The sequence below is a fragment of the Aethalodelphis obliquidens genome, unplaced genomic scaffold, assembly GCF_003676395.1.
Source record: "Aethalodelphis obliquidens isolate GAN/ISIS:26980383/991018 unplaced genomic scaffold, ASM367639v1 scaffold15, whole genome shotgun sequence".
Lineage (NCBI taxonomy): Eukaryota > Metazoa > Chordata > Mammalia > Artiodactyla > Delphinidae > Aethalodelphis > Aethalodelphis obliquidens.
In genome coordinates, this window is record NW_020837959.1 from 421,139 (window position 1) to 487,662 (window position 66,524).

Here is a 66,524-nt window from a genome sequence, read left to right on the forward strand (position 1 = left end):
CCTCCCCTCCCAGCCTCCCCTCCCAGCCTCCTCCCAGCCCCCTCCCAGCCTCCTCCCAGCCTCTGTGGCTCCACGACCAGGTGCAAGGATGGAGCAGACCTAGGGGCTGTCCCCCTCCGCACCTTCTCCACTTAGTGGAGCCGGGAAGAGGGTGTCACAAAGACCAGGGTGGGGGCAGTCACCTCGTCACCCCCTCCTTGCCAGGAGGGCCGGGCCTCCCAGAAAGAAGAATGAGCTCATTTAATCATTTCGTCTCGACGGCAGCCATGGGGGCTAAGCAACCGTCCCAGGGAAACAGCCAAAGGCACAAGGACGCGCCCTCAGCCAACAATTTCCCTCTTATTTTTCTTTCACACAGAACACATCCCCCAAGGGCATGAGTGCAGACATGTAAGGTAGAAAATACCCATAATCCCATCCCAGCTACACTCCTGTTTAGTATTTTTAAATAAAAAACCAACTCTCAGTATTTTTTAAATTTAAAGTTCCTCCTCAGAAGAAAATTCTAAGTCAAAAATGCTATTTTTGAAATCAAGTCATTCTAATATAATGATGGAAATAATTGTAAGTAGTTAATAACTAGTCATAACAACTAGTTGTCATTATAATAAGTAATTGTTTTCCAGGAGGATGGAACACGTGTAGGTCAGTCTGTCACAGAGCATTTGGCTTTAGAGAGCGGTGGGTATAGAATTGTTTCTTTTAGGAAGAAGCCAGATGCCTTGATTATCATTTAAAAATCAAGCAACGTCACTAATCTGGTCTTTTAAAAGAGACTTTGCAAAGCCACTGCACACAGGGCTGGGAGGTAAACCCCTGCGTTCTCCACTGGACCCCTGTGAAGCGGCAGCCCGACCCCGAGGCATCACCACCCCTCCGCCCGTCCGTCAGAGCCCCGCTCGCCGTGGAGCTACCTTCTCTTTTCTTGAAGGCTTCCCGGCCTCCCCGTCAGGAAAACACCCCCATTACTCCCCTTCCGGCCACTTCCCGGTAGGGAGACAAAGGCTCCGGCTTCCTGTGTCCCGCCGCCTGGCTTTGGCTGCATCGGGCTTGGTGGGAAATCCGCGAATTCGAGATTCCGTGAATTTACGGGGGAGAAGCCTGGGGAGGGCGCGGATGAGGCGGACAGCCGCGCCAAGAATGCCCTAAGGGCCTTGGTCACTTTCAAGCAGGAAGAAGCCACCTGGCCCCACGAAATGACCTTTTCTTAGAAATTTTTGGAGCCTGAAATGGGGTGGAAGAGGTGACAAAGGAGTGCGTTGTAAGGTTTATACGGATCGTCGTCTATTGTTCGTAGTAAAGGACAGCGGAGAACGAGACGGGGAGAGACAGGCGCAAAGTCTGGACACTCAGGAAAAAGCGGAGGGAGAGGGCCTGTGCCCGCGCCCAGGGGCCCCGGCGGAGCTCGGGCGCCGGAAGACCGGAGCCTGGCTCACCTGTGCGCTCACCTGTCGTGTCCAGCAGGGCCAGGGGCCCGGGCACCGGCGGCGGGAGCGGCTGCATCCCGGGGGCTGCTCCGGGGGGGGGAGGGGCTGCTTGTTCTCCCGCTGCGACAGCGACCGTGGGGCGCGGTGGCCGCGAGGACCAGATGCCCGAGCACCGCCCCTCCGGTCAGCGTCTGTCCGCTCGCCTCCTACCTGCGCCCCGCCCCTCGCCCCGCCCCGGCCCCCTCCCGGTTTTCCCGGAGCGCAAAGCACCAGGGAAGGGAAGGCGATGCGGCCGGGGACTGACAGCCAGTTCCCACCCACCACCACCACCCCCGCCCCGCCCCGGACTTGGCACAGGCAAACCTTTAAAGCTGGGACGGTAATAGTATTGAGAATCTGGGGGAAGGAACCCGCGTGCGCTGCTGGTGGGGTTACGCCCGCTGTGACCACTTTGACAGCAGTGTTTAGGAAAGTCAAAGATGGGTCCCTACAAGCCAGCAATTCCCTGCTTAAAGACAAGCCCAAGACCTGTGGTTCCAGGCCCAGGCTGCCCTTGCCCCGGTCCGGAAGACCCCACATGCCGCGGAAAGGCTGGGCCCGTGAGCCATGGCCGCTGAGCCTGCGCGTCCGGAGCCTGTGCTCCGCAACGGGAGAGGCCGCGGCAGTGAGAGGCCCACGTACCGCAAAGAAAAATAAATAAATAAATAAATAAGTTACTGCAGTCCTGAGCCAACCCAGACGGGTCCAATCAGAATGTCTGGCAGTGAAGTAATTGTTAGGAGCCCCAGTCATTCTGAAGGGGTTCCATTGAGGCAGAAAAACCCTGACGTGTGAGGTTTGCACACAAAATACGCTACACAGCTCTGTGTGTAACGGCAAAACAACGAACACCAGGACGAGGGATAGATTTACGTATCCAGTGGTTCACTACGTGGTGAGGCTTCCCGCACCAGCAGGAAAAACTCAAACACAGCGTGGAGCAAAACCGCGGTTCGTGGCGTCGAGGTGAGTATAACACCACCTGTGTACAGGTTTCAGGCGTGGAAAGCGGCACCATTCGCTCACAGCGGCCCCTCCGCGGGCTGCACTGGGCACCCACCCCACATGCTAGACACCGTGCCCCGCACTCGGGAAGGGCCGATGGACAGAGGTCCTGGTGCAGCGGGCACCCTTCGGAGACGAGACATTGGCCAATAAATACAATCACCGAGGAAAATGCAGGAGGTGGGGGGGGCCTGAGACGGCCACACCTGCTGCGGCAGGAGGGAAAGTGCAACTCGGAGAGGAGGGCTCGGGTCACTGGTCATCAGAGGAGACGTCCCGCCCACCCAGAGGGCGTGTGGTGGGGCCGCTCGGCCGTCTGGGAAGGAGCCCTGGGCAGAGCAGGGGCAGGCCTGGCATGCAGTGGGCAGCAGGAGGTCTTACCTGCGACGCCAGGGCCCCAGGGGAGCCCACGTCAGAAGGGTCACTGAGAGGGGTTGTAGCGCAGCAGGATGGGAGCCAGGAGGCCAGAAAGGCGGTTAGGATCCAGGGAGAAGTGACGGTGGTATCGAGCGGGCGGTGAGACGTGGTCACGCCAACCCCATACCGTGCAGACACACAGCGGTGCCCCCTAAACACCTTGACTGCAGCCCGGCGAGCCTGAGTTCGGACTTCTGGCCCCAGAACTGCACGAGAATAAGTTGTGTTGTTTTAAGCACATACACAGTGGTACGTGTGAGGCTTAAGGGCTCTAACCCAGAGCCTCCGTCCGGGGGCGGGGGTGGGGGACCTGGGCTGCGGGGAGGGGGAATAAGCAGATTCCGCTGAGGACAGGCCTCGGGGCTGCGGCATCTCCTTCCCCAGCCCACCTTCAACAGGAGAGGCTGAAGGAAACCAGAACACGTCGCCCCGAAGTATGTGCGTCTTTGACATAAAAATTATTTGGAGCTGAAGGCTCTGAAGGAGCAGGAAAAGTTCCCCCTTCTGCCTAAAAACAGGAAATAAATTCTCCTTTACCGAGACCGACTCTCACCGGCCGAGAGACGGCCCAGCGGCATCTGCGGGCCTCACCCCATGCCTTCCCTCCCGTACCCGATGCCCTTGGAAGCCACACCTGCTCCCCTGCCCTGTGTGTCTGAATCCGCCGTTTTCCCGGGAGTCGCTCCCCAAGCTATGTGCTAAGCTGCCTTCCTCTTGTTACTCTGCCTTCTGTGTGGGGGTCTGAGCCGAGAACTCAGGGTGGAGGGAACATCACTCCTCTCCCCCACGAGGCCCCCAGGCGTGCAGTTCCCAGTGCGGATGACCCTCCGGGGCCCAAACAGAAGCGATGACGGAAACCACAACCGGAGAGCAGCAGCAGTAGGAAACACCTCTGCGAGCTCACAGGAGACCCGCCCGTCGCGCATCGCCCAGGAGGGTGTAGACGACAATCGCGCAGCGAGCGGTTGCCGTGGAGGCGTCTGTTCGCCCACTTGTCGGAAGTGAAGGGTAGCTCATAACATCTGACAGCAAGCAAGTCTGATTCGGTTGGCTGCTTTGAAAACCAGACCTGACTCTGCCGACCGGAGCCCCGTGTGTGTTGGGAAGGAGCCCCACGGGGTCCAAGTGCTCTGTCCACACTCGGCCCGGCCGCTCAGCAGGGTCACCCGGCCGTGGCCGTGCGTGGCCGAGCTCGCGGCCGCACCCCGAGGGCAGCTGGGTGGGCTGGACCTGTGTGTCATTCCAAAGGTGCGCTGAAAATATCCTTAAAAAATGTGCGTGTGTTGCCAGAAATGATACCTTTTTCCAACTAATACGTTTACCGCAGGAGATTTTAGACGCCAACTGGAGCTGGGCAGATTTTTGGGAATCCTCTCAGGGCTCCGTGAGCAGGGGATCGTGAGACAAGCATGGCAGGCGTTAGTGTGCCCGCCCCCCAAGCTCCCCCTGCCCAGGTGAGGAAACAGGCCCAGGAGGCTACTCGACGCGACTAGAGCAGACCCGGGCCTCCTCCAAAGCCTGCGCGTGGACCTGGCACGGACGTTTTTAGAATTCACCCCCAGGCACCCCCGCCAGGAGACCGAGCAGCACAACCAGTGTAGGAGGCACCGGCTCTGAGGCTGATGACACCGACTGACACCTGATCCCCCCGCGGAGGCCTGAGGACGCCTGCATCCAGCCCAGCTCTGCAGGGAGCCACAGTCGGGGATCAGGGTATTTTTAAAACGTAATGTAATTTAGCTCTTGCAAAGGCAATTATGAGACGATGAGGAAATCTGTCTTCTATTGGTCTGAGGACAGGCAGAGGGTCTGGACCAATTATTACTGACGTTAAGAAGATAATTGATTAAAAGTTATGAACCCTAGTGCCAAGTTCCTTCCTGCTCAGTGTAATATGTTTGAAGTATCCTAATACCCTGCCTCCACTTCCCTCACCTGAACTCAAGTCCCCACTGCCCCCAGAAACAGCCGCATCCCCTCAGAGGGTCTCACCCAGAGGTTCTGAGTTGACCTGGATTCACCCTTCAGATGGGCGGGGCAGATGGAGATCGGGGCTGACACTGGTCAAACACCTATCAGATGCCTCTCCCTGTGATCACCGCTGCTCATGTCTGCCTTTGTTAATCGGTACAATGTTCTACCCATTTCACAGATGAGGAAACTGAGGCACTGAGAATTTAAATAATTTTTCTGAATTGAAGTAGCTGGTCAGTGGCTGAGATAAGATACGAACCAGGTCAGTTCGATATCAAGGCGTAATCCATCCTCCAAGTGGGAAAGCATGTATTTACTTCACTGCGGACATTTAATTTAATCTCTCGTCCGTGCAGTCAACATTTGTTGAATTTCCTCTATGTGCAAGATACGAGGAGAGCCGTGAAGATAAGTCATACAGACCTGCCCTTCAAGGGCTTTAAAAGTGCGAAGCAGGAGAAATAAAACATACTACTGTGTTATAAAGCAGATGGTGACAGTAGCATCGGTGAGAGCAGTCACCGTGCTAGAGAAGGAGCAGGGATCCCAGGGACGTGACCCGGCCCCTGCGGAGATCCAGGCCTCCCCGGTGACCTGCTCGGTGACCCTGCCTTGCATCAGGACCCCCTAGGGGCCATTAATAATCCTGGGGCCTGGACACTCGAACCAGGGCGTCTAGAGGGAAATGAACGTCTGAGGTGCCCAGGTGGTCCCTGAGCAACAGGAATGGGAAGCAGGCTTTCAGGCCGAGGGGATGCTGGGGGGGCGGTGCGCACGGTGTTGTGTCCGGCTGCCTGCGGGGGTAGCTAAGTCGGGGGGCAGGCTTTCAGGGGCCCAGGAGCAGGGCTGGCGGGAGGGCAAGCAATCACCGTGAGACTGAGGATTCTGCGCAGTGGGGTCTCCCTGCATCCTCCTCACGCCCGGGCAGGGAGGGACCCTTCCCAGCACGAGGTCCAGCGTGACCCCAGCTGCCCCTGGAGACCCGTCCAGCACGGAGGAGCTGACGGGAGGGGCTGGCTCGGCCCCACACTGCGAGAAGAGGGACTCATCTTCCCACAGGCCCCGTCAGCCTGATGTCCTCGCAGGTCCCGCACGGCACAGGTGCACACACACCTGGCTGGCCCCCTGCTCCCGTCGGGGCTCCACTCTGTCACAGTGGCAGGTGAGCGTGTGGGCACGTCTGGCCGTCGGTCCTTACGGCCTGCCCCCAGGGGCCCCCCCGCCAAGCTCAGATGGCCTTTGGTGGCTGGCGGCCAAGGCTGGCCGGGTGCCGGCCCACCTCCCCTCACCCTCCGGTTGCTGCCTCCCAGTTACCTGGCTTAGGCTTTGGAGAAAGCAGAGACGGGAAGTGCCCCAGGGATTTCCGCCCATCCACCCTGCCCGGTCTCCCTCCTCCGAGGATGAATCTCACAGGCTCCAGCTGGAACGGGGGAGAGGGAGAGGAGTCTAGAACTTAGTTTCTTAAATTACGATCAGGGTGACATAAAAGTACATGACCAGCTGCCCAAGAAGGGAGGCTCAGCCCTCGATCCCGTGCAGGCGCGGGTGGTGGGCAGGGTGACCCTGGCGCTTACTCGGTCCTGTTATGAAACTGAATTCATCACGGCCCTTCTTTTGTTCCCTGCTTAGAACCACGTCCCACTCACGGCAGGCGCCCAGGAACACCTTGCGGATGGAGACTGAACGAGCACGGCCCCCACCCCTCTCACCACCTGCTCCGACCCAGGCGGGGGCCCCTGCTGGACGCACCCCTCTCCACGGAGTCCTCCCGGCCCGGCCCCCTCGAGGAGACCCAGGTGGAGGCCCCTTCTCCCCAACCTGTGTGAGCAGATAGGGGTCAGCAGGCTCTGAAACTAGGACCAGCCCTAAAAAGAGAGGGATTAAAAGACCCCTAGGAACCATGCAGGAAGCTCCTCTGTCAACCACAGGCCAGGCGGGGTCCAGATCCAGGGCCCTGGGCTCCTGCGCAGGCAGGACCCCTGTGCGTCGTGGGAGCGCGTGAGAGTCTGGTCTCGGGCTTAGGGGCCCTGCAGTAACTGAATACCCTGCGATGAGCCGGGAATGAATAATGCAGACCGGAGGCCGGGGAGACTCAGGGCCCCGCCTGCCTGTGCCCGGCGAGGCGGCCAGCCAGACGGGAGATGCTCTCAGGGACACAAACGGTGTAAATTGCAAACACTCCTGGGGCTTCGCGGGGGGCCTGTAACCGTGATCTCCCTGCCCCTCTAGAGAGCCCAAGCAGGAGGCTCACCTTTCCAGGCTCTCAGGCCCCACAGGAAGCGGGAAGCCCCCCGCCGGCTGACTCCCTGGTGAGGAAGGGGGAGCCTTCCGGGCCTTGGACCGGCCACACAGCTTGCCTGCCATCTCCTGGGACTGGCAAGCCGTCGCCTTGAGTGAGGCCTTGCCCCTCACAGGCCTGGCCTAGCACCCGCGCCCTTACCCATTCTGGAGTGTCGGGGAAAGGCGGCGCCCTGAGCCTCCAGGACCCACAGGGCCGGGCGCGCCCAGGCTGGCCACCCCCGTCGTCGCACCCCGAGGCCCTGGCCCTTCATGAGCCTTCTCCCCTCGGCCCTTCGTCTGGACGTCAGGAGCGTGAACCTGGAAGAACAGTGTTCTACCGTCACTGAGGGACTGAGGTTTGGTTTCCCCAAAATCAAACCAAGCCTTCTTACCTTCATTTGACATTGTCTGGGTACAGCCTGGGAGCCTATCTCATGGTTATTTTAATCCCATGGCCTCTCACACTCTTCTCTTAGCCGGCAAAATGCCTGTAACGTGGACGCTGTATTCTCACTTGGGGCCCTCTTGTGTGTCTGAACACTCGCAGGAGGGGCTGGGCCCATCGTGAAGTAAGAGGAGGTGACCTCAGCCTTTGCTGAGCTCGGGTGGGTAATGATATTCGCAGTTATGTTTAGTTAGTTATTGTTGATCAGAATCAGCCCGTATCGCTTGAATCACCCCGGAAAACCCATGGGGCTGCCTCTCCCAGGCTGCAGCTCCACTCAGACAAGTGGAAGAAAGGGGTTTATATGTGTAGACAGCAGGGCCTGACGGGCTACCAGGAGCAGCAGACGGAAGCCACACGGGACCCGCCCGGACGGGGAGCAGAGCAGAGGTGCAGACCCAGGGGCCGCAGGGCTGCGCCGGCAACTCTCTGAATCTGGAGGGAGATGGGGACAGAGTGTGTGCGTGTGTGAGTGCAAGAGCGCATGTGTGTGCATGAGTGCGTGTGTGTGTGCGCACATGTGTGCGTGTACATGACTGCATTGTGTTGTGTACATGTGTGTGCCTGAGTGCATGTGTGCCTGTGTGTGCGCAAGAGCGCACTGTGTGCATGTGTTATGTACGTGTATCTATGTGTACATGTGTGTGTACATGTGTGCACATGTCCATATGCATCTGCACATGTGTATGTGATTTTTTAAAACATCTTTATTGGAATATGATTGCTTTACAATGCTGTGTTAGTTTCTGCTGTATAACAAAGTGAACCAGCTATAGGTATACATATATCCCCACATCTCTTCCCTCTTGCATCTCCCTCCCTCCCACCCTCCCTATCCCACCCCTCTAGGTGGTCACAAAGCAGCGAGCTGATCTCCCTGTGCTATGCGGCTGCTTCCCACTAGCTATCTATTCTACGTTTGGGAGTGTGTATATGTCCATGCCACTCTCTCACTTTGCCCCAGCTTACCCTTCCCCCTCCCCATGTCCTCAAGTCCATTCTCTACATCTGCGTCTTTATTCCTCTCCTGCCCCTAAGTTCGTCAGAACCATTTTTTTTAGATTCCATATATATGTGTTAGCATATGGTATTTGTTTTTCTCTTTCTTACTTATTTCACTCTGTATGACAGACTCTAGGTCCATCCACCTCACTACAAATAAACCCAATTTCGCTTCTTTTTATGGCTGAGCAATGTGTGTATGTGATTTTGAAGGAGAGTGTGCACCAGGACCATATCACAATCTAGAGAGTCTGCCGTGTTTTTAAACTTTTATTTTTACCCTTTTCTACTTGGATGGAAATTGCATTTTTTGTCTTTTACAAAGGACGAGTCGCAGTGAAGGTGCTTGCAGATTCTCCATAAGGAAATATGCGCTTGTGGGGGGCCCACATCCTCACCACAGTTCACGCTGGAACGCACCAGGATGGAAAGGTGGGATCTCCTCTGGCTCCTGGCATGGGAACGACGGCGAGGGCCAAGCGCCTGAGCCCAGCACCCCTCGGGGATCCCGAGGCTTGTGCTCGGGGATGAAAGGGCCCAGGGACGAAGGCTTCTCCACAGAGGGCCCCCCAGCTCTGGCCCGGGGGAACGCCCGGGCAGCCCCGTTATCCAGCCTGGATGGCGTGTCCCTTGCCCAGGGGAGCCGGGGAACAGCTGGAGTGACAGCGAGACCCCTCAGAGTGTGCCCGGTCAGGGGGTCTGCACCCGAGATGTCCCCCAGCAGAGGCCCCCGAAGGCCCATGAAGAAACCCCACAATGAAGTCACCATAAGCGCCCACCCAGCAGCCGGGAACTGCCCTGTGCCCCCTCCGGCCCCCGGCCTCGCCCCCAGGCCCCAAGGCTGCAGCTGGACGGGAGGGTGGAGACGTCCCTCCAGCCCAGCTGGGGAAGACGCAGTGGCTGGGGTGGCTGGGGTGGCGGTCCTCCCGGTGGGGCATTTCACGTTAGTGCTTTGGTTGCTCCCCACGGTGGCCGCAGGGCGCCTCTGGGTCGGGGTTGACCAGCGGGACACCGGCGCATCCAGGCTCCTGCACCTGTGTGGCGGTGTCCGTATCACAGTGTGGGCGTTGCCAATTCCTTTGTTTCTATGTGAAAATTTAAGTTTCAAAGTGTTTTAAAATAGAAGTGAAGTGACTGCACGACTTTTGCTGCCTGTGTGCAACTACATGAGGCTGGCTTGAGTTTCGCTGGGGAGCAGGGGCCACCCCTGAGCAGACCACAAGAGAGAGGCAGCGGAAGTCACACGTAACTCGCTCTTGCGATTATATCTCCGCAGACCTGCTGGTTCATGGAATAACCCTCCTTCGTAGGTTGAGTAAAGCACCTGCAACAGCTGTGCCAGATGTAGCCAAAAACGCTGCATCGGTTTCTAGCGTTAAGTACATCCCACGCGCGAGAAAGTTACTTGTTGTTTATCTGAAATTCAACTGTATCCACGGCCTGTGTCTCCTCGGGCCGTCCAGGCATAAGATGAAAGCAGAGGGGTCCCCGCCGGGGCTGCTGGTCCCACAGGAGGGGCTGCTCTTCAGGCGCCGTGGGCCCCGGGCAGGCACTGGGACGGCGGCCAAAGGCCAGGCCACACCCGCCCCCTGAGGTTTAAATCACTCTGCTCAGGGCCATGGGGACCTAGAGCAGATTAAATGGGTTTAGAAAGACCAGAAGTGGTGTGTCTTGCACCTGAAGGTAGTGAGTGAGGTGAGATTTCCAGCTATTAGATAATCCACATGTCTCATCCTAGGACACAAAACCGCGTCAGGGCCGACACAGCGACTGATCCTGCCGACAGCCCGGCCTCCCCTGGCCGCGGGCCCCCATCTCAGCCTCCCAGGCGATGCTCACGTGGCAGTTTCAGGTCACAGACCAAAAGCACGGGACGGCCCTTCAGGGCCCTTGCAGGACATCGTGGCTGCAGCGCACAGGAGAGAGGGTCGTCCTGCAGGTTTCTTCACCAGGAGAGGGGCTTTAATGCCCTCGGTGCACAAGGGACCCGAAGATACGCTGAAACATCCCCACCAACGAGCCGGCCTCTTCCACCTGACGGCTGTCTGAGCCACAACAGCCCGGGGCCAGCCTCCTGCAGTGGCTCCAGGCCAGCGGGGCCACTGGTCCCAGGTGGCTGGGCCGCAGCCTCCAAGGTCGTGCCCCTCAGGGTCACTCCTGTCCCGAGGCTGCTGGGGGAGCAGATGGCAGGGGTGCTAGCCACACTCGGCGTGACACTCTGAAGGCAGAAGCGCTCAAGAAAGGGAGGGGACTGCTCCCGGCCGTCAGGCAGCAAACCCCACGCAGCAACACCAGCCCTCCTGGCCCCAGGAGGGAGGCCAGGAGAGGGCCAGGCCTTGCAGGACAAGAGGCAGAGTCGGGGTGGGAAGCAGGTGCCGGGTGCGGGGAGACAGCCGCTGGCCCGTTCTGTCTGCTGGGGGTGGGCAGCTTGTGTCCAGTTGTCATCAACTGGCGATGGTCTCAGGATGAGGAGAAGCCAAGGGGGTGACCACCGCAGTCAGCGTCACCCCCAGGCCCCTGTCCCTTCCCCTCCTCCTGGACGCCCAGGCCCCGGCCGGCAAGGGGACCCTGCTGGAGACTCAGCACCGGCAGACGTGCAGATGGCATCCCCAACGTGTGGGCGGGGACCAGCTCAGCCCCAGCAGTGACCTGACAGCTAGGGGCGGGGCCAGGAGCTGGGCGCTAAGGGAAACCGGGCCGGCGCACAGTCCGGGCCTCCCAGCGGAGCCCGCAAGCCCACAGGCCAGGGTTTGCCGACCTCTGAACCAGCCCAGAGAAGGCAGGGCCTGCGAAGCTGCAGCTGCGGTGCAGGGAGCCCGAACTGAGTCTTCACTCTCGCCGCCCAAGCCGCCGCCAGCTTGCACGTCCGCTCCAGGGCCTGGAGAGCCACACGTCGCTGGTGCATTCCGTCCTGGGACCACCGGATCCTTTTTGAGTGAAAGGGTGCAAAAGAGGTAGGCTATCTACTGCTGGCACTCCTGACCCTGCGCGGGAGGCCGGGCTGGACCGGTTTCCTCTGTCCTGCCTGTGCTGAGCGCCGGGCCACAGCCATGCAGCGGCCTGGCGGGAGGGGCTCAGCTGACCCATGAGGCGCTGCAGCTGGCCTAGCAAACCAGACACAACCCCGACTTGGACGAGGGGGCCGCCTCCGGCACGGAGATCCCCTTCATGTCATCGGGCATCTGCCCGTCAGGCCGCCACACGTTCAGGTCCCCAAAGATGCCCTTCTCGATCATCTCCTCCTGCCAGGGGATGGGGCAGGTGCCGGTGGCGAATTCCTGGAAGAATTCTGTGTCCTCTTTGTCAAAGGCCACACCCCTGACTGTGGAAAAGGCACCCACATCCTGGATGTTCTTTGCATAGACAGTCCTGGAGTCTGGGACGAAGGGGGGGGTCAGCATCCCTGTGAGAGGACGGAAGACACAGGGCGTGAAGGGCCAGCCAGCGGGAGGAGGCGGCCGCGCTCAGCCAGCAGGGCTGCTGCCCACATGCGGCCCTGGCGGTGACAAGGAGAGCGACACCCGCCACAGGGCGCTGAGCCAGGCTGGAGACTCAGAGTCCGGTCTGGACACACGTCGCCAGAACCCAGCCCCCATCTGCGCCCCCTCCGCCCCGCCCAGAAGCCCCGTCATGAGGGTCGGCGGGCCCTTGCCTGCACTGCCCCCGACACCGCTGTGCCCACCGTCTCTGCAGACCCCCAGCCCCAGTGCCGGCCTCCCCATCTGCAGGTCTACACCTCGATCACAACATGCTCGGAACTGAACTCCCTGTGCCTTCACCCGATCCCTCCTCAGCACGGACCCTGTGGCCTCGGGACTCAATGCGGCTCCGGCTTCCCGGGTCCTGACCGCTCGCTCGGGCTGCCTGATCTCCCCGGGCCTGGGGCTGGTCTGGGCAGCTCTCCCTGGCACCCGGCACCTTCAGATCAGCTGGGGCTGCCACTGCCCTGACCCTTCCCCACCAAAGAAACTTCTCCTACTGGGGCGTCGGGCCATGAGGTCACAGGCTCACACTTCCTGGGTGTGGGTTCTGGTGGGTGTGGCGGGTGCCACGCTTCTCTCCCGCAGACACGCGTGCACACACACACTCGCACACACTAGTTTGCACGAGACATGACAGCAGACTCTGGTGGAACGAACGACGGCTGGAGAAATCCCGCCTCGACTTGGATCGCAGGCTCCTTCAAGGAACCGCCTGACAGCAGGTTCAGATCTTCAGCTCACAGGTGTTTCCCGCACACCCCATCCAACCCTCGCCGCCTCCTCGGGTCCCCAGGAGAGCCACCCCGTGAACATCCAGTCCTGGGCACGCTGGGATGAGCAGGGAAGAGGGACGGTGGTGTCATTGGGGGCAGAGGATGCTCCAGGGGTGGGGTTCGCCCAGGCCGCCCGCCCCCCGACCTCACGCTAAGCTGTCGGACGCCAATGGGATGGGGCGGCCAGCGAGGGTCGCCTAGGAGCCCCCAGCCCCAGCTCCCACACGCGGACAGTACCGGCCTCCAGCTGCCGCCAGCTGATGTCTCTGAAGAGGGGGCTGGCGCGGAGCCCATCACAGGAGCCGTCCCTGAAGCCCAGGCGCCTCTCGGGGTCCTTCTGCAGCAGTGCCTCGCAGAAGTCCTTGCAGGCCTGGCTGAACTTGTCGGGGTAGGTGACCGCCTCCTCCAGGACCCGCTGCTTCAGTTCCTTGTTCTCCACCTGCACGGCGGACACAGCACCGTCAGCCCACGTCACACCCCTGACACCCACGTCACACCCCGGCCAGGCCCACCCGCATCGCCCCAGCTGCCACGGCAGCTCCGGACACGGCAGCTCCGCGGGCCCGGCCGGCCCTGCTCTTGGGGGTGCCTGACGCCACCCTCCCGCGTGTTAGCCCTTAAGGGCTCAGTATCGCTGGTCAGGGCGTGAGACCCTGAAGGTGGACACCTTGTACTCCCACAACCATCGCCCCCAGCCTGCCCGGCGAGGTAGCAGAGGTTTGCCGAGGGCAGACGCCCCCTGGGCCCATGGAGCCTTAGTGCAGACCAGCTTTCCCGAGCGTGACTTCCAGCCCACAAAGTTCACTTCCGGTGGCTCCATCCCCAGGGGGCTCCCCGACAGTCAGCCCGGAAGTCTCCAGCCCCACCTCAGCTGAACGCTGCCCGTGTCCTCTCCCTGTCGGTCATATTTGCCCTTCCTGAAACGCCCTAAAGGGTCACGGAAGTGGGATCGTCCAGAGTCACTCTTCCGGGGTCAGGTTCTTTCATTCATAGTGGGGGGTTTGAGACCTGTCCATGTCACGGGTACCGAGGCTCCTTCCCGTCGAACACAGGGAACTCAGGTGGACCACAGAATGCAGGGACCACAGGTGCACTGAAGATGGACCCCAGAATGCATGACCCAGAGATGGGCCATAGCATGAAGGGGCCACGGACAGACCATGGAATGGAGGGACCACGGAGGGACCATGAATGGACCACGGATGGACCATGGAATGGAGGGACCACGGAGGGACCATGGATGGACCATGGATGGACCATGGAATGGAGGGACCACAGATGGACCACAGAGGGACCATGGATGGACTATGGAATGGAGGGGCCACGGATGGACCATGGAATGGAGGGACCATGGATGGACCACGGATGGACCATGGAATGGAGGGACCACGGATGGACCATGGATGGACCACGGATGGACTATGGAATGGAGGGACCATGGATGGACCATGGAATGGAGGGACCACGGAGGGACCATGGATGGACCACAGATGGACCATGGATGGACCACGGATGGACCATGGGATGGAGGGACCACGGATGGACCAGAGGATGGAGGGACCACGGATGGACCATGGATGGAGGGACCACAGATGGACCATGGAATGGAGGGACCATGGATGGACCATGGAATGGAGGGACCACAGATGCACTGAAGATGGACCCCAGGATGCATGACCCAGAGATGGGCCATAGCATGAAGGGGCCACGGACGGACCATGGAATGGGGGGACCACGGATGGACCAGAGGATGGACCACAGATGGACCATGGAATGGAGGGACCACGGAGGGACCATGGATGGACCACGGATGGACCATGGAATGGAGGGACCACGGAGGGACCATGGATGGACCACGGATGGACCATGGAATGGAGGGACCATGGATGGACCATGGAATGGACCACGGATGGACCATGGAATGGAGGGACCATGGATGGACCACGGATGGACCATGGAATGGAGGGACCATGGATGGACCACGGATGGACCATGAAATGGAGGGACCATGGATGGACCATGGAATGGACCACGGATGGACTATGGAATGGAGGGACCATGGATGGACCATGGAATGGAGGGACCACGGAGGGACCATGGATGGACCACGGATGGACCATGGAATGGAGGGACCATGGATGGACCACGGACGGACCATGGAATGGAGGGACCACAGATGGACCACGGATGGACAGACTATGACGGTTCACTTTCTCATAAAAGCGTCTCCTGCCTATTTTCACCAGAAAACAGGGCTCCTTTCAGGGCTGTGGGCTCAGCCAGGGCTCTGCGGTGGAGCTCCTGTGGTGGCCTGAGGCCAACATGGACCCCACACTGTGTTGCTTTACTCTGCTCTTCTGAGCTGAGGTCGGGGAGAGACCCGTTGCTGGAGTCCAAGGCAGAGGTGCACGCGCACAGAGCGACCCTACGCGTTAGTCAGCAGAGGGGTTCTCACTCTTGGGGGACTGGAGACCAGACCGTCCCCACGACTATCTCAGGAAAGGAGCGGGGACTGGGCGGGGGCCCTCGGGGAGGTCCAGCAGAAGAAACTGATGGCTGCGACCTCCAGGCAGGCCGAGGGGCCACGTCTAAAGTACAGTTCTCCCCAGGCCTCCCTCCTCAGCCCCACAGACAGGCTTAGCTCTGAGCAGAGTCAGCATGGGGTCCGGGGAAGAGGCTGCTTTGCTCCTTTTGCGAACAGTGCTGGCGGCTCTGAACGACACCTATTCGCGGTTCCGCTGGGCTGGCAGAGCTCCCCGGGGAGACGCGGGGCTGCCATGCGGACAGGAAGCGGGGGGCACAGGAGGCAGGGCCCCAGCACAGCCACCCCCGGTGCCAGCTGCCCCCAGGACGTCCAGGGAAGCTGCCGTGCCTGCAGCACGGCCTGAGCATCCGGGGAGGCGAGCGCCTTGGCCTCCGGGAAGGGCAGGGAGGCCGCCGGCGGGTGAGCCACGCCCCCCAGAGCAGCACCGCTCGTGGGGGCGGGGCTGGGGGGTGTCCGGGCTCCTCTCCTCCTGACAGGCTCCTTGGCGCACGGAGACCCAGGAGATGAGGTCGCCGTGTGCACCATGAGAAGCCTAGTGCTCCCCGAAAAGAAGGTCACCAGGTCAGCTGGGGGACACTGCTCCTGTGACCCCAACAAGGAGGGTCACTAGGTCCCACGGGGACACTGCTCCTATGACACACACACACACACACACACACACACACACACACACACACACACGGAGCTGATGCCAGCTCAGCTGCAGGGACACCGCTGGCCACCTCCTACCTTCTCTCCGCGGGCTCGGAAGGGGCCTCTGGCCGCGATCATCTCGTACAGCGTGACCCCCAGGGAGAAGTAATCCACGGCAAAGTCGTACTCCTCACCCCGCAAGAGCTCCGGGGCCATGAAGCCTGCGACAGGAGCACAGCGCGACTCGGAGACCAGCACACGGGCTCACACCTCCCGTCTCCCCGGAACCCAGTAGGGTCCTTGCACCGGGACATGCAGGGCTGCCCCGCGCCCACCCACTAGGGAGCGCTCCCCCGGTGTGAGTGTCCCCTTCGGTACAGCCATCCCTGGCGGGAGCCCCCTCCATCCAAGGTGGATCTCACCCCCACTGTGCTGCCCATGGCGGACAGAGCCAGTGTCTGAGGCTCACACAGGACCTGTGGTCAGAGGCAGGCGCTCAGACCCGAAAGGGCACAAAAGGAGAGGCTGAAACCCCAACGCTCCTAAGAGTGGTCCGGACGCCCAGCGGCCCGTGCGCTCCACTTCTGGGGAGTCGGGGCCACGTGCGGGGCCTGCAGGCTGAAGGGGACACCCCGAGAGCCAGCTCTGGCTTCCATCCCTTTGTGCCCCGTGCAGAGGCCAGCCCAGGGCGTGGGAAGGGTAGACGGGCAGCACCTGGGGCCCGAGGTCCACTCCCCCGGGGCCGGGTAGGCCGTTGAGGCTAGGCGCCAGGGTGGCTTCTGTGCTCGGATGACCAGACATCCCCCAAAGGCAAAGCTGAGCATGGCCTTTTGTCTCCAGCACCGCCTGGTCCTTCAGCGTTTACCTGCGTTCGCGGCAAGTTCCCAGGGGGGACATGGCTGGATAACACGGGCCACGCTGCTGTGGCCACAGGACATTCCCCCGGAGGTTACAGGAGCCAAGTTCCAAATAACCCCCTGGCCCTGAACATAGCGTCTTTTCAGGGATTACAGTGCTGGCCAGACGGCCCAGACTCTGGAGAAAGACACGTTCCACCAACCACAACTTCTCCATGAAAACGGGCCCGAGAGGAGGGCCCACCGACCACAGAGACGCAACATCCCTGCAGCAAACAGCCCGCTGGCCCCTCCAGTCTGCTCCACCCGCTGGGACCCAATGACACGTCTGCCTCGCGGTGTCTCACGTGGCAACGATGAACCTCCTTCGCGGGAAAGACGGCTCGAGCGGGCAATGGGTGAGTGCACGCAGCGTCAGTCTAGGCGCCAGGTCCTCCTCCCCCCGCCCCGAGCCCCGCGGTGCTGGCGCAGCGAGTGCCCCTTTGCGTGGACTGCAGCTGAACGGGGGGCGGAGGCTCGGCTCTGGGGACCTGGGCCGGAGGGAGCAGGGGTCCAGGGCAGAGGGTACGGAGGGCTCCCCGAGCCTTCGCTGGACGCCCCACCTTCTAACTCACACCGACCCCAGCCTCCGCTGCCACTGCTTGAGGCCCTCGCGCCCGCCTGACCCCAAACGCACAGGTCAGCACAGCCCGCGGGCAGAGCCACGCCGTCCAGGGCTCAGAGCCGCTCGGCGGCCGCGGCAAAGCCTGGGCGCCCCCTAGCGGCTGGTGGGGCGTCGTGCAAGCAGGGCCGGTGACACCCCAGGTCCACCGACTCCAACCCCGGACCTGATCCGCCAGGAATGGGCGAGCGGCATTTCGCTCACACGCTCACGCCCTGGAGAGGAACCTCAGAGGATCCGGAAAACTCACAACAGGACCTCTTCCTAAATAAAGCCGCAGATGAGACAGACCCGCCGTGGCAACAGGCACAACCCCCAAAGGAGCCCAAAGCGCAGGACGGGGGCCTCGGGGGCAAAGCAGGACCCGGGAGCAGCTCTTTGTCCCCAAAGCCGGACACACGCGGAAGAAGCAGATCTGCTGAGAAGTCCTACAGAAAACCCGGGCCATCAGGAGGGCAGAGCGCTCGGAGCGCCTGCTGCGCCGTGTGTGAGTGTGAGCCTGTCACCCCAGGCCCCTGCAGTGAGCACCGAAGCCCCCCCGCCCCCACCTCCTGCTCGGATGCCTCTTCTCTGCGCCCACCTGCCTGGGGGTGAGAGGAGATGGGGTGGGGACAGGAGGCGCCACGCACGCACATGCACACAGACACACACACGCACACGTGCACGGTCACAGACACAGACACACACACGCACACGTGCACAGTCACAGACACACACACGCACACGTGCACGGTCACACACACAGACACGCACGGTCCAGGGGCCACCTCACAGCTGAGCACCTGCCAGGCCCTGTCCCACCCACCCTGCCTCTGTGCTGCTTCCCTCGGTGCAGACCCCCAGGCTCTGCCCGTGGCCGGCGCTGGGGAGCTTCCGTCACAGAGGGCACGCGTGGAAAACAAGGAGTGATTGTTCAGGGGGTCGGGGGTCGTCCCTGCGTGGGTGCCAGTCCCGCAGTCTCACCCTGAGAGGGGACGGATGAGGGAGCATCTTCCTGACAAGCCCCAGCCTTCACCGTGACGCCCACCCCAGGCCGCGGGACCCCAGGACCCCGGGCCTCGTCCCCTTCGCCCCCATAGCGGCTGCCCTCACCCCGGCTGTCAGGCCCTCACCTGGCGTCCCCGCATAGCCCTTGGTCTTGGTCTGCCCTTCCTTCAGCTCCACGGCCAGCCCAAGGTCAGAAATTCGGATGTTGCCTGGAGAACAAACATGGGGTCAGGTCACACGCGGCTCCGCAAACAAAGGCCCCTGGGGCTCCTGGACACACACACGTGCACAAGAAGGGCGCACACACGCAGGGGCCGCCGCTCCCCGCTCAGGCTGCGGAGGGACCGAGGGTCCCAGCAGCGCTCGCAGCTGGAATCCGGGGCATAATCCCCCTAAAGCCAGCCTCCTCGTGGCTCTGTCTTCCCCGAGCTCTGCAGCAACGGCCTTTGGGGCACCAGTGTGTCCGTCTGACCTGTGATGGGGAGGGAAGGGGGGCTCTAAAGGGACTTATGGGAACCTCAGTCTTGGGGGTTATTTCCTGATGAGAATCCCAGTTTGACTCCTCACGAAGACAGCAAACAAAGGGATCGGGTGGGGACTCGGCCATCACCGTTAGCTGTTTACTAATAGTTCCTCACACGCCGGCCTCCTGGACTAACTCCCTGCTGCCCTGGCGCCTAGTCATGCACCAGATTTCACCAAAGTCCATTAATCATCTCCACTCAGGGATAATGCCACGCGGTGGCAAAATAGCAGAACGAACAGTAAACAAACTCGAGACGTGTCTTGGCGCCGTAAAACTGCAACGAGCATTTATCAGAGCGGCTCCCTCCCCTCCCGACGCCCAATCAGGCTACAGAGGTGAGCAGGCGAGGGGAGGCCGCGCGGGGGGCCCGCCTCACCGTCGTCGTCCAGGAGCACGTTCTCGGGCTTGAGGTCTCGGTAGATGATTCCTCGCTGGTGCAGGTGCTCTAGGCCGCTGATGATCTGGGCCGTGTAGAAGAGGGCGCGCGCCTCCGGGAAGCCGGGGTTCTCCTCGTCCACGTTGTAGATGTGGTACCTGGGGGCAGACGTGTGGAGCCTGTGCTTCTCTGGCACAACCAGGAGCCGCGTGCCCACGGTTCTGATGGGAAGTAAAATCTCGGGAAAGCGTTGAGGCCCCCGAATCCCACGTCGTGTCGGCAAAGCGTCCGTCACTTCAGCCTCGGCGTCCAGCCTTAGCGGCCCGCGGCGGAGCCTGGACCGCCGGCCGCCGGTGTCTGTGCCCTCACAGCCCCTCAGCACAGCTGTTACAAGGGAAAGGCAGGGCAGCTCTCCCACCCCACCTCCCCTGCCCCGGCCCGCGGCGGGTAACAGGGAAACAGGCCCCAAAGCCACTTTACGGCCACCAGTGAAGGAGCCAGGCAGAGGGAGGCGAAGGCGGGCCGCGGGACAAGCCCAAGCCCCATCCAAAGTGAGCAGCTGACCCAGAGCCCAGGAGGCAGTGGGCCGTTTCCCCAGAGACGCGCAGACTCCCCGGTGGGCCCTCAGAGGACTCCCCCGGGCCTCCCGGACCCTCCTATCTCCCGTTTCCCTGTCACGTTGTACAGAGACGCAAAACCTAACAAGCAAGGTATTTAAACTAAAGAACAACCAGGGAGAGGAGAGGCAGGCCCGTAATCTCGAAGGAAACAAGAGAGGAACCCTCATGTCAGCCAGGGCAACAGCACGAATGGCTTCTCTGCTCCATGTGCATTTTACTAGTGTCCTGTAGTGCAGTGCGGGGTAGCACGATGCGGTGCAGTACAGGGTCACGTACAGCGTCCTACGTCGTACAGTGTAGTAAGGACGGGGCAACGCAGGGCAGCGTGCTGCAGCACGGGGTCGTGCACCGTCTGACGCAGCGCGGTACAGTGCCGCGCAGGGCAGGGTAGTACCACCGACACGATGCAGCATACATAGTGCAGTGGAACACAGCAGCACATATAGCGCAGCGTAACATAGCACAGCTCAGGGCAGGGGAGGGGAGCAAAGCGTCACGATCTCTCCGCTCTCCAGCTCGTGCTATTTGCGCTTCCAGACCCTTCGCTCCTCCTCCGTGAACGTGCACAGGTGGCTCAGGCGGGGGCCTCAGAGCCTCACCTGGAAAGTGGGGCCAACAAGCTCACCTGGCAGAGTTTTGGGGCAGGCGAACGCAGGCCCGAGAACGGAGGCACAGCGACGGCCCCCTTGTGTGAGGGCCGTGCGAGTCGCCTAAGTGTCTAAGGTGTGTCAGCTAGCTCTCCGCAGCAACCTCGGAAGGCCAGTATTTCACCTCTATCCCCGTTTTACAGACCAGCGCGCTGGGGCAAGGGCGGCCGTGTTGCCCAGCTGGCAAGTGGGTCTTTCCCCCTCTGAGAGCCAGTGATCCAACTGCTCCTGGAAGCCCAGGGCCGGGCCCTCAGGTCTCTGGCAAACCCAGGCCCCGTACGGCGACGCCGCCCTCTGGTTCCCCCTGCGGTGGGTGGCCAAGCCACGGTTCCCGGAGTCGGCCGCACGGTGCTTCCGCTCTGCCACCACCCCCAGAGTGCGTCATTGACGAAGCTTGTCTGCGTTTGCCACCCCTCTTACAGCGCGGCCCTCGCCCCCTCGAGGCCCCTCCCGCCGCCGTATCCACCGTCCAGCTAGCACTCGATTGGCAGCTCCTCACGCCCTGCTGCCCTCCCTGCTCACCCCGCCGTCCGCCTGAACCCGAGGCCCGCAGGACGGACCCCTGACCAGAGAGCTTGACCGCCTCACCCAGGGTTCCTGCACTTCACTGGGACTGAGGACACGTCGTTTCGAGGACCCGCAATCCGAAGGCAAAGAGGAGGACTTAGATGGGGGCAGGGCTTGTCTTCACCACCACGTCCTCAGCACGTGGGAAGGAGCCCCCCTGCGCACTCGGCCGCGTGAGCCCTCCCGTCCCAATCCCACAGCCGAGAGGCGGGCGCTGACCTTATGTCGCCTCCATTCATGACGGTCATCACCAGACAGAGGTCGGTTTTGGTTTCAAAGGCGTAGGCCAGAGACACGATGAACCTGCTGTGGACTTTGGCAAGAATCTTCTTCTCCACCATCGCGCCCTGGAAGGCAGGGTGAGCGCCCAGGGTTAGGCGGGAAAGTGATATTGCCAAAAACGGCCAAGCTCCACAAACCAGAAAACGTCACGATAAAACAGAAACAGGGCTTCCCTGGTGGCGCAGTGGTTGAGAGTCCGCCTGCCGATGCAGGGGACGCAGGTTTGCGCCCCGGTCCGGGAAGATCCCACATGCCACGGAGCGGCTGGGCCCGTGAGCCATGGCCGCTGAGCCTGCACGTCCGGAGCCTGTGCTCCACAATGGGAGAGGCCACAGCAGTAAGAGGCCGCATACCACAAAAAAAAAAAAAAAAAAAGTGGCTGTACAGAGCAATTGCAAATAACTTAGAGACATGCCTCACACGCCCCGTTTCACAGAGACAAGACAGGGCCTGGGAACCCATCACGTGCAGAGGACTCCGGGGTTCCTAGGGCCGCCAGCAAGGGGGCTCCTGCCAACCAGCCTTAGACATGTGGCTGAGGGTCCCAGCAGGTCCCCAGGCAGCCTGTCGGCACTGACCTTCCCTTCCAGCTCTTCCCGCTGCAATCCCAGCCCTTCTCCTCCCATCCAGGCCTCGGAACAGCACCGTTTCAAGCCACCCCGCATCCTGTTCATTTTCTATATTGATTTTTAGACCCCATGAAGTCCATTTAAAGTGTTTTTGAAAGCTGTGCTGGGTAAGGAGAAAGAGCCCTGTCGCAGGAGGAGTTCCTGAAGTTGAGAAGCCCTTTCTACCCGCTGCGTGGGAAGATTTTAGGTGGATTTTACTCTGCAAAAGTTTGACAAGTTTCCTGAACTCGGGAGAAGAGAGGCTTAATACCCTAACAGTTAGATTCAACTTGCAGGTAGATGGCCCTGAGGGTACCTGCTGCCCGCAGAGGCCGTCAGGCAGAGCACCATCGAGGGGCCCCCGGGGGGCGGTGCTCGGGGGCAGCTGCTGTTTGCCCCCAGTGTGATCTGTCCTGTGCAGCGGGAACGGGAAGGAAGCCCACACAGGCAGAGCGCGGCTGGAGATTAAGCAGCTTTGGCTGACCCCGCCCGAACGGGGCCTGAGGCCAGACGGAGAGTGGGCGCCGCTCAGAGCAGCTGCTTCCACCACCCCCAACCCCCAGCCCGGACAGCGCTGCACGCGGGCACCTTGGGGCCTCCCCACACCAGCCCCGGGGAGACTCCCCCTGCAGCCTCCTCCCAGCACAAGCCAGGGAAAGTTCCAGAAGGTCAGAGTAAAGGATCTGCAGACTCATCCCAGCAGCCTCCCCGACACCGGCTGCCGCACTGCGTGGCCCTGGTGGCAAGCCGAGAAGCATGGTGCCTGTGGCACAGGACCCACGCCAGCCACGCAGAGGCCGCCCCCCAGGAGGGCCGCCCCGGGCGCTGAGGCTGGTGGTGTAGAGCGGCTGGACAGGCAGAGCGTCAGCGCCACCAGCGCCTGCCGCTCCGAGCCAGGGGCTTGGTCGCCAGGCAGGCAGGCGGACTCGACGAGGGGGCACGGGGCGCTGACCCCGCCCAGGGCCGCACGGCGGGAGCGCCCCCCACAGGGTGAGCCGGCCCAGGACACCCCAGCCCCCACCCGCTCCCCGGAACACCTTGGCGGCCCACCTTGTACCCCTTCCTCTTCTTCAGCCGCTTCTTGTTCAGCTTTTTGCAGGCGTACATCTTCCCGGTGGCCTTCATCTGGCAGGCAGACACCTCCCCAAAGCCTCCCCGCCCCAGGACCCTGAAGTCCAGGAACCAGTCCTCGCCCACGGGCTGGGCCTCCAACCACTTCCACTGCAGGAAGCGCTGGAAGTACAGGCTGTCCAGGTACTGCTGGAAGGGGGCCTGGCTCAGGTGCGCCAGGGTGGCCTGCAGGAGGGGCTGGAAGAGCCCGTCCCCGGCCCCCGCCGGCCCCTCCCGGACCTGCGCCACCATCTCCTTGTCCAGGAAGCCGCAGAAGAGCTTGGCCTGGGGGTCCAGGTACTCGGCCCGGATGGCCTGGGCCTTCTGCGGCCGGAGGTCGTCACCGGCGGTGTTGTAGACCTCGATGTCCCTCCAGAGCTCCAGGGCCGGCACGTGCTGCTCCTGGGCCTGCAGGAACTGCTGGAAGAGCCGCTTGCCGATGGGCTGCTCCGAGCACACGCTCTCGAAGGCCAGGTCCAGGCTCGCCTGCAGCGCCCCGCACTTGGACAGCGGGGGCAGCTTGAGCCGGGCCAGGTACTTCCTGTCCCGGGAGGTCGGGCCGCTGCTCGCGTCGAAGCTGGCCCGGGCAGCAATGAAGGCCGAATTGGCCACCACCGTCTCCAGGGACCCGAAATCCATCCTGGCGCCGGCCTCCCTCCGCGTCCGGCTCCCACGTCCCAAGCCGGCCTAACCCACTGCCCTTGGCCTCTGGCCCGTTCCCACCCTCTGCGGACAGGAGGATGGCCGGGCACCGGGAGCCCCAGGAAGCCCGCTGACCCAGCTCAGGCGAAATCCCGGCTGGAGTGGAGGGCGCGCAGGGCGGAGCAGGTGCCAGAAAAAGACAATCCCTAAGCCGCTCGCGGGGATTAGACGGGCCACCTGCCCCGCTCCTTCCCGCGGGAAGGACACACCTGGCCCAGGCCCAGCGCACGGGAGCCCCGAGCCTCCCCGTCCGGCCCGCTGGCCCGCGCAGATGAGCTGGACCCTCCGCCTGTTTCCTGGTGGGGACACGGGGCCCAGGTGAAGGGAGGGGGCCCAGGAGAAACCTGAATTCACAAAGATGGCTGGTGTTTTCCCCACTATGTGTCATTTTTTTCTTTAGAAAACCCACGAGTGAGAATAAAACCAGCTGATGATAGCAGTTTAGGAACAGGCTTTCTGGGCGTCCATGGGTGAGACCCCTGGCCAGGGGACTGGTCACTATGTGAGGACCAACATTTGTCCTGACCTGACGCTGAGAGCAGCTGTGTCATGCTGGCGGCTCTGATGACCTAACGTAACCCCGGCCCTTGCCCAGGGATCAGCTTCACATCAGCCCCGGCCCTCACCTGGGCTGTGCTGGCTGGTGAAGGAGAAACGCCAAGAGAAAGGTTCAGGTGAAATTAGGACGGGGATGAAGGAGACACCAGCTACACCCAGGCTGAGGTCCCACACAGAGAGAGGCAGGAGAGAGAAGGGAACGAAGAGGCCAGGGACACACCAGGGGCACACCTGAGACACACCTGGAGGACACCTGAGACATACCTGGGGCACACCTGGGGCACACCTGAGGGACACTTCGGACACACCTGGGGCTCACCTGAGACTCACCGGGGGCACACCTAAGACACACCTGGGACATAGCTGGGGCACAGCTGGGACACAGCTGGAGGACACCTGGGACACACCTGAGGCAGACCTGGGGGATACCTGAGACATACCTGGGACATACCTGGGGCATGGTTGGGACACACCTGAGACAGCTGGGACACAACTGGAGGACACTTGGGACACACCAGGGGCACACCTGGGGACACCTGAGACATACCTGGGGCTCACCTGAGACACACTGGGGGAACACCTAAGACACACCTGGGACATAGCTGGGGGCACTGCTGGGACACACCTGAGGCACACCTGGGGGGTACCTGAGACATACCTGGGGCACACCTGAGGCACACCTGGGACATACTTGGGGCACAGCTGGGACACAGCTGGAGGACACTTGGGACACACCTGGGGCACACCTGGGTATGGCCTTGTCTGCCTTGTTCTAGTACACAGTAGGTGCTTGGTACATGTATGGGAAAGAATGACAAGGAAGTGATGGGGGTTGGCTACAGTTTAGAGAGGGGAGGAAGAGAAGGGCCACAGAAATGAAGAACACCCCAGCCAGAAGAGGCCGGGTAAGCAACCCCACGCAGGGAGGAGAGGGTCGAGAGGTCAGTGAGATTCTGTCAGTGGGTATGGGGAGACAGGCGGACTCTGTGTAGCAGTCGGGGAAGCAGAAATAAGAACTTGCAGCTGAGCAGGTGGGTTGGTGCGTCCAGCCTGGCACTCACTAGCAGGCGACCTTGAGCTGATCTCTTCAAACCCTTCCTGCCTTTTCTTTAACCCGTCAGTGTTCAGACGGGTCGGCGGCTCCGGCTCCAAGGCGTGTTGTGGACCGGAGCCCCTTCTACGGTGTCTCTCACCGTGTGTCCCCAGACAGCGCCTCCCAGCAGTGCGGGGACACGAATCACCTGGAGAAATAAAGATCTGCTTCAGTGGGCCTGGAGTGGGGCTGGCACCCAGATCAGGAAGCCCTGCGAGAGGCGGTGTCTGAGGACGGCAACTCCCACTGGATTAACGCTGAGCTGAACTACCTCCTGGGGAAGTGGGAAGCATTCAGATAAACGGCGTTAAACATGTTTGCAATCACGGGACTCAGAGATTGAAGAGTGAACTTGGCTCTCTAAGAGGGGTCAAGTATGCAGAGCTTCCCAAACTCACTTGGCCCTTTTTTTAAAGTTTTTATTCAGAGTAATTGTAGACGCACACGCAGTTAAAAGAAATAACCCAGAGACCCCTGCACCCCTCACCCAATCCCCCAGTCGTAGCATCTCCCCCAACTGCAGCTCGGGATCGCAGCGTGGATACGACGCCAGCACAGCAAATGCTCAGGAACCCCTGACGCCACACGGTCCCCCTTCACAGACACCCACCTCCTTCCCACCCCAAGCCCTGTCCTGAACCCCGGCAACCACTGATCTGTTCTCCGTTTCCATAAAGTCGTCCTTTCAAGAATGCTTTGTACGTGGAATCACACAGTGTGTCACTTTGGGGGTTCACTCTTTTCTCTCAGCATGACTCCCTGGATTCACCCAGGCGGTTACACGCACCTGTAGGTTCACTGCTGAGGAGTATTCCATGGTGTGAATGGACCACGGCTGGTTTAACCATTCACTTGTTGAAGGACACCTAGGTTGATTCCAGTTGGGCTATCATGAATAAAGCTGCGAAAAACATACAGATATTCTTGCAGATATAAATTTCAGTTTCTCTGGGATTAATGCCCAAGAGCATATGTGCTGAGTCGTATGGTGTTTGCATGTTCAATTTTTTAAGAAACTGGCAAACTCTTTTCCAGACGGCTCTACCATTTTATATTCCTGCCAGCAACACACGAGCGATCCAGTTTCTCAGCATCCTCACCGACACTTGGAGTTGTCACTATTTTTTACTTTAGCTCTTGTGATAGGTGGTACCCCATTGTGTTTTTAATTTGCATTTCCCTACTGGCTAATGATACTGAACATTTTTCCATGTGTTTGTCGTCTGTGAATCCTCTTTGGTGAAACATCCCATTGTGTCTTTTGACCGTGTTCTAACTGGACTGCTTGCCTTTTTGCTGTTGCGTTGGAGGTCCAATTTTTCAATTTTCTCTTTTATGGATTGTGCTTCTGGTGTCAGGCCTAAGGACTCTCTGCCTAACCCTGGTTCTTGAAGATTTTCTCCCATGTATTTTTCCAAAATTTTTACACTTTTACATTTAAATCCATGACCATTTTGAGTTCACTTTTTTGCAAGGTGTGAGGCTTAGGTCAGGGTTCACGGATGTCCAGTGGTTCCACCTCCATGTGTTGAAAAGGCCGTCTTCGCTTCACTGAATTTCTTTGGCACCTTTGTCAAAATCAGTTGGGCATATCTGTGAGTCCACTTCTGAGTTTTCTGTCCTGTTTCACTGTTCACTGTGTCTGTCCGTCCACCAGCGCCACACTGTCTTGATGACTGTGGCTATATAATAAGCCTTGAAATTGAGTAGACTGAGTCTTCTTACCTTAATTTTCTTTTTAAGAAATATTTTCAAAAAAGTATTCCAAATAAAGAAGAAAATATTTATTCTAGTTCCTTAGCCTTTCTAAATAAATTTTAGAAGAGTCTTGCCTATAGATACAAAAAAAAAATCTTGCTTGGATTTTGATAGAAATTGTGTTAAAACAGTATATCAGTTTGGGGAGTATTGACTTGACTGTGTTGAATCTTCCAACCTACGAACACAATGTGTGTCTCTAGTTACTTAGACTTTTGTTTCATCACCATTATGTAGTTTTCAGCATACAAGTCTTATACATGTTTTATTAGATCAACACCTAAATATTCCTTTTTGTTTGGAGCAATTGCAAATGCTTTCTAGGTTTTTTTGTGTCTGTCTTGGATATTCAAAGTCTAATCTTGATGCAACTTGGCATGGATTTGGGGGGTATCTTGTCTGGGGTTCTCTCAGCTTCTTGAGTCTGAAGGTTTATGCCCCAGCCCCACTCTTTCTTCTCTCCTTGCAGGACTCCAGTGACACAGACGTTAGGCCTTTCCTACGGCCCCTGGGTCACTGAGGCTGGGCACTTTTTTTCTGGCTCTACTTTCTCTCTATTGTTCAAATCCGGAAATTTCTATTGTTTTTTCTTCCATGTCAGTGATTCTTTCCTTGGTCCCTTCCCTTCTGCTGCTGAATCCATTCTTTGAGCTTTTTATTTTGGTTATTGTATTTTTTGAATCTATAACTTCCATTTGGTCTTTATGTCTTCTATTTCTTGCCTTAAACTTTCTACTTCTGTCTTTCCATTTGTCTCAAGCACAATCATCATTGCTGGCTGAAACATCTTACAACCTGTCAGGTGATTTCAGAATCTGTCACCTCAGTGTGGCATCTACTGATCGTCTTGTTTTCACTTCATTTGGAGATCTGCCTGGTTCTCGCTCTGATGAGTGATTACCCATCGAAAGCTGGGAATCTTCCTATCATCCAGTCCTTCGGCGTTCGTGGGCTTCCGCTGACCCCATGGCCGCTGTGGAGGGATGGGCTCCGGTCCCTTGCTGTGGGGGGTGGGTGGGAGTCGAGGCCCCCGCATAGGAAGGGTGAGCTCCCACATCACCCGGAGCTCGCTCTCTTTGGGGCGTCCGTCCCACGTTGCCCCGCGGGGCACGCCAAGCAGCCCAGTGCCCCCTATCCCGCCCCAGGCCTCCCCTCCCCACGGGCACGTGTCCCAGGAAGGTCATCACGACAACGCGTGTGCAGCTCAGCACACACGTTCATGCTTCTGGGAATTCAGAGACTCAGTGTGGAGGATTTCGTTCAGAGACTTCCAGGAAGAATTCATGCTGTGCTCGTCCCAAGAGTGTCTCTGTACTTTCCAGACAGGGCGGCACCGATTCTCTGCACAGCAGTTCCTACCCTGTGTCTTCAGGCCTCGGCGCAGGGGTCCCAGACCCACAGGCTGTGGACAGTGAGACCGCAGCCTAAGGCCACACTCTGTGTTTTTACTGCCCTAAAGTTCCAAAGCTGTGAAGGGGAACAGTGTGAAGGAAAATGCCTAGGGCTGGTCCATTAAGGAACTATGAGTCCAAGCTAAAATGCTGCGATTCCATCTGAATTTTAGGGTGTTCGTTTTGCTGACAAACTCTAGATCATCCTAAAGAAAATACACATAATGGCTAGAGGGCTTTTCACTATCTTTATCCCCGAAGAACACTTCCAATTTGGCTACGTGGGTCCCTAGAGGGAAAGTGACAATGGATGGACACCCAGCTCTGTTTACAATCCCGCCCTTTCAGTCGGGTCCTGACTTAGATACTTGTAAAGATGCCTCAGTGCCACGTCCTGTCCGCCCGGCGCTGCCCTTTCCTCCTAATCTCAGAGACGGGCCCCAGCTATGTAGACCGCCAAGGCTGTTGGTTCTGGCCACGCATCAGGAGGTCCGGGGGCTCGCAGCTGTCCAGACGCTCAGGCCGCCCGGCAGGTCAGCTCCCTCAGAACCTCGGGGGTGGGACAGGCGTCACAGGTTTTCAAGGCGCCCCAGGTGGGTCGGACGTGCTGTCAGGCTGAGCGTCCCCTGCCGAGACACTGCCACAGTCCTGCAGCCACAAGCAAGGCCCACGGGAGCTCCCAGGTCCGCTGGGTCCCTGGGAGAATCTGCATTTCAGCAAATCGCCCGGGGACTGGCGTGTATTCGGTTCCGAAAACACTTCTAGATTGTATGGCTGTGAATTCCTCCATGGACACAAAGTCCTACAGGGCCCCAACACTGGCTCTCAGAGGACAACACGCTCGTCACCGAAGCTCAGCTCAAGAGTGACGGGAGCCCCTGCGGCCCCGCGGCCGGCGGCCCTGGGCACCGGCAGGCTTGGCTCTCCAGCACCAGGACTGACGGCGGCGGGAGCCCCCCCCACACCGGGGTCCCAGCCGTCGCCTCATCATGGCCTCGGGCGCCTGCTGCAATCAGCGCAGAGCAGGGAGCATCTCGGCCGCGGCTGGGCATCAGGGCCCAGGCCCCGCCTCGTGCAGGCCGCTCTCCTCACACCTCCCTCCCCAAGGAGGTGCGAGTGGGCAGAGCTGAGCACCTGGCAGGCCTCCTTGCTCATTATCAGAGCAGATAAGGCTCTGGGCCAAGGGCACCCGAGAGGAGGAGTGAGCCACCCTGATTTGCCCAGGGAGGGGGTGGAGGGGCACCTGACGGCAGCGGAACCTGCCGGGCCTGCCCGGGCGTCGGTGCTTGACGGCCAAGCAGTGATAACACCCTGCTGGGCTCGCCCCGGAACCCAGAGCCGCAGTGCCCTTGACCTCTGAGGGGGAGACCATAAAACCCAAGGGGATGTCCTCCCCCAAGCGTCCCTTGGCAGGAGCGGGGCGATGGCGGCACTGCAGGAGAAGAAGTCATGCAGCCAGAGGATGGAGGAGTTCCGGCACTACTGCTGGAACCCGGACACGGGCCAGATGCTGGGCCGGACGCCGTCCCGCTGGGGTCCGTGCGGCAGGGCAGGGGCGCCAGGGGAGGGCAGGGGACCAGCAGCAGCCGCGTGGGGCTGGCGGGCTCCGTGCCCAGACGCAGGCCCTGGCCGGCCTCTCCTCCCCCACTGGGTGATTCCAAAGGCCCCCCTCAGCCCCAACACCCGCCGACAGCGGGCACCTGCGAGCAGCTGAGGATCAGCCTGACCCAAAGGCCCAGCCTTAGATTGGAGAAGAGCCGTTTTAAAGCTGTGTTCCTAAAAGTGTAACTTTTTAAGGCTTTTAAGTTAAGGGGGGCAGGGTTACGGGGTGAGGAGAATGGTCTGGAACCAGACAGCGGGACGGGTGCCCAGCGCCGTGCGTGAACGTGCCCGACACCAGTGCAACGCTCACCCTGAGAGGTGACGCGTTTGGGGAGCGGCACGCGTGTCCCCGCAGCCGAGCGGCTGCCGCCGCGTCTGACCCGCCCCTTCCCGCAGTGTGGATCAGCCTCTATTACGTGGCCTTCTACGTGGTCATGACCGGCGTCTTCGCCCTGTGCCTCTACGTGCTCATGTGCACGGTCGACCCGTACACCCCCGACTACCAGGACCAGCTCAAGTCGCCAGGTACCGGGCGTCGGGCCCTGCGCTGCCCTGGGCTGCCGGGCCGGGACACGGCCCCTCGGGGAGGATGTCGGGGAGGACGGTCACCAGGGGATCAGGAAGGGGGGCGAGGGGCGCTCGGTGCCCGTGCGGCATCACCGGCACCGAGGCTGCTCTCCTGTGGAGGCCTCGCCTCCCCAGCAGCAAATTAGGTCCAGAGCGCGAGTGCCGTCTAAGTGCAAGGTGGCCCGTGCGACGAGGGGGCTGGGCCAGCGCCAAAGAGCAGGAAGTCGCTGGTGACAAAACTCCCAGGTCCCGGGGAGGGTGTTCGGACCAAGGCTTCCCCACGCAGCCAGCTAACCTGCGGTGCAAAGGGCGGGGGGAGAAACGAAGGGAGGAAAGCTTCTTCCAGCCCAGCTACTCGGAGCGTCTGTCACCCCTGCGTCCTTAACTGTTTCTGAGGAAGACACTAACCCGAGAACATCCCACAGCAGCGCTGAGCTGGGTCAGCGCCCGGCGGATCCTCTGCAAATCATCGTGACAACTGCGGGTCAATTTTTTGAATCAACCAACGGACAAAACATGGAGGATTTCTATGTCGTTTCAGAACAGAACGTAATAGATTACAAACTTGAGAACACACCGTGATAGAATGTGCCCCAATCGCAGAGGCTGGCAGGCAGGCAGGCCTCCTGTGGGAGGGACCCGCGGGCCCTGGCCAGGCCTCGTGGGACGGCGCGGCCCCCCGGCCCCTGGGCAGGGTCGCGGGCCCTGCTGGCTGCCAGGGGCGGGGGGACCCTCGAAGGCCTGGCCCCGAAGCGTCCCAGGCACGGCCTCCCCCAGGCCAGGGCCAACCGAACGGCAAACGGCCTGGATGTACAACCAAAGGCCAAGGCGTCACGTCCTTTTTCCAGGGGTGACCTTGAGGCCAGATGTCTACGGGGAGAAAGGCCTGGACATCTCCTACAACGTGTCTGACAACAGGACCTGGACAGGACTAACGCAGGCCCTGCACCACTTCCTGGCAGGTAGAGTGCAGAATGCACTGCAGTGTCTCCATTCTTTCCTCGTCTCAGGAACCCCCTGGGGGGCGGGGGGCAGAGGGGGCCGCAGCTCGGGCAGGGCCGCAGGTGTGCCTGTCCCCCAGGCTACTCACCCGCGGCCCAGGAGGCCAACATCAACTGCACGGCCGAGAGGTACTTCTTCCAGGAGAGCTTCCTGGCCCCGAACCACACCAAGTTCTCCTGCAAGTTCACAGCAGACATGCTGCAAAACTGCTCGGGCCGGCCGGACCCCACCTTCGGCTTTGAGGAAGGAAAGCCGTGTTTCATCATCAAGATGAACAGGGTGAGTGAGGGGATCGGAGGTGAGAAGGGAACCGGGGCCCCGCCTCTCCTGCACGTGTGCTGGCCGCGAGCGCGCCTTCCCTCAGACCAACTGGGAGCCGCCATGCAGACCCACCACCCACTTGACGTGGCGTCCGCCCCCCGCCGAGCCGCAGAGCCTGGAGCAGCCCTGTGTGCACGGCGGCTGGAAGAAGCCGGGCCGCGGTCAGCGCGGGGAGGGCACCTGGGAACCGTCTGAGGACAGGCGCAGAGGGAGGCTGACCGTGAGAACACGGCCAACCTCGGGAGGCACGTCCACGCTGCGGGGAGAGGGGACATCTCGGCAGGGCCCCGGGGAGGGTGGGACCTGGCGGCAGGGCGGGGAGGACCCGGCACCATGCTGGCGTCTGCGTGGCACCCTTCATTTTCCTCCCTAAGAGGCCGGGGGGCCACACACTGGCACACCGCGCCGGGCCCTAGGGCCCAGCTGGGCTGCGGTCCCGGCTGCCTAGCAGGTGTGCGAGGGAGGGCGGTGGTCCTCACGAGCCAGGAGGGCACTGCACTGGGCCCTGGGCACCAGCAGGCGCATCTGGGGGCCGGGCCGTCTGCACAGGTGGGCTCGGGAAGCTCAGACCCCCATCCAGCTCTGCCACCTGCCGGCCAAGACCACGGCCCCAGCGTGGAGCTTCCGGCTTTGAAGCAGGAGTTGGTACATCCGCCCCAGAGCCTCCCCAGCACCCATCCTCCGCACTCACAGATGGGCACAGAGGCCACGTCCGAACCTTTCCCTTCCAGATCGTCAACTTTCTCCCCGGCAACAACACGGCCCCCAGGGTGGACTGCGCCTTCCTGGTGAGTGACCGGCCACAGCTGTCTTGTTTAGGAGGGAAAACCTGTGGGAAATACTGATCTGCTTTTCCCTAAAATCATCCCAGCCGTCAGCCTAATAAGCCAGGGGCACGAATTGCAGGAACCTTCACTTAAGAGTGGTTTTATCCTGGGGGATTAAAAACCCGGTAAGAATTATCAGGAAAAAATGTTCTATATGGTTTTGCAAGATGCCAAACGGCACAGCTATGTGATCCTGGAGAGTAAAGGCTTACACTGTCTCTGGAAAAAGCAACCTGGTAAGAAAAACAACGCTCGTCACCGTTTTGCTTCAAAAGGCATTTGGGACAGTGTATCGCTGACGTGCTTCAAAATGTCTGTGGCTATTTGGAGAAACCAAGGCACATCTGCTACGCTGCTCTGTCCTTCTTATTGGCTTATTTACAAAAATATGCAAGTTACCGACCGCCGCTGTCGTCTGGCAGCGTGTGTACGGAAATGCTGCCAACAGTTGGCATTAATTTAGTCCAGTTTTTCTCAAAACATGTTTTTAAGGACAACACGAAAAAACTAAATTTGTCTTCGTTGAATATTTTCTAAAGTTTGTTTCCACAATCACGCCCTCAGCCAGGGCTCTCTGCCGTCAGCACGGGTGCCCCACTGGGGTGACACCCCCCCCCCCCACCCAAAGCCTGCAGTCTCCCCGGAGCGCAGCGTTCGTCCTGTTTTGTTTTTCCTTTTTGAGTTTCCTCGACCACGCGTGTGTAGGCTGACCCGGGATCTGCACAGACACCAAAGTACCCTTCCTCTGCCCTCAGACGAGCTCAAGCCGTCGGGCGAGTCGCTGGCTCTGACAGTGAAGGGAAGCAAACCCCACGGCAGCGTGTGGGTCCTTCCCCAGTCTCCGCAGATCACCCGCCCAGCCTTGTGGGCCTTCGTTCCCACACGCTCAGCTCTGTCACCTTCTTTATCCTAAGAGGGTTTAAAATGGAAAAAAACACAAGCTTGAAAAGTCACCCGGGGTCTTGCAAACTAACGAATTACACCCTTAATGGATTCTGGGCTGATGATAAAGATTAGATCTAGTGCCAACTGCACGTGTGGTCACGGTGCACACGTACGCACACACGTGGACCTGCGTGCAGAAGCATGCGTGGCACGGACACACAGGCGGACACGAGCGCACCAGATCCGGCCTTTCTCACAGCGGCCTCTCGCCCACAGGACCAGCACCCGGATGCCCCGGCCCTGCAGGTGGAGTACTTCCCACCCAAAGGCGTCTACAGTCTACACTACTTCCCCTACTACGGGAAGAAGGCCCAGGTACGTGTGCGCCACTGTCCCCAACAGCTGCTCCGGAACCGGATGAAACTGAGCAGTCACTAGCAGAAGGAAGGCCCTAAACGTTTCACCCGCAGAAACGAAACAAGGCCGCACTTAGCCCAGCCGGACCCCTTAATCTTCGGGCGCTTCCCAAACCCCTGTTCTCGTAACTACCTGAAAACACATCGTTCTCACACAAAATAAATACCACAGCTAGTCCTTTACCTTCCAAGGGCCTCCTCAGAAGGCCCTTAGACAACGGCACGTCCATTTACAATCGTCTTCTCCACATCTCTTGCTTTATCCTCCGTTGTTTTTATATTAATTTTCATCAACTGTAACTTGAAGTTGAATCTGTCACTGGTCTGCCCCCGCCCCCCGCCCCCCGGGCCAAGTCTCCTCGTTTCTAAGCAGTGGGTCCCGGGCGGCTCTCGGGCGGCGTGAGAGCACCCGGCCAAGCGCCCGGCCGCCCTCGCCGGTCCTAACGCACATCCGCCTCAGCCCCACTACAGCAACCCGCTGGTGGCCGCGAAGCTCCTCAACGCCCCCGTGAACAGGGAGGTCGTCATCGTGTGCAAGATCCTGGCGGAGCACGTGACCTTCGACAACCCCCACGACCCCTACGAGGGGAAGGTGGAGTTCAAGCTTAAAATCCAGAAGTAGAGGAGCCAGGCGGCTGGCCCCAGGTGCAGGGTGACCACAGACGCCGCGTCCAGCTACACCCGGCACCCGAGGCAGCTCCGCACCCGACAGGCCCCCGTGCGCCCAGCTCTCGGAACCAGAATCCTGTGAAACCTCCGTCACTTTTTAGGTAGAATTGTAGCCACGATAAAAACGCTGGGCTAACACGGTGACCCTAAGGCAGCAGCTGTGCAACTAACAAGACCCCAAAAGGACTCATCTCTTCCGCGCAGACATCACCTTTCCTGCTGTAATTTATTTTTTCTATACGTTAATATGAAGACCGGGAGTGCGTTGACATGAAACGTGACTTAGGATTTCATGCATTCTGGTTGCCGGCTTTAAAAAACACAATTCCTAAACTGTAAAAATCAAGTTTATTAAATTCACTCTTAATCTATGTAAAAGAGTCGCGTCTCTCCTGATGAGGGGGAAGAATTAACTAAAATTAATGAACCAAAAAACCTCTTCCTTTAACACTTTCAGTTGCAAGTCGGGGACATTACAAACCGGAGTGGGAGGGGCTGCCCCGAGAGCGCACAGTTCTGGGACGTAAGGGTGTCCCCACGCAGCGGAGCCCAAACCCCAGAGGTGACGTTCCTCGGAGCACAGTCTCCCCTCCAGAGCGGCGGGGGGTGGGGCGGTCTGCAGCCCCAGGCCATTCAGAAAACCCTGAAACGAGAACATTCTGTCCCAAGGACAAACCTGCTCTCACCTGTCGCCCACTTTTCACCCCACCCGGAGCTGGCAGCCCAGAGTCCTAACCCCACGGAAGAAGCCCCGCAGAGGCTCAGGGGACAGGGGACCCGCCGCCCAGCCCCCAAGGCCACCAGGGCCCAGGGTACGGTGTCTCTGCTCCGCGTTGCCGACCCCACCGGCAAAAACCCTGAGCCACCTGGGAAGTGCCACGTCAGGCCAGAGATCAGGCCGCCTCGGGGCTGTCACGACACACTGGAGGTCAGAGGCCCAGCCCAGAGATCAGGCCGCCTCGGGGCTGTCACGACACACTGGAGGTCAGAGGCCCAGCCACCCCAGCAGAGACACCGAGGCCTCGATGGGGCTGGGTGTGGGGCGCACGTCGCGGGGTCCGAGCACAGCAGGCTGTCTGCCTCGGGGTCCCTCCTCCGGCTGCCCTGGGAGGCCAAGGCTGCTGATTCCATTTCACAGGGAAGGAAACTGAGGCGCAGCAGCTGGAGGGGCTGCCCCCCCGCGGGGGGTGCAGGGGACAGGGAACCTCAGAGCCGGCCACCTGCCGACCACAAAGCGCCCCTTGGAAAGAAGTGCTAGAACCTTCCGTCAAGTTGCTGTCGAATACACGGAACCACCAGCACCTGGGGGAGGGGGGGCACAGGCTCTGGGGTCAGAGGTCAGAGGCCTAGGTTCGAGTCCGGACGTTCCTGTCTTGGGAGCTCGCTTACACGCCCCGGGGACCACTGCTGAGCCAACGCCCAGGGTCAGTCCTCGGCCCAAGTAGCCACAGGCCTCCTGGTTTGCAGAACCCCACTACTCACCAGCTTGTAAGACGTGAACTTGGGAATCGAACACCTCCCCTAGAGGTCACAGACCACACGGCAGGGAAGCGGGCGTGGAAGAACGCAGGCTGGACCCCTGACGGGTGATGCTCCGGGAAGACTGGGCCGCAGCTGAGCACCTACCAGGAAGAGCAGGAGAGGCGACGGTGCCAGAACCTCGTCCCCTGCCCAAGGCGCTCCCGCGGCAACGGAACCAGCAGACCCTCGGTCATCTGGGTCACCACCGCTGGAAGGTCGGTGTCGGGGGTCCCGTGCCCACGCCCGGGTGCCCAGCTTGGCCAGACCCGCCCGGGTGCCCTGGAGGAGGAGAGGCAGCAGGGGCACAGCCGCAGGGGACTCGGCCGGAGACGCGGGGCTGGCCGTGTCCTCACCGCACGGGCGCCGACACTGCCCCTGTCTCTCCAGCCACAGCCCTCAGGACACTTCAGCACGGGCGCCGACACTGCCCCTGTCTCTCCAGCCACAGCCCTCAGGACACTTCAGTCCGCCACAGTCAGGAAGAAAGGAGGAACCGCCACAGCCCTCAGGAGACACGACTCTGCCCGAGGCCGCAACCTTGTACCGCAACACTCACGGATGTCTTCGACCAACGTGAATAAAACACTGAGCTGCCCCATCTTACCTTACAATCTGACTCTTTTTCCGAAAGTCAAATCCATAAAATCTGTCTCGGCTTCTAGGATCCGGGAGAAAGGCAGGGAACACCCTCGGCCTGGCTCTCTCACCGTGGGCGTGTCCGCGAGGGCATCCAGCCTGCGTCCCTCCGCCCCCTGCTTCCCTGGGGCGCTTCGTGACCTTTCGGGGATGTGTGTGTTTGCAAAGGTCACGTTTCGTAAGGACTCACACATTAAAGGCCGTGGGTACGTTTGTTCTAAAAGCAAGGCAGAGCACAAACTCTCTCCCCACCACTGGCCGCGTCCCCGGGACCTCCTTCCTCGGCCCCGCCGCCGGGCAGCGGCAGGACAGGCTGGGGGCCTCGGCGGGTCCTGCGTGCACTGCTGGGCCTGGACCCTCTCCTCCCTCCAGAGAACGGCCCGGCTGACGGGAGAAAATGAGCTCCAGACAGCAATCCCGAATCAGAGGGACACACGACTTGTTTAAAATGCCCATGCGCACTTTATTAATAAAAACTAACAGTGCCAAGTTAAACAAGTCAAACAATTTAAGTCTCTTTATTCCACAAAATATTACAGAAAAGTCTGTTTGTGTTCCGATAGAAAGACAAGTATTTTAGAACAGGCAGCTAACAGCAACTGTGCAGTTAATGGTTCTTGGTAAATACGTTTTAAAAGAGACTACTGCCTGTCCTGAAATTCCTTTTTCTTTTTATAAAAAAAGAACTATTAAAAATGATTGACAAATTTTGAGTTAAAAAACTGTTAAAACATTCTCTATATTTAATTTCAACTTTATAATAGATTACAGGAAGATGCTTACGAAACAAATACAACATTTGTTTCAGTACATGTCTTTAAATGACAGACTTAGAAGTATGTAAACAACTATATAATAAAAGTTCCCAAACGCTGCCTGTAAGAAATCAGGCACATTTTACCATAAGCATTAAACCACTCCGAGCTCTCAGACAGTCTCCAAAGCTGCACCAGCGTGGCAGTAAACTCCTACCAAACCAAACACACAGAAACGAAGAAAGAGCTTCGCAATTCATCGGCTGCAACACAGAACAAAACCCAAGTAGAAACCCGATGGAGTCACGCAGTCAATATAATTTAAGGGAAATAAGGTCGTAATAAGACGTCGAGAGGCAGTGCCTCGCCATCTGCCGGTTCCGTGGTGCCTCCCCCTCAGCGGCTGCCTCGGGCCCGCCGGGCAGCAGGGCCTGTATCTCCCTCGGCGCGGACGGAGCGCAACGTCTCCAGCAAACTCGGCAAGAACTGTGAAGGGGCGAAATGAACTCTGAATTTAAAAAACAGCAAACGAAAACACAAAATCCAGAAGAGTAAAGAGAGGCCGTGCGTCGGCACCAGACAGCGCAGCTCGTCAGGACCCCGCAGAGGACGGCGCGTTGCGTATCGGTGGCGCGTGCCGAGCCCGGCGGCTCAGCGAGCTCTTCTTGGGAGGAGGGCAAAGGAAACAGAAAGACCCACGTTCACAGCAGTTCTCCTCCCCAGACGTGTCCCCGGAGCCGGCGGGGCTCAGTCCTCCCCCTCATTCTCGTTGAGGTCCTCGTCCTCGTCGTCGTCCTCCCCAGCGTACGACACGGGGGTCTCCACCCGGGACCCGCTGTACTGCGACCCGCTGGAGCTCGTGGCCAGCGCCCCGTCCGCGCCGTTGGCCAGGTCACTGCAAGGACAGGAGGTGTCAGTGGCGGCGTCTGCGGCGCCAGAGACGGGCCGGCATCCCCGGGAGGTCCGGGTGTTCTCAACTACACGAACAGAAACGGCAAGCCTTACCCACGTGCAGCACAGAACCCAGCGCCCCCGAGGCTGACGCCACCCGTCACGCCCCCTTCACCCATCACCACTGGACGAGGGGCTCCGGCAGGGCCCCAGCACTGAGTCCTCCCCATTTATCATCATGTCGGAAGCGAGACTCGGGCACACCAACCGGAAAAGCCCCGAGACTCTCCTCCCAGGCCTCCGCCTGTGACTTCCCTGACCTCCCTGAAGGCTGGGAGCTGGGGAGTAAAGGGGCACCCCGTGAGCGTGTGCTGGCGTGTGCGTGTGTCCGCTGTGGAAACGCCACGCCAGGCCCCACCCTCAGCTCCTCTGGCGTCCGGGCTGAGCCAGGAAGCTGGGGGTGACGGGCGCGTCTTACTGCAGCCTGCGCCTCCAGGACGGCCCCAAGGACACATGGCTCTTGCAGGTTTTATTCTTTGGAATGCCGGCCCCGGGGGTGGGCCCAGGCGGGGACCACGGCGGGGACCCTGGGCTCTAGGGGCTGGGCCCCTGGGGTGGGCCCAGGCCGGGGGGTGGTGCTAGTATCTGAGGTCGAGGGCACAACCCAGTGCCCCACAAGGCACGGGCAGCATGCACAGCAAAGGGTGGTCCGGCCCAAAATGCCAACAGGCCCGCAGGCGAGACCCTGGCCTACAACGGAGGGGCTTCAGGAGCCAGAATCCTGGGCAAAGACCCCCGGCTTCAGCCACCGCCCGCGTCCCAGCACAGCGCACACGAGACGCGAAGGGTCAGCTGTGGTCAGTTACGGTCCCAGGGCACCAACGGGAGATGGCCACGCCCACCACGAGGGGAGGGAAGGCGACGTTTCTTCTGAGCTACAACTTGCTCAGGCACCGTCCCAAGTCATTCAGTGTCTTCATGTCTGAGCTGAACAGCAAGGGAAGGCCCCGAGGGGACCCCGACCTAGAGCTACAACTTGACACAGGTCATCCAGGCTCCAGACTCGGAGGAGGCCTGTCTCCACGCAGAGACACAGCGGCACCCCCGGGGGGGCCTCACAGCATCCTCTCTGCGCCCAAACTGCGGCCTTCAACTGCTCTCCACAAAACGGAGGAGCTTACTTGGTAAACCGTGAGTCTGTTTAAAGATAACAGGACATGAAAGGGTCAGAACCACCCTGGAAACGCGGCCGTGATACACTTGGATCAGACGACACGGGGCAGGGGAGGGTGATGACTGAGTAAAAGGGTTCTTGTCCCGCCACGCGGGTCAGGACCCTGAGAGGCCTGTGGCACCACAGAAAGCCCACAGGGCAGAGCTGCACAGATTCCTAACGTTAAAGGTGTTTTCCCGTTATCAGAAAACCACACGCATGTATCTTGATACCTCTCACTGGTATTTACTGACGCTGCTCTTGGACAAAGTAATCCCACATCTGGGAAAGCCAGCCTGGAGGCCAAGCCAGGAAGAGTGGAAAACTGAGCCATCAGGCGGCTCGTTGTCGCTTTTCTTGTAACTGGGAACCACCTAAACGTTCAACCAGAGGGCAGCTCAACGCACAGAACGGGCCTTCGTAAGAACAGCGCGTCCACCACTAAGGTCAGCTTCTCTTCTGAGATGGCAATGGCTTTGCTTCCCTCTTTAGAAAACCTGATGTGAGCCTCTGAAGTTTAATCAATAAAAAGAATTTCTGCAAGAGGAACGTTTAGGAAACACCCAAATTCCACCTCTTGGTATAACCAGTGTTCAGATGTTACAGACTGGGCTACACACACAGCGGTAGATTCAGAGTTAAAAACGGAACCTCAGTCCAAATCCAAACAGGTGCAGACACCCTGGGGCCTCCCTCAGCCCCGGAGGTCGACACAGACCCCACGGGCACTGGGGCCCTCGCGGGGCGACCCCGCCCCTCCCTCAGGGCCGCACTGTTGCCGGGCCAGCGCTGCACGGGGACCAGAGGACACGGTGCCCGCAGAGCCCCCTCGAAGGCGTGCACACGTGACTTATTAGTCAATTCCATTTTGTTGGACCTACACTCTGCTGATTTCACTTATACTTTAGGAACATTTATTGATGTTTAGAATTGATATAAATATGTATGACACATAATACTACATAAAAAATAAAACCACTGTTTTGTCAATACCTAACGTTGGTATTACTTTACATTTATCTTCAAAAAACTAAGACAAACCCTGAGGTCTGACACTTCTGCTCTGTGGGACTGCTAGGTCAAAAGTCAAATACACATTGATTTAAATGATAGAACTCCTTCGATAATATCAAATACACTCAATACACGGTAACGTGAAAAAAAGGAACCTTATGTGCGTATTGTGACTTCAAGTGTATTAAAAAGGAAAAGAAGAGATGGAGAAACGGCCTCTGTCACTCAGGCTGCGGCCGTGGGGTTCAGGGGGCTCTGCCCACACTTCACTGAAGTACTTTTCAAAAAAATAAGAGCTGTGTACTACTTTTAACCTTTAGAGGAAAGAAACCAATCAGAAAAAGCAAATCTCCTTTGCACAAAGGACGAGCTCTGAGTGACTCTCGGGGGGCATCCGGAGTGGGGGGAGGTCTGCCCTGCTCTGGGCGCCCCGACTCCGGGCGTCCCGCTGCCAGGTGACAGTGGCCCCACCACCCCCAGGCCCCGCCGGGGATGGCAGTTACCTGGCAGAGAGCCTCGTGCCGTTGGCAGTTGAAACAGCCGACGTGACAAAGACACCGCCGAGCGATCCCTGAGCCATTTCTGGAAAGAGAAAGAAAAGAAAGCAAATTTCACAAAGCAGAGACCGCAGGAAACAGGCCCACGAGCTGAGACGGGACGGCTCTCCAGGCGAGGCCCCTCGGGCCGCCCAGTGCCATGCCCGCTACCAGCCAGAAGGCAGCCCGCTCGCTGGGCCCGGCCATCGGACCAAGCCTCGCGAAGACAGCACGGAAGTCCTCCCTTTACTTCTCTGAATCGGCGCGGCCACCGACGATGCCACCACTGTGCCACGGGAGGGCAACCGCCACCACAGCGCAGAGGCGGGACCCAAGGGGAGGAAGGACCTACGTCGACCCCCGTCCTGGACGCAGCTGTATCGCCAAGAACGGGGGCCGTGGGGAGGGCAGCGGGGGTCCCGCAGGGCAGCTGCTGCATCCAGAGGAGGTGGAGGCGCCCCCACGGGACGCTCTGAGGCCAGACGCCCACTTATTCTGGGCCACTTGGGAGCGCTCGGGGGTAATCCACACCAGAGGCGCAGGGGCAGCGTCTCCTCTCTCACCGCAAAGCCCTTCCCCTTGGCGGCTGGGACCCCCCAGCTCAGCCAACGAGCCGGCAGAACGGACGCCGGGGACCCAGGAGGCTCCCCACACCTGCCGTCGGGGGCAGGCCCAGGGCTGCCGAGACGACGCTTTTCTCGGTCACTCTGCTGCAGTGACTAAGCCACTCCCTGGGGTCGGGTCCACGCCTGCCATGCTCCTCACAGACCTGGGGCCCTACCTGGAAGGTGAGATCCTGACGTAACGCCTGCACCGTATGAACCACACGGCTCGGCCTTGTCGCCACCCCCCCGCCCCCCTGTCCCGAGGGGCCACGGCCCCGCCAGATGGCGTCCTGCTGCTGCCGCACCGGCACCCCACAGCCCGCCACCGTCCCACGTCCCACGTCCCATCTGTCTCTGCTCTGGGCACCGGGCGCGAGCCAACCCCAGCGGAGGGGGCGGGCGTCCCGTCCAGGACGGAGCGGACCTGTCACGTAGGGTTCCAGCGCCTTCGGCACCAAACTTCTCGCCACCTTCAGGTCGTCGGCGGAGCAACTCCCGGACTCCAGCCCGCAGGCCATCCCCATGCGCTTCAGCACCTCGATGTCATCGTGGATTTCAAACGTGTTGTCGAAATTAAACAGGTACTCAAACCTAGAGGAGAAAGTCACCGTCAGAAGAGCGCCGTCTCCACGACAGAGTTGGACACCTGGCTCGGGGGCCCCGAGCGGGACACCCCACTCACCCCAAACCTCCCTCAGCCACACAACCCACCACCTCAGCGCCAGCAACCAGGGAGCGCGGGCGGCACCTACGCAGCCCGGGGCTGCCGGCCGCCCCAGGACGTCCCGGGCTGGGCCCTGAGCACCGCCTGCTGCCCTGACAACACCCCTCCTTCCCGAGGAGCCGCACACTCAGGGAAGGGAGGAGGACACCTGCAAGGTAATGACGCTGAAAAGATCGCACTTGGTGGCTACAAGCTAGACCCGCAGCAAATCAACCAGATGGGCCACCTTCTCTCTGCCCCCGCCCCCCGACCAGGCGTCTTCACGCGGCCAAGGCCCCTCCCACCACGACCTACTTGTCGTTGGAAATGCTGCAGTCGATGACCGTCTTCTTGCTGGTGTTCACGATGATGAAAGGCAGGTGGATGACGGAGTTGGCGGGGGGCGGCCGGCTGGCCTGCTGCTCCGCCTGGCGGTTCCTCTGCACCAGGTTCTTAAAGGCGATTTGCTAAAAAGATGCACGATTGACGCGCACCCACACCTGCTGCCACCGGCCACCTAACCCTCCCTGGGCGTCCTCAGCGGCCCTGCCCGGCACCCCCTCAGAGACCAGAGCAAACACGCGGAGGGGGGCCGACGCCAGCAAACGGCAATCCCACTGCCCCCACGGCAGGCGCTGCGTTACCTGCAGGATAAGCTCCTGGAGCTGCGACTGTTTCTGCTTTATCCTTTCCAGTCTTCTCTGTCTCTCCACCTTCAAAGACAAGCCATCGGCATGAGACATCATCACAACTGGTTTTCACAGCATATTTTAAAATCCAAGGCAACACAGGGTCACTGAGGAAAGGTCCTCGCCGAAGACGTGTGCCCTGGGCCTGACGGTGGGGCAACAGAAGAACCTAGAATGTGGCAGACGCTGCGGGCACAGGCCAGTTTCTCTTAACCTCAAAACTACACAAGCTTCTTCCATCTTCTCGTCTTCTGGACACGGCTATGGTGTCTTTTTGAAAACCCCACAAACTGGGATGCAGCGTTCACCCACACTGGGGGAAACCGCCCCCGGACCGGGCCGACTGCCCTGCCACCAGTGTCCGCGGCCCCAGACGGCCGGAGGGTCACCGTCAAGTGGGAAAGCAGGGACGTGATCAGGGGCTTCAGGACGCGGGGAGACCTGCCCCCCACCGCCGCCCAAGACACTCAGCAGGCGCCAGTGGTGCAGACGACCGACGCCTGCTAGGAACACGCGGCGGACGCAGGGCTGGAGGTACCTCTAGGTTCTGACACTCCTGGGCGGAGTTGGTGGGCAGACCGATCCACTTGATCTCCTTCTTCTCCTTGGAGATGATGTTCATGGCCATCAGCACGTTCAGGGCGTCGTAGACCCGCCGTCTGATGTTCTTCTGGTCGTAAGCCTGGCAGAGACAGAGGGAGATCTCCAGACAGCCCAAAACCCGAGCACACTCGAGGCTGGGCACCGTCCGCAGCCCCCGTGAGGCAGCCCCCCGCACGGCCCCGCTCGGCCCGCCAGCCCAGGCAGGGGGCGTCGCCACGGGGAGGCGGCCGACACACGGGGCCGGAGCCGGTGCGCGCTGTGGAAGCGCCGGGGACGCGGGGGCATCACCACACAAGCGGGCCGGGAGACCTTTGGAAGTGCTTTCAGAGCTTCTCTGCATGTCTGAGGCCATCTGAGACACAGACAGAGGGCCGGGGTGTCCCGCCCCGCCAGCCTCGCGGCCCTGCCAGCCCCGCCGCGCACACGCTCACCGACTCGTTCGGTAAGATGTGGTTGTCCGCGGCGCTGAACTCTGCCACCAGCTCGTCTGCCACCTCGTTGTAGGACGTGGTCCCCTTCCGCTGCACCTTCTCGCAGACCTTCATGGAGAAATGCCTCAGCCCCTTGCCGTTCTTCTCCCCTTTCCTGCTACGCTTCCTTCAAAGACACAACAGGAGAGCAGTGGCCTCAGCACACAGCGCCAGCCCAGGATCCAGACCCGCCTCCTAGGACCGGCGGGCGCCTCGAGGGGTCCCGCGGGCTGCGCTCAGCAGAGCAGGGACGGGAGCCTGGCTCCGTCTCCCCGTCCAGGGACCCCCTCCTTCCTTTAAAGGCTGGAGAACAAACTTAAGTGGCCGGACCTTACACGTGTATCTTCAGCTCTCGGGAAAAGTGGGGCACGTGACCCAAAGGGCAGACCCCAGGACACGTCCGATGTGTATCGGGACGCCAGACAACGCTGCTTCTTAAAAAGATGTCGACCGACATCAGGGGTTATGGAAGTTCTGCTGCACATACAGGAATCTGGGGGCAAACGTGAGCCAGTGCAGACACCCTGATGGCCACGTGGCCGCCGGCGCCCAGCGCTGAGGCTGGAGCGCTTCCCCTCGGCGGGGAGCCCCAGCGTCCGACCTTCCTGAGTCGCCACAGCGAGGAAACGGTCGCCCCAAGTTTCCAACTGACGAGTTGCGGGAGCTGATGATTTTTGCTTTAGAACCAAAAATACAGACACGATTCTACATCTTTGCTTTTGTTTGCTCTTAGGGAAAGTTGCACAGCTGACCTCCGAGTAAAGTCGCTTTCACATCGCTTTGCTTTTGGAGGAAAGGAACAGGGTGGTGTGGCCGTCACACAGGGCTGTCCCCACGGCCACATTTAGCTGTTTAGGAGAAGCTGCTGCGAAACCCGCCACGTTTATTGGGGTTCGAGAAACGGTACTTTCTGGTACAGACAGCGCAAAGTGTGAAAGTTACCGCTGCGTTGAGAAGCCAGAGCCCACCCCCAAAACCGCAGTGGAGTCACCACCCCCAAAACCGCAGGGCGGCGCGGTCCACGCGTCTACTCCGGGCACGCGCTGGCCAGGGCCCGATCCTCTGGCGTGCTGGTCGGCCACGTAGCCAGAGGCTGGGGGGTAAATTCTAGGCAAGTGCTCACCCGGCAGACCAAGGTGAGGGGTCTGAAGACTGGTTCTGGGAGACAAAGTGGGTGTTAGGGGTGTGTGGGCTTCCTACCACGATAGTGTTGGGCGCTGCAGGTCTCTGAGGCGTACCAATTACCTACAGTCAGAAGAGACAATTCAAAACAGTCAGAATCTCCTCCACACGATGCTGCCGCTTCATCACTCTCGTTACCTACAGCCGCCGCCGAGCTCTATTAACCACAAAGGTCAGAGAACAGTCACGTGGGCACCCAACGGGGACACCTGGAGCCCTGGGCAGCGGGGGACGCCTGGCGGCCTGGCCGGGCCTGGAGACGACTCCGAGGGGGACTCCCACGTTCCTCTTTTACTTCCTTTCCTTTCAGTGACACGAGACAGGATAAAACGCTATGCTTCAGCGGTGCTAAAATGAGCCCCCAAATGAAGAAAAAAAGGAACGCAGGGCTAGCGAGGCTTGCCAAGCGGGGAGCCCCGGGCACCCCAGACAGCACGGGGCGGAGGAGAGGCCATGGCACCGGGGCCGCCCCCGACATCCACACACCCGTCCCTGCACAGAAGGCGTCTTCTGACACCAAAGGCTCAGAACTCTGGTCCCATCCGTCGACAGTCACACATTACGGGGACACGGGGACACTGCCTCGTCCAGCCACGTAAAATCCTAGCTTCCCAAAGAGCTCGTGCCCGACCCAGGAAACCACTCGAAGCACCGCTTCCTGGTGACTGCACGGGGATGGCGCCGAACGTGTCAGCACTGGTCCCCAGCACTGGGCGCGTGGAGAGCAGGCCGTGTCCGGGCTATTTTAAGCTGGACACTCCCGCTAGTCCGCTGCTTAGTGGGATAAGGGCTACCTGCCGTGGCCCTGGGACAGCTGACCTGGCACGTTGCAAATTATCCCTAAGCCCAGGTCACCTGTCAATGTTAATGATCTGCAAAAGCCACAGAAAGGAGAACAGCTCAGCTGAACTGCGTTCTTTTAATTCACGCTCCCAGTGACTGAGGCATCGTCACCGTGTTTTTCAAACTGCAGGTCACTCTCATCCCAAAGACATGCGATCAAATAGCTAGCGTTCTGGAAAGTGAGGCAGGATGGAAACGAGGGTGAAGCCCCAGAGGCGAGGGCCCCGGGTCTCGGCGGGAGGCGCGCAGCCAGAGCCTGTGGCCACTGGCTCGGGAACCTTGAGACCCGTCCCTCTCAGCACTCCGCCCGCTACGTCCTCAGGAGAGCAGGCTCGGGACGCCGGCCCAGCCCTGCGTGGCCGGCAGAGGCCAGGCTGCTGCCGCTGCCCCCAAAAGGGGTGCCCAGCCTCGGTGTCACTGCCCCACCGGACACAAGGGCCCACTCCACCGTCCACCCCTAAGGACACCTCCCGTGGGTTCCACTGTTCTGCAAGGAGAACAGAGCACCAGGCACACAGCAGGGCCCAACAGGTGCTCACTGCAAGGGCAGCCTCCTTCGACAACAGGACAGGTGAGCGGGGAGCGCACCCTGGGCCGGCGGGCCACTGCCCAGAGCCCCGCGGAGGACACCACAGGTTGTGTCCCCTCACTCCCCTATTTTCACTATTTTCCATGGACTTCCCTCCTGTGGGAACCTGCCAGCTCTTCTGCTTTTAGCCCTGTGTCTGTAGAGATGGACAGGCATCTGTGGCGGGCCAGCTTTAACTCTGAGAACGGGCATTCTGGGAAGAACACATTTCCACAACTAGCTGGGCTCCGAGACGGCTTGGGGCAAGTCAGCAGTGGAACTTCAGGTGGATAAGCTGCAGGTCGGAAAGGCACCACCAGAAAACTCTTCACGTTAGCTTCCTCCCAACTATTTAAACTGGTACTAATGACAGAACTGTTGCTATAATCACCAAGCTATTCTCAGGCGTGACTCTGCTATAACGTAACGCACAGTACCTATAAAATAAAATGATGTGGATTATAACTTCTATCAAAAGGACATTTATTGGATATCTGTGACGTGCCCAGCAAGGCCTAGGACTCCCACACACCACGGATCTGAAAAATCACAGCAATGCTGCTGAGCAAACGTGGTCCCAGCTCCCTGACGGGGGAGGCCACACCGCTGCCCGGGGCCGCCTGGCGGGGCGGTGGGCGGTGAACGCCCCTCCTCGCACGGCCCCGTGGAGCCCTGAGGCCCGTCGGGAAGGGAGCCGCCAAACCCCACAGGTGGGAGCTGACGGGCCGGTGGGAGTACTTGGAGGAGAGGCGCCTGGCACAGTCCCAGGAGCGCAGGCCCGCCTCTGACCCCCTCCCATCGGCCAGGATGGGCAGGGAAGCCCCCGCCCTGCAGCACCTGACGGCCGGCAGAGCCCTGAGGCCGCCGTGAGGCCCGCACGGACACCAGTCTCGAGTCCCGGGCCGGCAATCGGCCCGCCCTGAGGAGGGCCCAGGCCCGGGAGCGGCCAGCCCGCACCAGCTCGGGCCCAAGAGCACGCGTCACCCCAGGAAGCACCATCAGGGCAGACGCGGGACCAGCGTGGCCGGCGGGGAAGCTGCCCTGGCCTGGCCGGGTTCCGCCGTCCAGCGGCACACACAGGAAGGCCCAAGCCGGGGGAGGACACACGGCACTGGCCACGTGCTCCTGAAACCTGCGGGCCCAGGAAGGGAAGCCACAGGGCCAACCGTGCACCACCCTCCCGGCCTTACCACTTGCTGAGCGATGTTGACATTGGACTGTCCGAACGTTTTTGGCAAGAGCTGCTTCCCAAGCGTGTTTACTGTGGAGGGATGAACGGCCACTAAGGACACCACACCTGCAACGCAAGGAGACCAGAGGTCACGCCCTTCCTGAACTGAGGCTCCAAGTGCCAGTGTCAGGGGGAAGATGCCCCTTGGGAGACAGCCTGACTGCCCCCGACCGTGTTAGACCCGCGGTCCGCCGCGAGCCGCTACGAAGCCGATGCCCAAATCTGAGGGGGCTGCACCCACGCTGCCACTCTCCCTACGACGACCCCTACCCGCCCCTGTGCCCTCGCGTCCAGGGATCGGGGGCTCCGGGGCACCCAGGCCGTCACCAACCTACCCGACCCCTGTGGGCTGTCTGCCCACCGACAGAATGCTCTGCTGGGACCACAGGCCCCGAAGCTAAACAGCTCTTCAAGTCTGCAATTCTAAGACAATTACAGAACTTCACAGTTGGAACTAACTCATATTCCAACACCTCTCTGTGTGTTGGCAACCTGGCGTAGAAATCTAACGATCTGCTTTTCCTCGAGAAGTAGAATCCGCTTCTGTTTCCAGGAGGAGTGACTCGTGAGGAGCTGCCACCTCTTTAACAGTCAGATAACCTAACACAGAGCTGGGGAAACACCTCAGGGGGGACGGAAACTTTCCTCCCCTCAGCACGAGCCCGCTGAGAGCGCTGTGTGCCCACACCAGCCTCGGTCCCAGGGATACAACGGTGAACCCCTTGCCCCGCCGACACCAGAGGGCACGCGTGCCCGGGGAAACCGGCAGGCGGGCCCGGGGGCACGAGCGTCCTGGAAGGGCCGGGACGTCTCAGGTGAGAAGACATGGATTTCCAGCCCCACTGGAGGGACGGAGAAGCCCCGTGTGGACAGGACCCCCCGGTTCCCTAAAGCACACGGGCTCCGGGCCCCCAGGGTGGGTGGCGGGGGTTCTACAGGCAGGGAGCCTTGCACCAGGCTGCCACCGGAGGGCGTTTTCCTTCACTTCCACCAGGTTCAGCAAGAGGGAGAGACACGGCCTTCCGTCTGGCCTGGTCCGAGGTCTCATTTTTGAACTCTTTACAATCCATGCATTTTAAATACACTTCTTCAAATTCCAGTAAACAATGAATTCTGATGCTACGTACGAACAATGAATCATTTCTATTAACCTAAGTTGACGAAGACAGATATGCATCCTTCAACTGCCTAAATATTAATATTTTTACCAATCAACACCAAAACAATTTAAACTATTGGCTGTAAGCAAAATAGGTTTATCTGCTTTGAGTTTTTTATATTCCTCTAAAAATAGAGATCTGTATCTTAACAAAAACAAATATTTAAAAAATTGTTTTGGATATGAGAAACATTTTTTAAAAGACACAAAATTATTCTGTTTTGCACTGAGAGATTTAAAATACACTTAGGCAATTAAACATACCACGTTCAGATTTACATACAGATAAGTAACTAGGAAGTTTAAAAATACGGAATTGGTTATTTTCACTAAAAAGAATAACTTTTTTTTCAATTTGCAAATGATTCCGTTTTCAACCACCCGTGAGCGCGGAAGCTCGCCGGGTCAAAGCCCACAGCAGCTGTCCGGCACGGCTCCTGGCGTCGGCCTTTAAAGCCATTTGTCCGTCGTTATGCGGAGGCCACATCCACGGAGGGCTGCGTGGCCACCTCGCCGCCGGTCTGCAGGTCCGGCTGCGACACCCAGCCACTACCCGGGCTCTCGCCTTTGCCCAGCTCGGGGCGGGGAGAACTCGGGGGTGGACCGGGCCAGCCCCTCCTCACCTGCACCCATGCCGCCTGTCCCACCCCGGGGATCTTCCCCTTGCGTGTACGCTGCAAATACAAGTAATAACTTTGCAGGCAGCCTTAGCGCCAGTACACAGCACGCACAGAATCACGAATGCCATTTCACTGTCTCTGCCGAAAAGCTCCCCACTCCGCCCGGCCAGCAGCTACCGCGCTCAGAGCGTTCACTGCGTCTTCCACGCTTCCCACACATGCCCACGCATCCACGGACAATGTGAGTGCTGTTTGCGGGCCTTTACATCTAGAAGGTAGTACGTACTGTACGCATTCTGCAACTCTGATTCTGATGTTTTTGAAACTGACCCACAGAGAGATCTAGCTGACTTCCTCTAAGGCTGGGCCGATTCCATTTTAATATCAGGTGTAACTACACAAACATACAATGTAATATCTACACGTTCCCGGTGCCCCTTCTCCAAGGGAACCTGGGTCCCAGGTGACCTTCTGCGTCACGGGATTCAGCCCAGCGCTGGCCTGCGGCTGTTCTGCCGGCACGGGTACGCGCACGCACGCACCCCAGCACCCTCTCCCAGGTTTCTGACAACTGTTGACTCAGTTGAGATTGGCTACTTTTGGTCAACGTCGGGCATGGAATGGTATTCCGCTTTTGGTTTAATCTGGCCAGAGCAATCAGAATGCTTTACACGTTTTCCTGATAAACGTGCCACACACAACCCATTTATGGGGGCGGGGGCGTAACATCTCAGCCACAGGGAGGTTAAATTATAACACAAGCTAGGAATCTGCTCCCTAGAAATAACACCGCTTTAACCATAAAACGTACTACAAAGCCTTTCTTAAGGGAACTACCAAACAAAGTATTTTCAAATATAACATTATGAACCAGAGAATTCCTTTCAAAAAAGCGAGTTAAGAATATATACTGTCTGACCTGTTATAACCATTAACAGAAAAAGGATTCTAAAATTATTACATAGGTTTATCATTAGTAACCATATCATTAATATCCAGAGGTTTTAAGATACTTTAAAGTATGAAAACGTGAGGTTTAGTGTTTTCTTGAGAATAATTTTAAGCAAACGTTTAAAAATTTCCAGAACCTAATGTTTGAAGAGTTACTATTTGCCTGCCATGCTACAAATACCCTGTGGGCTAACGTGGCCAAAAGGGTCAGGGCAAGGCGGCCACTCGCACGCTGGGTCTTCCCAGCCCCGCCAGCCGCTGGCCTCACTGGCACTGGAAGAGCCCGGCGGCTTCCTTGGTTCTCAGGCATCAGCGGGAGCTGCCCTCCTGGGCCATTACAGCGGCCACACCTGCCCACGTGGACACACCACTCACGGGCAGGCCCTGCGGGAGCTCCCGCATAGATCAAGGGGCAGCATTCACGGGCCTGGGGCGCCCTCTGGCCGTCTTGGCGCCCTGACCCCGGCCACTCCTGGGCGACTCCCCACCACGTCCTGGGGAGCAGCCTTCTACCTCCCCGAGAACCATCCCCACCTGGAACGTCCTCTGAGCCCCCGCCCTGCCCCAGGGGGCCACAACGGGGAGGGGCACCTCGTCCTCCTACAACAGGCCTCCCAGCAATACCGGAAGCTGAGTTCACCCTGCGGGTGTGTGTCTGGAGGGTAGGTTCCGAGTCTCAAGAATCGTCAAGTGACACCAAGCCTCCAGCCGCACGTCACTACTAAGTTCTCGCCTCTGCTGCCCGAGAAGCCCACCCTCAGGCTGAGGGACAGAGTGACCCGGAGTGACCCGCGTCCCCAGAGGACGCCCCTCACCAGTGAGAGGAGGACCCGCCCTGGGAAACAGCACGTCCCGGGAGTGGAAGATGGTGGCCTACGCGCACCTGGTACTCAGGAGCCCAGAGCTGCCATCGGGCCACAAAAGGTGGCACCAGATGTTGCCGGGAGAGGACAACACAGGTCCCAGGACACCACGTGCATGGACACCAGGTGTCAGACGCTCCCGAGGAAACGTGCACTTAAACGCACGTTTACGTCTTCAACTGCACCCTTGGGTACGATCAGCGCTTTTTTTCAGTGAACACGTATTATCTGTTTGATGAAAACTTTCCAATTTGAAAGGCAACAGCAAGCATGCCGAAGGCAGACAGAGATCAGAGGAAGGAAGGCCCTGCAGCTGCGGCCCCGCACGGCACGGCCTGGTCCACCAGGCATCACAGGCCAGCACCTCGAGGTGGGCGTCCCTCTGACCCAGCAAATCCACAGCTGGGAGACCGGCTCAAACACACCCACTAGCAGGCGTCCATCCCGTGTCCCTACAGGAAGGAAACTGCAAAGCTTGGGGCCCCTGGGAAGAGGGCCCGCAACGCCCCGCCCCACCCCCTCCCCTCAATCCCAAGGGTGCAGACAGACGTCGAGGCTCATTCAGGACACAGCGCGGACGAGGAGACGCCGCTCTCTCACGGGGGCACCGCGCACCCGCAGGCTTGAGGTGGGCTTCACGGGCATCAGCGTGGCTGCCCTGAGGCGGAAGGAGTATCCGTGCCCTGTGCTGTGTTCTCTTCCTCACACTTTTCCCGAATCTCTGCATATAGCACACAACTTACTAACCAAAATAAACTGCGGCGCTGACCCCGGTCCTTCGGGGGCTCCAGGCAGGCAGCTCCCCAAGTGGGGCTCCCACCGCTGACTGAGGTCTTCACGTCAGGGCACTCACACCCACCCCACACTAGACACACTTATCCAGAGACGTGCCTTCCCGAGACGGGCGCCCTTACCTTTTCCAGGACTAAGGTTCTGGTCGATGAAGACCTTGAGTTCCCCGTTGGCTTCAATTAGACCGGCCTGTGGGGGCAACGACAACACAGTGAGCAGGCGTGGGGAGCGCGGCAGTCCATCCAGCAACCCGCCGCTCGCACACCTCGCCGTCCCCACGCAGCCGCGAGGCCCGGGGGCACGTGCTGGCTCACCCACCGTGATCGGCTCTCAGCAGCGGGAAAAGGATCCTGTCAGCCTCTGAATCTCAGCCTTTGGGACACCGTGCAACACTTCCCTTAGTTATCAACTAAGTCACATGGCATTTCACATTTGGGATCAGCGATGCGTAACCACGGGTGGGCCACCGGGAAAGCAAACTGGTGCTCTGGCCTGAGAACAGCACCTTTGGTTCCGTCAGCGTGCCGGACACCGCGCTCCCAGCATCAGGACAGACCTCTGTGCATGGGGGGCGTGGGCCTGGGGCCCGGGGCACGTCCGTCCCCGCCCTTCACGGCCACGGGATGCACCCAACACCCCCCAGCGCCCCCCTCGTCCCAGGGCGACCAGAGGGGCACAGGGCGGCACCTCACGGTCAAGCGTGTTTGGGGCACCAGCACGATGGGCCGCTTGAACGAAAGAAGCGTGTGCCCGACACGTGCGACTACGGAGGGCTCGGAGCACCGCCCGAACTGTCATGGTGACAGCCTCGGGTGAGACACGCTGGGGACCCGGACCTCCACAGACCAGCCACGGTACCGCCCTGCCCGCCCGCGTCAGGCCGTGTGGCGGCAGCCTCCCCACGTCTGGGAACCGCCAGCGTTTCTCTGCTCCGCCAAGCGCCAGGAGGGGCACCTGCAGCCACACCCTGGACCCAGCGGCTCTGCTCGGAGCGGGGCCCGGATCCAGCCCTCCCGACCGGACCTGGCCGCCAGACACGGATATGTGCGTATGTGCACATACAGATGCACACAGACACGCATGCACGTAAACACACACACACCCCAACGCACACCACACGCTCACACGTCCACACACACGCTCACACGCCCACATACACAGCAACGCACACCTCGCACGTGCCCGCAACAACCAGGTGTGAAAACAAAAGCTATGGAGACCCTGCCCAGCGGCCCCGAGACCGGCCGTGGAGAAGCCCACCTCAGCCCTGCACCGAGGTGGGGCTGGGCGGGCACGTCCGTGAGGTGCTCAAATGCACGCACATCCCCCACGGGTAGACGGGGGAGCCCCCCGACCTGCTGAGGCCCCAGACAAAGGCAGGCCCCACGGGGGAGGGGCCACCCACAAGCTGAGCCCAGCAACGCCCTGTAGCCGTTTCCTGACCCCCCAAGAAAACGAGGGGGAGGACCAAGTGCCTGACCACCAGGACCGCCGCGGATCACGGCTGGGGAGCCCGCATCTCACGGGTCCCAGAAACGCCCCAGTAATGCAGGCTCGGAGCCCCAGAGCCCCAGAGCGAAGACCCGCCAGGGCCAGGAAGGGCCGTATAAGGACGCGCACCTGGAAGAGGCGACGAGAGAGGCTCGTCCCCCTCGCCTGGACGGCAGCAGCGGGCAGGGGGCCCCAGGCCCCCCGCCCTTCCCTCCGGCTTCCGTGTTCCCCGTCCTGCTCCCCCAGAGCTGACTCCGCGTGAACGCTGCAGCCACAGAGCAGAGACCCGATGCGGACATGCCAGCTGGCGGTCAAGGAGGTCTGCCTGCCCCCATGACGAGGCCAGTGCCCGCAGGGCGCAGGGGCGGCCCGCCCTGGGGACCAGCGTCCCCCGCGCCGAACAATGCCGCTGCCCCCGTCGGCCAGGGCCCCGATGCCCCCGGCCTGCTCGGTTCTCACGCTTGGCCCGCAGCGACGTGACCCACGATAGCTCGGCAGCTCACGCCCAGGAAGTCCTGCGTTGGGGCGCTCGCCCCCCACCCCGGAAGCAGGGCCCACCCTCCGTTCCTCGGCCGCAGGCTCTCCGCAACAGCTGCCCGGCCAGAGCCGACGGGCATGGCCCATCCTGCAAACTGCTGAGGGTGGGGCAAAGGGCCACCCTTCTCTGCCAGCCCCAGCCTCCCACCTAAGCCAGGGGAACTTGGACCAGGAAACGTAGGAGAAACGAGGCAAACGGCTCACGAGCTCTGGGGCAGAGCCGGCTCCGCAGCGACACTGCACAGAAGCGGCCTCCTGACCCTGGACGCCATGCCGCCTGCACCCACCGCGCGGCGCTCCAGAGCCTCCCACACTCCAGCGGGGAGCCACAGCAGAGACGGGGCCAGAACCCACGACAGCGCCTGCGTCTCCCGCCGGGCTCTCAGCGGTCCCCTCGCGGACGTCTGGGCCGCCGCAGGGCCCCCCACCGGTGCCAGCTGACCCCCCGTGGTGACACCACCCAGAGCCACGGATCGGGCTCCGCCGCCTCCAGAGAGACCCCACCCCCCCCAGAGCTGCCGGGTGCTCGGCCCTGATCTCCCAGCAGGGGCGAGAAGCCTGTGACACCCGACACCCGACTGAGGCCCAACGGCCCGGAGGGGCCCGTCCCCTCACACGGACGGCCGCGTGGACGGCAGCCCGCACCCAGCCAGGCTCCCAGGTGCAGAAACTCCCTCTACTTCCCCACACAATGTGTCAGAATCACAGAGGAGACACAAGCTCGCCTGCACGTGAAGGAAACAAACACCTGAGAAACCCTCCCTTCAGACAACCTGAAGCGCCGCACCAGCGCCGCGGGGACCTCCTCGCTGAGCCTGGAGGAGCCGCCTGGACCTGGGGCCTCGGGGGCTCCCGCCCTCACCGGGGACCCGTGGGGACCGCGGGCTGTGCCCCACAGCGGGGTCGCCCCTCCTGTGCCGCTCGCTCGGGGTGCTGCGAGGACACCAAGGCCCCCCGGGGTGGCCGCCTCACCCCTTGGACGCCGCCAGACCCAGGGACAGACCCCTCGGCAAGGCCACCCGCACCCGACCCTCCCCAGCTGCTGGGAGAACACATGTGTGTTGTTACTTTCGGCCACTGCATTTTGGGGTCACTGTTCCCACCCAGAGACGATGCCGGTTACAGGTTTCCTCAGAACATAACAAAGCACTGCTGTTCACCATCCGGCCGCCACTTTGGGGGCAAACCTACGGCCGTGGGCAGCCGCGGCCGTGACCCCTGGATGTGACGCGACCGCAAACCATCAACGACACGCAGTCACAGCCCAGCAATTTCTCAGGTCCCCTGACCCCAGGAGTCCCTTCTGAGGGACTAAGCGAGCGGCACTGGCCTCGGGGGGGCGGGCGACAGCCACAGTCAAGCAGCTCGAGACGTCAGAGCGACGGCATCGGAGCAGGGCAGACCCTCGAGGCCACCCCGCTGCCCAGACGGCTCCACCTCACCTTCTAGACCTTCCAGAGACGCTGCACACAGACGTCGCCATCACCCCTGAACCCAAGGCCCCTCTCGCCCGGCTCTGTAGGAAGGTGACAGAGTCGTCTGCGGGCCTGAAGACGACTCAGGCCAACACCCTAGCCCGCCCCAGGCTCCGTGTGGGGACAGCACCTCTGCACCGCCCCTGCCCTGCAGGACACTGCACCGGAGCGGGACAAACCACGGACAGCGCCGACCTCGGGAGAGGAGCCGGTCCACCCAGGTGCGCACGGAGGGGTCGCGGGCATCGTCACCCACAAGCCACCCGCCACCCCAGTGCAGCCTTTCCTAAAACGCCCGCTTCCGGAGCAGGCCTCGGGGCCCCTCCCCGCACCTCGCAGCCCAGAGGCTACGAGCTCAGGGCCTTGACAACAGGCATCAAAACACAGGTGGCGCTTGACCCTCGAGACATGTTTCTGAAATTGCAGTGAATTGGAACATCAGCGCTCTGGACTCGCTTTCTGACAAAATCTTTGTATTTAAGGTGCAAACCTGGCTTCCTCTAGGGAAACACCATGCTGCGAAATCCATTACATGCAAACCAACAACAAAGGCACTCGTTTGCCATAACTAACCTTAATTTTCCTTAGAAAAACCATATTCTGCCTTTTGTGTTTGTAGTTAGCGGAAAAAGTCGGTTGCTCAATCACAGTAGGTACAGCTATCCCATCCACAGTAGCCATGACGGTAAAACACGTGTTCCCAAACACACAATGCTGCTAGAAAGAGCTGAACCAATTAAGAACGAAAGCTGAAAAGCTGACAACTACTTTACTTAAACTAGCAAACCTTCCTACTGCCGACACCACCACGCTCCAGGCTTGAGAAATGCAAAGTGGGGCCCCAGCTCGTCACCTGCCCCCAGGAGGCGTGACCTGGCTGAGCCCTGCCGCATCTCCCCCCCAGTCTGCCTCTGCATCACCTCCCGGCCGCCTTCGCTGGACCCCGAGGATTCCGCACAGGCCAGGGCCCGCCCACCGGGGAGGGGTGCTGAGGGAGCCAGTTTGCACGCACGCGCGCACCTTCACCTCAGTAACCTCCTCCTGACTCATCCTGAAAGGCTGCAGCACTTCCCGAGCCACACAGGCACACCCAGCGCATCAGTGCTGTCATGGTGACGAGAAAAAGACAAAATCCATCATCGCTGGCCCTCGTGGAAATCATGAGAAAACCTAGTCCACAGCATTCCTTAACGTCAGCACTGACGCGCATACAAGAGAAATGAGGTCCTTTCAGCACAGCAGTCACAGGAGCAGCCCTAACGTAAAAGGACATGGACCCCGAAGAACGCTGCCCCCCTCGCCGGGGGACACGCACCCGGTGAGTGAGCCAGGCCCCCCGCTGGCGGGACTTCGCGCCTGCCCAGTCCCCTCCCCCGAGCGCGGCCTGACCTGGTGGCCAAACCCGCAAAGGCCAGGGCAGCTCACGAGGGACCAAGTCGCCTGCCCGCTGGCTCACCGCCCCTCCCACCTGCATCTTGTGTCCGTCTCTGTCTCTCCCCATCTCTCTGTCTCTGTCTCCCTCTGTCTCCTCGGCCCCCTCACTTGCTCTCATGATTTGAGGGCGACAAGTGGCCCCCGGGGGCCTCGGGGACCATCGAGGACACCTTTGGGTCCCGTGCTCCTGCCGCAGACGCCACAGGTGACAACACTGCTCTCAAGGTCCCTAGACTCTGGGTGACCTGCTACGGAGCTGACCGAGGCCACCTGCCACGGAAGGGCCACCACGGAGACATTATGAACCAACGAGGCCGGAGTGCCAGGGCGAGGGCTGAGGTCCATCACTGAAGAAAGGCTCCAGGTGGACAGCACAGCTCGGGAGGCTGTGCCTGGAGCCTCAGATCCAGCTCCTGCCACAGACACCACAGAACAGGTGAAACCGGCCCCTGGCGCTCACAAGGCGGTACAGGGGAGGCTGCCTGAACGGGTGAGGACCCAGGGCCACGTCCACGTGAAACACCCCACGGGGCCCCAGTGGCAGAGCCCCTCGGGGTCTAGGACCAGCGGGGAGACACTCGGGAATCAACGTGCAGCATTTGGGGCATTTCTCTTCTTTATTTATTTGCATTATTTTTTGAGCTACAGCTGATGTACAACATCATACAAGTTTCAGGTGTAAAGGTTTCTCACCTTCGAGGGACACGGCCTGGAACATCTGATGCCACGACAGTAGCAGTGTAACCAGTCCCGGGGGAGGCAGGACGGTGGGACAGCCCTGAACCGAGTCACTCAGGACGCGACAGGGGTGCGGGCCCCTCCCCCCCCGCACACATTCGAGGTGGCCCAACGAAGCCGCCTCTCATCGTTCATATTTACCAACATGAAAACGCCCGGGACAAACCCGTGGAGAAGAACAGCAGGAGAAGACCGTCTGAGAGCACGTATGCAAAGCCGTGTAACGGACGTGTAAGTTACTCCCAAAACAACCCCCAAAATCTAACAGCAAGGCCACCCTGGACCGTGATTTCAGACGACTCTTAACTTTCTTTCCGACTCTTACATGGATTTTTAAATAAACCCTCTACTTCCATAACTGGGCAAACATGAGGCTCCCGCCACTTCCTCAACAGAGGATCCAGACGCCCCAGGATCCCAAGATCCAGGAAGCACGAGGTTGGGGGGCTGCAAGCCGCGGCTCTGAGGCCGGGACCCCCGCCCCGGGACCCCCCGGTATCCACGGAGAGGAAGCCAGGTGGCGGCCAGAGCCACAGTGGCCACGGCCACAGCGAGTGGCCTGAGCCACAGGCAGGGAAGCATCGGCCACAGGTCTGGAGAGGAGACGGCCGGCGGGCGACAACGCTTCCCGCACCAGGCCCAGGGCTCGCCACCAGTGGGGGTCACACTCACGAGGCCCAGCGGGCTGCAGGGATCGGGGGGCGCAGGCGGGACCAGGAACCAGGGTGAGGCTGCAGAGTTCAAGTGAGATCCTGACCCCCTGCCGGGATGCTGGCTACTGTCCCCGAGGGGCACACGGCCGGGAGGCAGGGCACAGCCCAGCCCGCGTCTTCTGCTTCCTCCTCAGGGGCCCTGACGCCCTGCTCGGAAATGCCAGGGCTCCAGGGCCTCCTGTAGGGCATCAGAGCCCCCCGCGCCCCCAGAGACCCACGTGTGAAGGAGCGCTTCCCCCCACTCCGCCCCCCAACCTGCTCCCAGCGCCACGCAGATCGTCTAAACCATCACCTTCCACCCACCAGAGAGCAGGTGCCGCCCCACTCCCAGCCCCCAACACCAGGTCCTGGGGCTCCCGTCAGACCCGGCCTCACCCTCCCTAGAAGGACGCGGCCTCTAACCCACAGTCTGACCAGCCTCACTCATCATGGACAGAAAAACAGCGAATTCACTCCACAACAGGTGCAAACTCAAGACTGCCCTAAGAAAACGTGACACAGCTCCGAGACAACTTCACATACCTGCTTCCGTCCCGCTTTCTGGCCTTTCTGCGGCAGGCCTGCAGGGGCTATAGCCCTGCCGCACCCTCTGCCAGGCGACGGAGACTAGGACCCCGCCCCTCTGCAAGTCGCCCCCAGGGGAACATGATTTCAGGTTCTTTAGGACCAGAAAGGCTGACCCAATGGGCGGGCTTCTCCCCTTCCCCAAAGCCCCCAAGGCCTGTTCTGGGTTTGCCCCTCGTCCGCCCTCCTACCCACTGTGCCCGGCCGCGGCCCCTCAAGGGGAACCCCGTCCCCAGACCCAGTGCAGCAGGCCCTTCCCCCCAACAAGTCCCTGCTGCCCACACCCCATGGGCACGTCCACACTGCAGCCAGGATCCTCCCTGCACCCCGATGCTGGTGGCCTGGGGCCCTCGGCTGCACGAGGGGGTGTTCACCCCCAGAGCTCCGATCAGATCCAGATGCCATCGATTCAGCATGAGACATTTTCACTCAAACCCTGATTTTTCTGAAATGCAAATGAAACAACGTAAAGATGAGACCCACGCCAGGTACTCAAGTCCCCAAGACCAGGAAGCAGAGGACAAGCCATCGTGTAACAGCTGAGGCCGAGACCACGGCCCCAGAGGGGCAGGAACACAGACCCGTGCCGGCCTCGGTCACACTGCACCGGGACGACAGGGAAGGAAGAACCTTCAGACACCTGGAAACTACTGTTCCTAACGTGAAACTTCCAGGTGTGAACTCTGGCGTGCTCTCCATGGTGTAGCCTGAAATGATGGTATATCTGCCACTCGTGCTGACGACAGAAGAACCAAATCTTAACGTTTTGCTGTGAAATGACGACAATGGTTTCACGAACATCCTTTGTTTCTGGAGTGGATGCAAATCAACAGGAAATCGGCACCCGGATGGAGGGTGCAGCGCGGGCGCGTTCGAGTCACAAAGAAACGGGATGTCTTAGAAGGAACATACTCAGTCTCTGAACCAAAAAATGCAAACTAAAACAATGAATTTAAAACCTCACCCATCAAATGGAGCGAGTCTGTGGGTTTTTAAATTAGCAAACTTGGTGTTAAAAACGGGCGGTTAACATGGGCTCCGACAACCTGACGGGAGGAGATGCGACTCGGCACGCCCGCCCCAGGAGGTCCTCTGAGGACGCCTCAGGCACGGCGCACACGTGTGTGAGCGTCCACCCGCAATTACACTGCCAGGAACCCGTCCTCGGTGATCATTGTGGATCTGTGCAGACGTGAGAAGACTGAACTGGAAGCCGCCAGCATCCCCACGGCTGGGGCCTGGGCACGGGGACACGGCAGAGGGGCTCTGCCGAGCTAACCCAGCCCCACCCCTTCAGGACCCTCCGAAGACCCGCGTGTCAGGCCGCCACTCGGCTGTGTTCGCTTCTAAACGCCCACTTGTGCCGCTTATGTTTGTTATTAAACGCGTGGAAAAAACGGCAAACAATCTAGGTCGCATTCAGCACCTTTAAACGTCCTCTACGTCCTCCATCCATCCTGCAGAAATCAAAGCTGGGCCTTACGGGCTATGGTTTATGCAAGAAACGTGAATCGATGGACCCGTTCGCCAAGAAAGGGCCTTCGCTCTACAGCCAGGGGGCTGGGAGGGCAAGCATAGGTGTTTGAATTTTACAAGATGAGTTTAGGAATGTATTCTTTTTTATTATTTCCCATTTTAGGTCACTTTTTCGGTAAGTGACCACCTACGATTCCCCAACGTGTCAAATAAACGCACAGCTGCTAAAGATGACACAGGAGAAGAGAAAGCCTGACTGGGGGAAACAGCGACAGCACACGGACGTGGACGGGGTAGACGTGGGACGCACAGAACGTTCACACGTGGGTAAAACCTTTGTTATGTACAACTAAGTGAAGATCCGACAGGAAGAACCTACAAACCCCCAACAATCCCCTCAGATGCCGGCTGGCAGATGGCTCCTTTCTCTTGTTTTCCTTCTCCTGGAGCTTTTCCAACTCTGGCCCAACTAACAATGCATTTACGATCACGAGAAACATTCCTTGAACGTTTTCAGTAATTCACACTTGTCCCTTGCGGAACTTCTGCTAAAAGGAAAACCCAAGGTTTGTGACAAAAACGCCTGCTGGTGCGACGTCAACCAGCAAAGACAAACTCACGGCTGCCACACATTTAGCACGGCTGCCTGGGGTGGCGAGTCCTCTGCGGGATGGGCCAGGAAGGGCCGGCAAGTCTGTCACCGGTGACTGGGCAGGGAGGCAGAGCGGCACGGCCCGCGGCCCGGTCCACAGGCAGAATCCCACCCTGGGTACCATCCAGCAAGCGCTCCGTGTCCCTCTGGGCCCTCGGTGACACGAAGTCATCTGTCGGGACACCGGGGTACAGGTGTCAGGAGGTGCTGCGTTTCAGGGCCCAAGGGAGGCCCAGGGGTTTCACTCTGTCAAACCAGAATCCCCTTAAAATCTGGATCCTGTGAACACAGGACCTTGATGGACAGAGTCCTGAGCTCAAACAACAGAGGCCGGGCTTCCCTGGTGGCGCAGTGGTTGAGAGTCCGCCTGCCGATGCAGGGGACGTGGGTTCGTGCCCCGGTCTGGGAGGATCCCACATGCCGCAGAGCGGCTGGGCCCGTGAGCCATGGCCGCTGAGCCTGCGCGTCCGGAGCCTGTGCTCCGCAACGGGAGAGGCCACAACAGTGAGAGGCCCGCGTACCGCAAAAAACAAAAACAGAAACAAAACAAAACAAAAAAAAACAACAGAGACTGAGAGAAATAAGTCCAACTTCACCCTGGACCCTCGAAATCCGTGCAGCACATCTGCTCCGGGCCCAGATGGCGCCACCACTCTTAAGCCACCACCACCGGCTCCCGTCCAGGCCCGCGCAGCGTAGACAGACTCCGTACCGGCCGTGCCCGTCTGAGCAGAGGGGCCGGGTTGAGTCCCACCTCCATCTGGGCCAACGCGATGCCACACTGCAGAGGTCTGGCCCTCACGCCACGAGTGACCCAGGGCTGTGGCCCAACCCCGCTCCCCCCGAGGCCCAGCCCCCCTCAACAAACAGCACAGAGCCACAGGAGGAGAAGCCAGGGCTGGCGTCCGAGCAAGAACCACGCTGTTCTACGCTGCAGAAAAACGAGGCTCGCTCGACACCAAAGAGAAGGGCTTCCAGCAGCGACTGTGTGCGGAAAACGCCCCGAGGGGCCACACTGCGCGTCAGGCTGGGTGCCGAGCCCCAGGTCCACAGCGCACCCCGGCGTGACTCGCTCACCGAGGAGCAGGGCTGAGAAAGCATCCTGGCTGTACCAGGAGACAGACAGCGTTTCCCACCAGGTGCGACGCAGCCGCGGGGTCCAGGGCGGCACTGCTGGTCCTGCCACAGCGTCCTGCTCTTCACACGGCCTCAGAGTTTCTCCAACTTCACTCCGGGCAGAAAAAAGGTGATTCCGAGACAGGAAAAGCCCGTCGGCAAACACGCACAGCAGTGCTGGCTGCGCCGCTTCGCCGCAGCAGCTGAGCTCTCTCGCTCGTGCCTCAAGTGGGAAGAGAAGCACCGCCAGCGCCCGGCGGCCCCACCTCACGGCCTGAGAGACACGGCCGGCCCCGCCAGCCCAGGCCCCCTTCCGCGGCCCGAATCTCATCACCGAGGCAGGCCTGGGAAGCAGCATTCGGGACGTGTGTTTCTAGACAAGCTCATCAAACCAGGCCTCGTTACGCATCCCTCACAAGCCTAGATTCCACGCGTGTTTCTTCGGTCTCCTGCCCTCAGTAACACAATCCAAGGGCTTTTCCATAACCTCACAGAACGCAAAGTGCAACCACAGAGCAGCTCCTCGGTGAGGCCCCCGAGCCCTGACGGCAACTCACAGGCCCTCCCGGGACTGCTGGGGCCGAACCGCGGCTCACCTGCCCTCTGCCCCCAACCTGAAGCAGGGAGGGGAGGGTCCCAGGAACATCTCCGCAAACGCAGGCCTGAGATTTCACGAATCGACTACCCACCACCTGCTCTTCTCAAACCTTTGTGACGCTGGAGGAGGACTGGTCCTCCCAGTGGGGACGCCAGCCCCGTGTCCTCCTTCCGAGGGTCACTCCGACGGCCGGGGCGGGGGCTAGTCACGGGCTCACTCCCTGCGGCCCCTCCAGTCCAGTTCTAGAACAACTACAGCCGCTACACAGGCCCTTTATCTTAAACCCACAGTCTTCCAAAGGCCAATGGCACCAAAGCACTCATCAGGGCCACAGACCCTGGGTCACTCATGGCGTGAGGGCCAGACCTCTGCAGTGTGGCCCCACAGACGCAGGACACGCGTGCACCACACGCTCAGCACACGCACACGCTCAGCACACGCACACATGCACACGCTCGGCCCCCTACACGCACACGCTCAGGAAACACACACAGACACACATGCACAACGTCAGACGCCATCCACTCTCTACTTCACACAACTGCAATCTTTAGTACGATGAGACATCTCTGCCGGTGACAGTTTTCACATTTCCTTCCACGCCTACATTCACCGCAGGAGCGTCCTGGGCACTGGAAGCCCTCCCATCAGGATCTGTCATGGGACCAGAGGCACAAAACAAAACCCACAGATACCCGGCTTCGTGAATCAATAACCAATGAACTGCATTTCCCCTCAGCAGGGTGACAAGTCCCCGTGGGGGAGGGAACAGGCAGCCCCAGGACGGCGCCGCCAACAGCGTCGCCACCACCTTCGACCCGCGCGCCTCTGACCCACGGGCCTCGTCGCAGGAAATCGTGGCAACACCGCCACGTGCACATTAAGGACAGCCCCTGAGCTCTGGTGTGAGTCCCACACACGAGGGCCGAGGGTCCCGGGAGCAACGAAGGGGCCAGGGAAGTTAAGGACGGCGCGGAGACCCACTTTCCAAAGGGAACGGTGGTGGTGAACCCCCGAGCCACCAGGCTTCTTCCCACGTATTGCCGGAAAATGGTTAAACGCGGGAATGACAGCGTTTTGTCCAGACGCCTTTTAGAAAAACACACGAAGACTTCACCTCTTCGTGCACTAGGCACAGAAGCCCCACGGCGGGCGGGCAGCTCGGCCTCAGGCGCACCGGCCTGTGCCCTCACCCTCCCGTGCCCTCACCCTCCCCACCCCCACCCTCCGGGGTTCAGGGGGAACGCGCCGCTTGCTCCCGACTCTGCTCCACCCTCACCACCGGGGTCACCGTCACGGCTCCGGCAAACCCCAAACCCCACGCGAGGCCGGCAGCACGCAGGGGTCCTCGGCCCAGTAGGGCAGGACCCTGGGCCCGAAGCACCTACGACGGGGTAGAGAGAAGCTCCAGGTACGCCCAGGAGACTGGCCCGCCCGCAGGGGGACAGCCCACACTGCCCCGTCCCAGCCCCTCCAGCCCAGCAGGCCCCCACGGAGCCCCCAGAGCTCTGCCGAGCTGGAGCCCCAGCCCACCACCCCCTTCACCTCGAGGGGCTTTGATCTTACATGAGCGACCACACTGAGGCCCCACTGCTTAAGTCACCGCTGGCTGCCAGGGTCGGCTTCCCAGGCTCAAACGTCACGCCCTCCTTAAGACTCAGGCAGCGGGACACGGGCCAAGCCCTGGCCCGGCCGTGGCCTCCAGCCCGCCGACCCCCAGCCCCAGCGAGACCTGGTTCCAGCACACTTGACGGCCCCCAGCTCAGCACAGGCAAGGCCACTTCACCTGCATCTCCTCAGGCCGGTATCACCACGGCGCCGACCTCCACGGCCGGTGTCACCTACTCACATCGCAACGGACGGTCCTGCATCACTCCACCCAGCCACCGGGCTGCCTGCGCTTTGCGGGGCTGTGTCTCCAGGAGGGACCATCGGAAGAGGCCGCTAAGCAGTCCTCCCCCTGCAGCCGGGCCCGGGGCCGTGACCGTCCGTCTCTACTTCCCCCAGACGCCCCGGAGCAGGAAGATGGCTCTCCTCCAGGGGTTCACACAGGAGGGCAAGAAACTCAGCCCTCAAACACCAGCCCCGGCACCGCAGCGCCCTTACTGCACGCCTGCTGCCCGGCCCGCGTCCTTGGGGCGAACGTAGCAGAGAAGCAGGCACGGCCTTCGACGGACAGAGATGATAAACTCATACCCACAGACACCACACAGGGGCACCCGAGTCCACACATGCTGGCGGGAGGACTTCACACCTGTTATGTGGTCCCACAGATACAGACACATTTTACGCCTCCAGCTGTGTCTCGGGCTGTACTTCCGTGCAATTAATGAGTGAATAAGTCCACGGCCTCTTTTCCCTAACGTTCACAGAACAGCACATTCTGAGAAACACTGAAGGACAGAGCTGGGGTTTCAGTTAACTATTACCAAGGGTAGTACAGGGCTACACGGCCCATAAAATATATTTGGGGACCTAAAAGCCTGTTTCTTGCAAAATGTGAAGAGAAATCACTCACTACGTCCTATAGCTTCATAACAAATATAAATTCTCCTTTAGGAGAATTTTTTACCACATTTTGTCCATCACCGAACTTCACTCTTTCTGAGGAAAAGAGTTGCCGAAACCAGTGCTCAGCGCTTTACGGATCGAAGCTGAACTAGCTTCCCGCGAGGTACACAAGGCAGGTGCTCGGGGCGCAGCCCAGGGCCGGGCCCAGCCCTCCTGCACTCAGGGCGTCCTCCCACAAGGGCATGATTGATTTACGAGTTAACCGTCAGCAGGACCCAGAAATTGGGCTGCCACTGAGCCTCCTAACGGAGCTTACCGCC

The 66,524-nt window shown here is 60.1% G+C and overlaps 3 protein-coding genes across 13 annotated transcripts; 1 reads left to right on the top strand and 2 right to left on the bottom strand.

Annotated features, from left to right (window-relative positions):
- Positions 1 to 8,777: 8,777 nt before the first annotated feature.
- On the bottom strand, positions 8,778 to 25,048 carry GRK1 (G protein-coupled receptor kinase 1). 2 transcript variants are annotated; one of them, XM_027115746.1, is made up of 7 exons: positions 23,204 to 25,048; positions 21,483 to 21,610; positions 19,430 to 19,587; positions 18,653 to 18,736; positions 16,119 to 16,243; positions 13,082 to 13,283; positions 8,778 to 11,992 (listed from the first exon to the last, which is right to left on the bottom strand). In XM_027115746.1, the coding sequence occupies exons 1-7, from the start codon at positions 23,900 to 23,902 to the stop codon at positions 11,694 to 11,696; spliced, it is 1,695 nt and encodes a 564-aa protein (XP_026971547.1). In that variant the 5' UTR covers positions 23,903 to 25,048; the 3' UTR covers positions 8,778 to 11,693. The 2 variants fall into 2 exon arrangements, with proteins under 2 accessions (XP_026971547.1, XP_026971546.1); XM_027115745.1 differs by lacking the exons at positions 21,483 to 21,610; positions 23,204 to 25,048 and having other exon boundaries at positions 19,430 to 21,134.
- Positions 25,049 to 25,354: 306 nt separating this feature from the next.
- TFDP1 (transcription factor Dp-1) lies at positions 25,355 to 59,441 on the bottom strand. 10 transcript variants are annotated; one of them, XM_027115753.1, is made up of 12 exons: positions 53,218 to 55,895; positions 53,022 to 53,088; positions 48,474 to 48,580; positions 45,929 to 45,935; positions 45,814 to 45,848; positions 44,652 to 44,817; positions 44,156 to 44,299; positions 43,573 to 43,641; positions 43,244 to 43,395; positions 42,650 to 42,816; positions 41,588 to 41,666; positions 37,654 to 38,452 (listed from the first exon to the last, which is right to left on the bottom strand). In XM_027115753.1, the coding sequence occupies exons 6-12, from the start codon at positions 44,763 to 44,765 to the stop codon at positions 38,278 to 38,280; spliced, it is 900 nt and encodes a 299-aa protein (XP_026971554.1). In that variant the 5' UTR covers positions 44,766 to 44,817; positions 45,814 to 45,848; positions 45,929 to 45,935; positions 48,474 to 48,580; positions 53,022 to 53,088; positions 53,218 to 55,895; the 3' UTR covers positions 37,654 to 38,277. The 10 variants fall into 10 exon arrangements, with proteins under 10 accessions (XP_026971558.1, XP_026971557.1, XP_026971554.1 ...); XM_027115754.1 differs by lacking the exon at positions 45,929 to 45,935 and adding an exon at positions 45,936 to 46,029; XM_027115750.1 differs by having other exon boundaries at positions 45,814 to 45,935; positions 53,218 to 55,893.
- On the top strand, positions 29,065 to 35,467 carry ATP4B (ATPase H+/K+ transporting subunit beta). The gene is made up of 7 exons (XM_027115758.1): positions 29,065 to 30,300; positions 30,764 to 30,892; positions 31,783 to 31,896; positions 32,016 to 32,215; positions 32,989 to 33,045; positions 34,246 to 34,344; positions 34,846 to 35,467. Exons 1-7 carry the CDS (start codon positions 30,189 to 30,191, stop codon positions 35,005 to 35,007), a joined length of 873 nt encoding a protein of 290 aa, XP_026971559.1. The 5' UTR covers positions 29,065 to 30,188; the 3' UTR covers positions 35,008 to 35,467.
- Positions 59,442 to 66,524: the final 7,083 nt, after the last annotated feature.

Bases quoted from the DNA above. Each gene is read 5' to 3' on its own strand.
- TFDP1 (XM_027115747.1), bottom strand. From the start codon at position 48,496: ATGTCAACATCGCTCAGCAAGTG. The intron at 43,642-44,155 runs GTACCTCCAGCC...TTGTCTTTGAAG, and splicing joins AGGAGTGTCAGAACCTAGAG to GTGGAGAGACAGAGAAGACT. The intron at 43,396-43,572 runs GTAACGCAGCGC...GCATCTTTTTAG, and splicing joins TCCAGGAGCTTATCCTGCAG to CAAATCGCCTTTAAGAACCT.
- GRK1 (XM_027115745.1), bottom strand. From the start codon at position 20,462: ATGCTGCATCGTGTCGGTGGTACTACCCTGCCCTGCGCGGCACTGTAC. The intron at 16,244-18,652 runs GTGAGGGCCTGA...CTCCTGTCGCAG, and splicing joins GGGCTATGCGGGGACGCCAG to GCTTCATGGCCCCGGAGCTC. The intron at 13,284-16,118 runs GTAGGAGGTGGC...TCCGCCGTGCAG, and splicing joins TCCGAGCCCGCGGAGAGAAG to GTGGAGAACAAGGAACTGAA.
- ATP4B (XM_027115758.1), top strand. From the start codon at position 30,189: ATGGCGGCACTGCAGGAGAAGAAGTCATGCAGCCAGAGGATGGAGGAG. The intron at 31,897-32,015 runs GTAGAGTGCAGA...CCTGTCCCCCAG, and splicing joins CCTGCACCACTTCCTGGCAG to GCTACTCACCCGCGGCCCAG. The intron at 34,345-34,845 runs GTACGTGTGCGC...CATCCGCCTCAG, and splicing joins ACTACGGGAAGAAGGCCCAG to CCCCACTACAGCAACCCGCT.